This window comes from Lygodium microphyllum, chromosome 22, assembly GCF_053477565.2.
Source record: "Lygodium microphyllum isolate KBCC chromosome 22, Lygodium_microphyllum_v1.1.10, whole genome shotgun sequence".
NCBI lineage: Eukaryota > Viridiplantae > Streptophyta > Polypodiopsida > Schizaeales > Lygodiaceae > Lygodium > Lygodium microphyllum.
Window position 1 is genome coordinate 49,195,882 of NC_141156.1, and position 72,089 is coordinate 49,267,970.

The window sequence follows — 72,089 nt, forward strand, 5'->3', positions numbered from 1 at the left end:
TCAGAAAGGCAAACAACATGGACACTTTGCTACGTCTAGTCAGGCAGATGATACTTCAGGAGATAGATTGTTTGCCATGCAGTATGTAAAAGACAGAGCTGCTGAAAATCCATTGATGATGCAGTTTGGTATATTGATTCAGGGGTATCAAACCACATGACCCTCATGGTGATTGGTTCACTAATATGGTGGCTGAAAAACATGGCTATGTCTATACAGGTGATGACACGCAGCATAGCATTGAACATAAAGGCAAAGTGCCTCTTGTGGTTCATGATGGCAGAAAGAAAAATTTGCATGATGTACTGCATGTTTCATCAATTAAGAAGAACTTACTGTCTGTTGGGTGGTCAAATGACGGAGCAGAACTTGCAGGTTAGATTCAATAAGCATGGCTGCTTTATTGAAAAGCTCGTGGTCACAGGAATGGCAGAATGTTTACTCTTGATGCTACTTTGCCAGAGCTGAATTCAGCTATGTTTGCCCATGGTTCTGGCACTATCAGATATTTGGAAATTTGGCACAAGAGAGTGGGGCATGTAAATTTGCAAAGGTTGCAAATTATGCAGAAAAAACAGCTCGTTACAGGTCTACCCAAGTTCCAATACTTAGATATTGGTCATGTATGCGATGCTTGCCAGTTTGGTAAGCAATCCAGGTTGCCATTTGTCAGGCATGTAAGGCAGAGTACATGTCCATTGCAGTTGGTGCACTCTGATATTTGGGGACTAGCCCATAATGCATCTATGGGAGGCTTGAAGTATTATGTGACATTCATTGATGATTACAGTCGCTATACTTGGGTGTATATCCTGAAAACAAAGGATGAGGTGTTTGCTGTTTTTCAGCAGTTTAAAAAGCAGGTTGAAAAGAAATTTGACTACTATATCTCTTGCTTGAGATCAGATAGCGGTGGGGAGTATGTGTCAAATGAGTTTGACAATTTTCTAGCTGAAAATGGCATACGCAGGCAACTTACCTGCAGCTACACTCCTCAGCAGAATGGGGTAGCTGAAAGAAAGAACAGGGTCTTGATGGAAGTTGCTCGTGCCATGATGAATGAGAAGAAGTTGCCGCTCTATTATTGGGCTAAGGCTGTTATGACAGCCATGTAATCAGACTCCCACTGCAAGTATTCATGAGATGACACCGTTTGAGAAGTTGTATGGCTATAAGCCAGATATAACTCACATGAAAGTCTTTGGTTATCCTGCCTATATGGACATTCTATATGAGAAAAGGAAGAAGCTGGATCCAAAAGTGCATAAATGTGTTTTCATTGGATATTCGCAGGAGAAGAAGGCATACAAATGCTATGATTCCTCTACCAGGGAGCCTTTGGTGAGCATGGATGTTATCTTTGATGAGATGGGCTCTTGGTATGTATCACCGGCTGCAGTGCCATCGGATATGCCTTCTACTCATGTATCTACAGTTGATTCGTAGCAGAGCACTGCTATGACAGGTCCTAGTGGTCAGACAGTATCCCCATGGATAGGGAGATTGAGGAGCTCACCGTCCACTGACACCAGTATGTCAGTGAGGGGGAGATATGATGTCTTGGACAGCAAAGGAAAAGAGAAAGCTATTGAGGATGCATCTAGTATGATGACACTTGGTAGAATGACTTCTGGATATGAGTCTGCTGACACTTTAGACAGTGAACTTGGTATTCCGACTATCTATACGCCTGGCACAAGGCAGAGCAGGTACATTCTGCCTCATGAGAGAGGGGAATCGAGCAGTGCACCACAACCTAGACGCTCACAGAGGGTCAGATACCCTGTTGACAGGTTGACGTATAGTGGCTACTCTGCAAAGCATTATGCTTACATGACAAAAGTGATGGAGATCAAAGAACCAGGTACATATGCTGAAGCAGTGAAAGATGAGAACTGGTGTGCAGCTATGGATGAAGAAATGAATGCCTTGGCTGAAAATAATACATGGGATCTTGTGCCACTGCTTGAAGGGAAAAAGACCATCGGCTGCAAATGGGTCTACAAAATCAAATGCAAGTCGGATGGCAGTGTGGAAAGGTACAAAGCCAGGCTAGTTGCTAAGGGGTATGACCAACAATATGGACTTGATTATGAGGAAACATTCAGCCCTGTTGCCAAGATGGCAACCATATGCACTGTGATTGCTTTGGTTGTTGCTAAAGGCTGGAAATTGCAGCAGATGGACGTCAAGAATGCATTTCTTAATGGTGACTTAGTAGAGGATGTTTATATGGTTCAGCCTGAAGGGTATGTTCATCCTGATTTTCAGCATTATGTATGTAAGCTGAAAAAAGCATTGTATGGGCTGAAGCAAGCTCCAAGAGCCTGGCATGCAAGGATCAATAATTACTTATAGAGCTTGGGATTTGCTGTTGGTAGGGCTGATCACAGTTTGTTTACGAAAAAGATAGACAAAGGCTTGGTAGTGCTAGTTATCTATGTTGATGACCTGATAATCACAGGTGATGATGATTTGGGGATACAACATGTTGTGCAAATACTGAAATCTGAATTTGACATGAAAGATCTAGGTGAATTGAAGTACTTTTTGGGTATTGAGGTGATCAAGGCTGAAAATGGTTTATGGCTGATGTAGAAACATTATGCTATGGAAATGCTAAAGAAATATGGCATGGCTGATTGTAAACCATTGGATACACCTCTTGATCAGAATGTCAAGCTAGACATTAGCACTGGAGCTGAAGTTCAGGATGTGACTATGTACAGTCAGATGGTTGAAAGTCTGATCTACTTGATCATCACTAGGCCAGACTTGAGTTTTGTAGTTGGGCTCATAAGTCAGTTTATGCAGAAGCCCAGGAAGCCACATTTGGATGCTATTAGGCGGATTATGAGATATGTTAAGTCCACTGTAGATTATGGGCTATTCTATATGAGAGATAAGCCCTTGAAACTGGTTGGATACACAGATGCGGATTGGGCAGGATGCTCATATGATCGCAGATCTACGAGTGGTTATGCTTTTGGCTTTGGAAGTGGCATGATCAGCTGGAGTAGCAAGAAGCAACCAACGATTGCATTGTCTAGTACTGAGGCAGAGTACATGGGTGTTACATTGGCAGCATGCGAGATTTCATGGCTACTCAAGCTTATGGCTGATTTGGATATTCAGGTGGATGCTCCAGTGACCTTATTATGCGACAATCTCAGTAGTGTACTCCTGGCAACAAATCTAGTATATCATGCTAGAATGAAACACATAGAGGTACACTACCACTTCATCAGAGAGATGGTTCTTGCATGACAAGTTGATCTCATGCATGTAAATTCTGATGAGTAGGTTCCGGATATCTTTACCAAGTCCTTGGGTAAAGATAAGTTCAGTGTTTTTAGACAGCTGCTTGGTGTGCATATGCTGTCTTGAGCTTGAGGGGGAGTGTTAAGAATTCAAGCTCGATCTACTATCTTTGGTATGACCATACCCGACACTTAAGTTGTCCAGTTCTACCAGACTATGTGGACATTAAATAAGTCGGTGCTTAGGACTTAACTGTTTTGGTGTGAATGGTCCTTTGTGACCTTAGGTTGTACATTCACTAAGTAGTATGTGGAATAATAATGAAAGTGAGAGAGCACTCTGCTCTGACTGTTGCTTCTTCACTCTTGTCTATGTCTATGATTGTTAACAGTGTACAGGTGTGCAAATCACGGTGTGTGAAGTAAAGACAAGGCGACGTAGACACAAGAGCCTTTACCCCCAACAAGAGATTGTGAGAGCAAGAGGAAGGATAATTAGCTAGCTTCTTATATCTGTAAGGAAGTTCATCCATTGAAGTCTCTACAAAGTGAGAAAGGCAAGAGACATTGGAATTGTATCAAGAGGAATTTATTGTTATGAGGGTTGATACACCTTCAAGATTTTTGAGTATTGGAAAAAGGTATACCCACACATAAGATTGAGAACATGGAAGAGAGGGATAAGGAGAGTGTGGTGGAGTACTCCTTAAAGGAGGTTGAACTTAGTACTATGAAGGGTGATAATGAAAAAACTCCCCACAAGGGAGAGGCTATGCAAAGCTAGGAAGGTTTTCCCTTGTGTGCATTTGGGTGGAAAACATAAGGAGATTGTACAACATCTTTTCTAGGAATGCTAAGAGGTGAAGTTGTTATGGTCCTCTCTTTGGAAATGGATGGAGATGGCTACCTTATATAGCACAAGCATAGCCAAAACACTTCGAGGTCCCTAGATTTGTGACCTTAAATAGTTATACATTTAAAATTGGGCAAGAAAGATCATCCTTCTAGAGTGCATTTAAGGTATTAAAAAGAGATTTTTATGAGTACCCTAATCTAGCTATGCAATGTCCTCCATTACATGGGTAGTTGTAAAAATCTTCATATCAATATATTACCACATTATAAAAAGCAATGAGAATTTGCATTGTGTTTAGGTGGAGATCTCATGAATGTGTATATAAAATGTGCATTTGTGACCAACATCCATGAAAAATGTACGTATAATGTCAAATGAATTGCAACATTTTCAAACCAGCCTTTAAACATTCAAAGAGAAGGTTTCAAACCTTGGAGATTACCTTTTTTTTTTGTTGCAAACACTATACGATGTCATTAAAATTCAATATTGTAGAAGAATTTCCTTGGTTAATCATTTTACCTTTTGTTATGGTAGCAAGGGCCATGAAGATGGACTGAATAAGCAAAATTATTCTCGCCTCAAATAATGAAGACTAAGGTAGATTTTCTTTATTTAAAATTTTAATGTTGTTGAGCTAGAAGATGGACAAAAACAAAGTGAAAGGGAAGCGGAACCCAGGAGAAGAAGCTTGGCGGTGAGAGCTATGGCGGATGGAGAGCAAGAGCAAGAGAGAGAGTGAAACTCAAAGTGGGAACTCCAACAACCACAATGTGTGGCCGAGCCTTCCTTTATTTAAACTGTCACTAAAAGGATAAACAATAAGTGACTGTGACGGGTGCTTGCCACCTGCAGTGTGCAGTGGTGGGTACTGTCAGTGTAGTAATACACAGGCGGCTAGGCGGAGGTGCTTTTACCCCCAATAACCTCCCATTTAAAGGTGAATCTGCCCCAGTGAGAGAGAAAAAAGGAAAGACAGTACAACATGTACACATGTACAACAAGATGAGGAATAAGACGTAATCTCATCCAATGTCCATCAATCTCCTGAGGAAGGCAAAGTGCTCGGTAGTGAGGGTCTTCGTGAGCAAGTCTGTAGGATTCTGCTCAGTTAGAATCTTGACAAGGTCAACAGACTTGTCCTCAACAACCTCATGAATGAAGTGATACCTCACCTCAATATATTTCATCTTCAAATGGAAGTCCGGATTCTTGGCCAACTAAATGGCACTCATAGAATTTGAATGCAATGTAGGCATAGCATCTATCATACCAAGGTCTGCAATCCAATGGCCTAACCAGATAGCCTCCTTACAAGCCTCTGTGGTTGCAATATACTTGGCCTCTATAGTAGAAAGAGCCGTACACTTCTGCACCCTGAACATCCAAGAGATAGCCCCTCCAGCATAAGTGAACACATAGCAAGAAGTGGACTTTCTACTATCTGCATGTCTTGCATAATCAAAATTAGTGTACCCCACAACTCCTGTATCATGGCTGCCATAGCAAAGGCACATATCTGTTGTGCCCTTCAGGTACCTCACGATACCCTTCACGGCATCCCAATGTTTCTTGCCAGGTGTAGCCATATAACATGCCATAACGCCAACTGCAAAAGCTATATCTAGACGTGTGGCTATCATGGCATACATAGGACTGCCCACGGCTGATGCATATGGAATCTTGGCCATCTCGGCCCTCTGCTCATCTATCTACAGACAATCGGCTTGTGAAACCTTAACATGAGAAGGTAATGGACAACCAACAGGCTTAACATCCTGCATGCGAAAGTACTCAAGGACTTTATGAATGTACTCCCTCTGTGACAGATCTCATCATGCAAGTCCCCATGTAAAAAAGCCATCTTGACATCCATCTGGTACAAGTCCAGGTCAAGCTGTGCAACCAAGGCCAAGACTAAGCATAGGGTGGTCATCTTGACCACAAGAGAAAAAACTTCATCAAAGTCAACACCATGGTCCTGCTTAAAACCCTTAGCAACCAATCGAGCCTTGTATACCGGCTTGGGGTGTCCAGGGGTACTTTTCAGCTTGTACACCCACTTGCATGGCAAAGCCTTCTTACCCTTAGACAAGGAAACCAAATCCCAAGTCTGATTCTTATGCAATGAGTCAAGCTCAGACTGCATAACCCTCTCCCAAGAGTGAAATCACCCCTGTGCATAGCCTCATCATAAGTGAGAGGCTCTCTTGCATCTATAACCAGTACATAATCCATAGAGGGCGCAAAACAATCAGGAGGACATCTATCTCTAGTAGAACGCCTCAACCCACGCTCTGCTGCCTGACTGAGATTCTATCTAACATTAGCATGCCTAACATCTAGGCCATGAACTTCAGGTGATGCTGCACGCTGTCTAGCTAGTCGTGGAGCGGCGAGCTGAACGGGAGCAAGTGGCTCCTCTTGAAAGATAACTCTCCATACCTTAATCACTTTCTCAGGCTGCATATGCATTTTGTCCTCATGAAAGATGACATCATGGCTGTGGATCACTTTTTGCGCTTGCGAATCCCATAGATGGTAACCCATCTCTCCTGCATCTCCATAGCCAATGAAAATGCTTTGACACTTTTAGGATCCAGCTTATTGCGTTTGTCCTTGGGCACATGGCAGAATGCCTCACATCCAAAAACACGCAAATGATCATAAGAGGGGCTTGCCTGCCCATACCTCCTCTGCAACCTGAAAGTCAATGCCATTGCTAGGCTACTTGTTAATGAGATGCACTGCAGTAGTAACTGCCTCAGCCCAAAAGTGATGCGGTAAGCCAGCCTGGCTAAGCATGCTACGGACCCTTTCCTGAATGGTCCTATTTATGCGTTCAACCATACCATTCTGGGGAGGGGTGTAAGGGGCGGACAACTGATGCTTAATACCCTGCTCATCACAAAACTGCTCAAAAGCACATGATACATACTCACCCCCATTATCTGATCTTAGGCATTTTAGCCTTTTCCCAGACTGGTTCTTTGCCAATGCAAGCCAACACTGAAATGTGTCTAAGATATAGGATTTTCTCTTTATGGGATAAGCCCAAACCTTATGTGAGTAATCATCTATGAAAGTAAGAAAGTACTTTGCCCCACCGAGTGACTGACAGGGCATGGGCCCACTTACATCTGAGTGCACAAGAGCCAAGGGCTCACCCATGCGTTTCTTACCAGACTTTTTATGTGTATTTCTAGTCTGTCTGCCATACAAACAATGATCACAAGAATCAAAATACAAAGAGTCAAAAGGAGGAAGATATTGCAAAGCACATAGCATTTTCATTCCTTTAAGGGAATATGTCCCAAACGAGCATGCCAAAGGGATACATGGGGAATAGAACCCACAGACAAAACATGATCCAAGGTAGCTCCAGATACAAGTAAGGGATAGAGGCTGCCAGACTGGGCACCTCTTGCAAGCACAAGCTTGTCACGAGTAATCTTCCATGCAAAGTCTCCAAAAGACACAAAATACCCTACATCATCAAGTTGTCCAGCTGACATAAGACTACGAGTCAACACAGGTACATGGCGTACATAATGCAAAACAAAAGAACTGCCAGAAGGAAACTGCAACCTAACATCTCCAATGCCTACAATGTCAAGAGGCATGTCATCACCAAGACGCACAGAACCAGATATGGTACAATAGGTATGAAACCAATCTCTACAGGGTGTCATATGAAATGACGCCCCCGAATCCAAAAGCTAGCACTGCGCATACATAGAATGTATCTTAGAAGCCTATAAGGCATCGCATGAAGAAGCTGCAAGTATATAAGCTTCATCTGAATCAGTGACCTACATGGCATTAATTCTATCTTCACACTAGACTTTGCAGGTACAATACTATGCTCAGAAGACATTTCACGTACTTTCTCTTTTCCCTTTTCCTTGCGCTTATCATCACGCATCTTATGGCATCGCGGCCTAATATGTCTTGCTTTCCCACAATAATGACAGGTAAGATTAGACTCCCGTCCATGGGACTTACTGCAACCATATGACTTGGACTTTGACTTCTGAGCGTCCCTGCCCTTATGATCATTATCATGCCTGCCATGTCTGCCACCTCTAATGGTCAATGCATGTGAAGAGCGAGAAGCATCATTGTTTCTCCTGTTGATTTTCTTAGTCAATAAAGCACTCTCAACATCTTTGATTTTCAACCCATCAAGCTTGTTCATACATATGGTAGTACGGAATACATCCCATGATTAAGGCAAGGTGCCAAGTAGAAACAATGGGTGAAAGTTGTCTTTGAACTCAATACCCTGTGACAACAGACTCTTCATGATAGCATGAAACTAGCTGAAATGAGATGATAGGGAGGTCCCCTCCTTCATGAGAAGGTCCATTAACTACTTCAGCCAATACATGTGTGACGTATGACTCTGCTACGCATAGAGCTCCTGAATCTTCTCCCATAAATCCCATGCACTCTGATTCTCATCTTCAACAACATTATGATGGACCTCTTTTGAGAGTGATAAGATAATGGTAGACTTGCATAGCTCATCAACTTCCATCCAAACATCATCATCCATATCTTCAGGTTTAACACCCTTGAAACGCAAGGGTTTAATTAGCAATTTTTGCACAAAAACCTGCCATATTTGGGACTTTCAATATCCATAGTTTGGTACATCCAACTTGGCAATGTTAAAGAGAGATGTGTCTTTTAGATGACCAGCCATATTGTCCCAAATCAAAGCAAAAAAGCAAAATTGCAGGTTGTTGTAATTAGCAGAAAACGCATTAAAACCACAGCTAAAACTGGCTGAAAGAGTGGATATCACCAAGAGAAGCACCTGTCCACCAAATATGACCAAGATAACATCAAATAGTAAGCATTACCCTCATAGAAGTGCTCAAAATCTGCAGATTTCAGCTTATTGTAGTAAATGACAGCAGTATGTAAAACAGTCCCAAAGTGAAGCAATCATTGATACATATGTCACTACAACTGCCAGGTAGCAAGATGCATCCAATAGTGAGTGTCAAGGGGCAAGAAGGTACCAAGAATTGTCAAACCACTAACATGTCAGGCAAGAGACATATAGGTCTAGAAGTCATGCATGTAATGGGTCTCGGGGTAAGAGAAGAGACCAAGCACAAGCACAATTGATAGAGCAAGAAGCTCAATGGATAACCATCCAAGATGCATACAAAATTGACAAACCTGTGACAGAGATAGGTGCCTGCCCCAATAGGTGTCTCAAATTAGCCCACTACAGACTAACTGCAGACATAAAGCTCTCAAGAGAGCAAATGCATGTAACTGTCCCACAAGCTCAAGCTCAAGTGTAAATAAGATTCGGTGTACACCCGAATATACCAAGAGGCTCCCACTGGAAGTAAAGTGAGATGCAAAGAGAGCAAGCAACGCTCTAATACATCGAATGCATAGCATCAGACATGCCAAATCCCAGTAGGGTACATCCAGAGCATAAATCCCAAGCTATCTTAGACCCGTAAAGCATAAGCCTGAAAGCATTCAAAGAGCACGTAACTGACAACCAAATGTAATGTCCAATAGGTCCAAAATGCTCAAATACATCTCAAGACGAAGCTCCAAATAACTGTTAAGCATGGGCAAACCAAGTGGCATCCATATCTGACCAAAGCATAAATGCAAGAAGCCTAAATGTCAAGCAGTAACAATAGGCATAAACCGGTCTAAACCATGACAACTGAAGCCAAATGCTAGTGAATGATGACCAAGGCCGAGCCTAATCCAAGCTCAAAAGCATTTTGGAACCAAAAGGAAGCATTTGACAATCTCCAAATACATGAATATGATCATTCAAACCTCCAGTAAGCACCTCGTGTCCAAGAACCAATGCATACACCAAGTAAATGAGCTTTAGCCCACTGTATTACAACAGCATATTTACTGTTAAATGAAGCTCAAACAGTGCCCAAATCTGCTCCAAATCAGTCCCAAAGCATAGACATAGCATCCCATAACATCTAGGCATCACCGAGTATCAATAGGCATCAAACGGGCAATGCCAAGAAGCATCAAACAGTAAATGTCAAGTGCCACCATGTTTTGACAGTCTGGGGATTGTGTATACAGCAAGGGCTGAAGGGGGAAGCACTCGAATCGATCACCGGGAGCCAAGCACTAGTGCGGGGAGTCCAACAATGATCGGGAAGGTTGCCAAGAGTGCTAAGAAGCCAGAAAAGAGACGAGAAATGCCAGGAGCAGGTTAGCCCAACCCCTTAAAAATGCGTCGCATTTTGGACTGACAGTTCTTGGGGGCTGGGGGGTCTTCAATAGTACTTGGGAGCACTTGGCAATGTCAAGGGGGCTTCGATGCAACCCTAGAAGAGGCCAATGAGGGCCTAGAAGCTCAGGGAGGGGGTGAGAGATCAAAACGTACCTGCAAATGATGGTGCCATGGCTGCCATTGAAGCTCAGGTTGAAGCTCTTCAAATCCGAGCTGAAGAGAATGCCGGGCAAGCTCCAATGCCTTTGCTTTGATACCAGTTGAAAGGGAAGTGGAACCCAGGAGGAAGAAGCTTGGCGGTGAGAGCTATGGCGGATGGAGAGCAAGAGTAAGAGAGAGAGTGAAACTCAAAGTGGGAACTCCAACAACCATATTGTATGACCGGGCCTTCCTTTATTCAAACTATCACTAAAAAAATAAAGAATAAGTGACTGTGGACGGGTGCTCGTCACCTGCAGTAGTGTGCAGTGGCAGGTGTTGTCAGTGTAGTAATACACGAGTGGCTAGGTGGAAGCACCTTTACCCCCAACACAAAGTTCTCAGATACTAATTGCAAGATCCTATTCAAATTGCTCTCTTATTAGATGTTTGAACTACTAGAAAAGTGTTAATTTAGTGTTACCTTTCAAGGGGTAGCAACTCTATTGGCCCCCTACCCTACATAACAAACTTACACTGAATTGTGATCTACATCACTGAGGGGTCATTATCTAGTATGGATAATTGGGACATGTGTAGGTCAATTGACATGCGCAAGTTGCCACAACTACTATCGACTTGTATATGTCCTAGTAGTGCAGACTATAAGCTCGTAGAAAGGGGAACTTCATGTTGTGTAGAAAGCGCCTCTAGAAAATGGAGGTGCTTCATTTTAGTCCATCAACTATGGTGACATGGAGATTTGTAATTACTCTCTCATGATGTTTCTCTCTCCTCCCAAACATTGTTTGACTCACTAGCAATGGGATCCACTAGTTGCACAATAGTTGTGTGTGGCCTCAACTCTTTGCCATTCTGCTTGTTTTGTTGATGTGCATGTGTTGGAGCTCTTAGGCCCAGGACGTGTGCTTATCAATTGACTTGTGCAAGTAGTTGTGATAGCCTACAACATGCACGTGTTCTGGCAATGTCGACTTCAACCCTTCGAAAGGGGGAACTTGAGTGAGTCCACCAAGTAGCTCTAAAAATGGAGATACTTGGTTTTACTTGTTGACTTGCATATGCGGAAGTTTATTGGATGTCCGATTGTTTCTCTCTCCTCTACACAGCGCACTAGGCTCAAGGTCCATTGTGAATCGGACTTGCGTGTGGCCGCTGCTGATCCAAAGTTCTTTCATGCTATCAATGCAAGTCGTTAACTTGCGTGTGCCTCGGCTCTTAGATAACTCGTGACTTTTAAATTAATACTAATGATACTAACGCATGCACGAGAATTGAAGATATTAAAATAAACAAATACAGGAGAGGAAATATTAATAAACCGAGAAAAAAAAATGAGGCATTGCGCACTGCCATGGCGTGCAGCGTGGTGCTGGTAGAAGGGAGCCTGTCGCCATCGTCATCCTCATCCTGGGCTTCCCTCATGCTGGAGCACAGTCCTGCTTCCAAGGTCCCGAGCTTCTTCTCTACATGCCGGAGGGATTCCCAGTACAGCCCCGGCGGCCTCCTTGCTAGCACTACCAGCATCATCAAGAACAGCAGGTCCCCGGGCTTCCGCAGGTACGCCAAATTCGAGCGCTTCGAACAGGGCGAGCAGGAGGTGCAAGCGCAGGCAGACACGGTTCGCGCAGAAAGCAACGGGACTGCCTTCATCATCGAGGACGCCGTGCGCCCCGAGGAAAGGAGCGATGATGAGTATGCCTGAAACTCGTTTCTCTTTTCTCTCTGTATGTTTTTTCAAGATAAAGTGTGGCTCATTACATTACTAAGAAGAAACAATACAATGAAGTGTCGCTCATTCTCAGAAGACAACACAATCAAGTGCATTATATTACTCAGAAGCAACAATACAATGAAGTGTGGCTTATTATATTACTATTTTGTTTTTGCAAAATAAACTGTGGCTTATCATATTACTCAGATGAAACAATACAATGAAGGACCAGTGCTTAACCATCTTGCTGGCACTGAGTGCAAACCAACATGAAAGAATACAAGCCTCTCAGGGTGTTTCTTCTTCTTCTTTTTTTTGGGGGGGAGGGGCGGGCACTATGTGAAAGAAGCTAAGGTGGGAGCATATGATACCACTGCTGGTTATGACCCCGTAGTATGCAAAACAGGCTGTGGTAAACTCATGTACAAAAGAGCTGCTGGCGAAACTGTTGTCAATCTTGAGAGTCCTCTACGAGCTTCTCTTGATGGCCTTGGAGATATGGATGTCTGACACTCTATTCTATGCATTCTAGACTTTGGGAAAGAAGCCAAGGTTTTGGGGGGGGGGGGGGGGGGACGAATAACACCACTGCTGGTTATGAGCCAGTAGCATGTAAAATAGGCTGTGCTAACCTCAGATAGGAAGGAACAGCTGCTGAAGGTCTTGTCAATCCCGAGTGATCCCCTGGAGTTGCTTCCTATGCCCTTGAACAGAGGGATGTCTGAAAGTCTACTCTATGCACTCTAGGCTATACATCATAATTGTCTGAAATATGAGTCACGATAAGGCTGTGCTAACCCCAGATAGGAAGGAACAGCTGCTGAAGGTCTCGTCAATCCCGAGTGATATTTATCTTTATTTTGGTGAGGTATCAATCTCTTGTTACAGTTTTAGGAACACGAAGAATTGTGTAATTTTCAAGTTAGTATGATTAGTCGTTTCAAGTGAGTAATGGACAAACATTATATCACTTCAAGCTCATGCTGGACTGTATGTAAACTTTATACCATGCTCAATTGCATGTAAGATCTATATTATATTAGTATTCTGGGATTAGCCTAGTCACACAGCCCAGATTTTCAGGTGAGGGTTTTATCAGGCTAGCCATTTCATGGATATCCTGCTCTTGTGAGTGTCTAACTTTGACTCAGTGCACTGGCTAACACCACTGCTGGTTATGAGCCAGTAGCATGTAAAATAGGCTGTGCTAACCTCAGATAGGAAGGAACAGCTGCTGAAGGTCTTGTCAATCCCGAGTGATCCCCTGGAGTTGCTTCCTATGCCCTTGAACAGAGGGATGTCTGAAAGTCTACTCTATGCACTCTAGGCTATACATCATAATTGTCTGAAATATGAGTCACGATAAGGCTGTGCTAACCCCAGATAGGAAGGAACAGCTGCTGAAGGTCTCGTCAATCCCGAGTGATATTTATCTTTATTTTGGTGAGGTATCAATCTCTTGTTACAGTTTTAGGAACACGAAGAATTGTGTAATTTTCAAGTTAGTATGATTAGTCGTTTCAAGTGAGTAATGGACAAACATTATATCACTTCAAGCTCATGCTGGACTGTATGTAAACTTTATACCATGCTCAATTGCATGTAAGATCTATATTATATTAGTATTCTGGGATTAGCCTAGTCACACAGCCCAGATTTTCAGGTGAGGGTTTTATCAGGCTAGCCATTTCATGGATATCCTGCTCTTGTGAGTGTCTAACTTTGACTCAGTGCACTGGCTAACTCCTTGAATTTATCAGACAGCTTATTGGATTAGGAGGAACGAGTGTTAGTTCAGACAGGGGACTTTAATGCTGTAAGATTTCAAATATCAGTCTAGCCATTGGCTTGAACGTGAGGGATGATTTTACAATTAGCCAGCTTATGGAGATTCTTGTATCACAATCTCTTGTGTGCTGTTTTTGCTTGGGTATGGCCAAGTAAATGAATTTGTTAAAATTCTGAACACCAGTGTTCTGTTTGTGTAAATGCGTCTAGTCTTTTCTATGCTTGGGATACATTGGGGATATGATTAGAAAGGTTACAACGCCATGAATATTTTACTGTCACAATAAGACTCAAATCATGTACCGATATTTTGTTGGAATTATTTTATTGCACAACTTGGTGTACGTTACTGAAAGGTTCATGTAATTATTCAAGTGAACAGGATGCAGTCTTATTCAGGAACCTAGTTGCACATTTATATCTTAAGGAGACACTTGTTCATGCACTTGATATAGGTAACATGTCTAGAGGATGGGAATATTAACTGCAGGCTGAATGCAAGAGATGCCTTTGGGATTAGCCAACTTATGGAGATCCTCCTACTTGTGGTTCACAATGTCTCTGATATGCTGTTTCACTTGGTGTATGGCCAAATGAATGTAGTTGTCAACCTTCTGTTGTATACCGAGTGTTATATTTGTGTAGAGACCTTTAGTCTTTGGTACACTTGGGATACACTAGGAATATGACTATCAAGGTTCTGTCATCATGAGTGCTTTACCACTACAACTATCCATGACTATGACTCAAAACCAGGTACTGGTATCTTGTTGGAATATTTTATTGTACACCTTGGTGCATGTGACATTAATGTGACATTAAATGTGACATTAAGGTAAATCAAGGGAAACATGCACGAGGATGACCGTCCGGGGTCTTGGGCGCCCGAATGGGGTTTAGGGGAGCCTAGAACCAAAGAGAGTCTAAGAATAGTAGGACTCACCAAGGTTTGACGGCTGGCAATTGGATCACGATGGGTTTGGCCAGCAATAAACTAGGCAAGGTTGGGAGGTGAAAGGATCTCTCGTGCTCATTCATCCCGATTGCTTTTCCTCTGGCTTTTATGGTTTTCTTCAGAGCTTTGTGTCATTGGTATCAGAGCCGACGGGTCTCGTTTTGTGGATCTGTGAAGTAGTTCGTTTACGGCGCCTGGTAACATGTTCGACGGGTCTCGTGAAGCAGGTCGTTTACGGCGCCTGGTGACACGTCATATAAATTTGACGTGACGTTTAATTTCACCACGTCACTTATTATTTGGCGGGGGAGCTGTCTTCTATATCGAACGCCGTAGTCTGAATCGCGCCGAATTTTGGCTCGAGCCCGTCTTAAAGCGCATCAACGGACCTCATGCCTTGTTCCCCTTTCCGCAGGCTGGCCCTCCAGTTGCGTGAAACTGACGCTATTTTCTGGTCCCTTCGAGTGCATGCTATCTTTGTCTGTCTGGAATTTCTCTCGCCAGCGCCGACTGCACTTGCATAACAAGTACAAGCTGAGCAGAGAACAAGTTCAGGAAAGGTGCATTGATGGCCTGCGTGATCATTAAGAAGGGGGCTGAATACTAGTCGTTTCTGCAAAGAAGCTCCATTTCCTGCGTGACCGGCTTTGTTCGGAAGATAAAATTTGTTCCTTACTCTTCGGGTTTATTTACAAACCAGCAACAGTTGTCTGCCATTAAAACCAGGGAAGTACTTTATTTTGTATGCAAATTTCTTATCTTTGCTTTCCAATTCCAGTGTATTAATGGCAGAAAAAGGGAAAGAGAGAGTAATGGAAGGTTCTAGTTTTGGGGACCACCCTATGGTAGATCTCCATGAACCAGAGATGCAAGAAGAACAGTGGGAAGAATTTTTTGCTACACGAGAACAATTTGATGATCTTACTGCTCGTGTACAGACTCAAGGGGTTCAAATGGAATTTTTAACTCAAACACTCAACTGAAATAAAATCTCAATTAACTTTATTGTTAGAAAGAGATAAAAATAAGATAGAAACTTTGGATGTCCCATCTTCATCGAAAGATGATTTAGATGTGACTATGCAAGATCCTAAGGAACCCCACCACAAGTTGAGGGATAATCCAGTTCTTAAGGATATGAAATCCCCTCAGTTTCACGGGGAGTAAAAAGATAGAAATAAAGATAGAATCTTTAATTTCCTCCAAAAATGGGAAGATTTACATAAACTTAAAAATACTCCACCACATCTCCAAGCACTGGAGGCTAGTTTAACTTTGGGGCCCAAAGCATATAAATGGTGGCGAACTTTAAGGGAGGCAAATAAAATACCTGAAACTTGGGCTCAATTTGAATCCGTCTTTTTAAAAGAATTCCTTCCTGAAAATGAAATGGAAAGAAATTGGGAAGATTGGGATTATGTCAGGCAAAAGGGAAGACCCCTGCTGACATATCTGGAGGAATATCGTGAGATAATCCTCAAATTGGAAGGAATAGATGAATTTCAAAAAACAAGAGGATTCATTAGGAGACTAGATAAAGCATGTAAAAAGGAAGTAAAAAGGAGTTCACCTAAGACGCTGGAAGAGGCAATTAAATTTGCATTAATTAATGAAGATAGTATGCGTCTAGGTACACTCACTAGTCTCACTGATACGGAGGCCAAGTCTAAGGAATTGGAAACCTCAAAATGCCATTTTTAAAGGGTAAAAAACAACCTTTTGAAAAGAAACAATATGTGAGGCCAAAGTTAAGTCCTGATGACTTTGATAAGGCTAAAAAAGAAAAGTTGTGTTTCAATTGCCTATCCCCTAACCATGCTGCTTGGAATTGCCCTCAAAAGAAAAAGGGGGAAGACAAAGGAAAGGATAAGGACAAGGGCAAGGGAAAAGAAAAACAAATCCATGTAGTGTAGACCTTAGAATTAAAGGGGCATGAAAGGTAAAAATCTTTAGAGGTCTTGCACATGGATGTACAACACAAGTGTTGTATGTCAACTTCTATGTGGCAGCCTACTTTTGGGCCACATGATTTAGTTAGAGTACATGGATTGATAGCTGGAAAGAGAGTTAGAGTTATGATTGATGACTCTGCTACACATAATTTTATTAACTATGCACTTGTCAAAAAATTGAAACTTCCCCAACAAAAGAGTGGGCATCAATATGTTGTTCGTATGATGCAAGGCCAAGACAATAAAATATGGGATACAATGGTATCCAATTTGGAAATTGAGATTCAAGGATATAAAGATAAACTTGATTTCCAAATTATGATCATGGAAAGAGCTGATATTGCTCTAGGGAGGGAGTGGCTATGGGGATTGGAACCATCCTTAAAACGTAGTTACCATCATAATACACTGGAATTTGAAAGGGATGGTAAGACTTTTGTCATTCAAGGTGAACATGAAGTATCTGATAATCCTTTGCTGTGTTGTGCTGAAGTTCAGAAGCTGACAAAGAAGGAAGTTTGTGAGGTATATATGTTATGGTTTCTTCATGTACAGAATACTTTCACTTTTTGTAATATAAAGCAACAATTTTATTATGTTTATGAGTTGAATATAAATAATAAATTAAGTAGTTTGTTAGTTGATTTTAAAGATGTGTTTCCTTCTGATTTACCAAGTGGTCTTCCACCAGATAGGGGTGATATAAATCACCCAATTGACACAAATAAGGATACACACCCTATTTCTAAACCACCGTATAGGTTAAGTGAAACACAGCATCAAGAAGTTGAAAGACAAATTAAGGATTACCTTGATAAAGGGTTTATACAACCCAGTAATTCACCTTGGGCTTCACCAATTTTATTAGTAAAGAAAAAAGATGGTTCTATGCGACTTTGTGTTGACTATAGAGCACTTAATGAAATAACGGTGAAGAATAAATTTCCTATGCCCAGAATGGAAGATCTTTTTAATAAATTACAAGGGGCAAAATTCTTCACAAAGATAGATTTAAGATCAGGCTATCACCAAGTAAGAATTAAGGCACAAGATGTTTCCAAGACAGCATTTCGTACTATATACGGGCATTATGATTTTTTGGTGATGCCTTTTGGCCTCACTAATGCACCAGCTACCTTTATGAAACTGATGAATAATGTGTTACGGCCCTATCTAGGACAGTTTGTAGTAGTCTTCTTGGATGATATCTTGATCTTTAGTAAATCAAAAGAAGAACATTTGGAACACTTACAATTAGTATTCCAACTGTTAAGAACACATTCCCTTTATGCGAAGAAAACTAAATGTGAATTCTTTGCACAAGAGGTCAAATATTTGGGGCATATTATCTTGAAAGAGGGAATCAACATGGATCCAGAAAAAGTAAGGGCAATTATTGAATGGCCATCTCCAAGGAACCTGTAAGAGCTGCAGATCTTCCTAGGTTTATCTGGATTTTATCGTAGATTCATTCGAGATTATGCCAAAATAGCTGTTCCAATGACAGACCAACTTAAAGGGAAAGGAAAGAGTTTTAATTGGGGAACACACCAAAATGAAAGTTTTCTAAAACTTAAGGTAGCTATTGCTACAGCTCCAGTATTATTAATAGTGGATCCCAATAAACCATTTGTGGTTGAAGCTGATGCCAGTGATAAGGCGATAGGCGCGGTCTTATTACAAGAAGGTCGACCAGTTGCTTTTGAAAGCAAGAAATTAGACCGTGCAAAACAGAATTATTCTCTTTATGAAAGGGAGCTGTATGCAATAGTATATGCAATGAAGAAATGGAGGCACTATCTGTACGGTGTCAAACTTTTGATTTTATCGGATCATGAAAGCATTAAGTGGCTTAATGATCAACCGGATTTACACAGGCGTAAAGCCAGATGGGCCGAACTCCTCCAAGAGTTCGACTATGAGATAAGATATAGAAAAGGAAAGTATAATATAGTAGCTGATGCACTTAGCAGAATGCCCATCATTAATGAATTGAGTTTTACTCAGTTCACTTCCAACTTGCTTGAATCTTTACAAGGGAAATGCCAGGTTGATCCGGCATATTCCAACACATGGGAAGCAATAAAAAATGGGGATCCAAATCAAAGTGCTTCTATTGAGGAAGGAATATCTGAGGATATTCAACAAGGAAATGGAGCATTAGGGGTTGCTCAAACCGGATTCAAGTGGAAGAATTTTACAATTGATAATGGTTATTTACTCTACAAGGGTAGGGTATGTGTTCCGAAAGATACAGAAATAAGGCGCCAGATACTCTTTGAGTGTCATGATACTCCTAGCGTGGGACATCCAGGAGTTAATAAGACTTATAGTCTTATTAAAAGACAGTTCTATTGGCCTGGAATGAATAAGGACGTCCTTGACTATGTGGTCAAATGTAATAAATGCCAGGTTAATAAAGCTGAAAGATTGAGAATGGGAGGACTTCTCCATCCACTAGAGATTCCTTCGGGAAAATGGGAGAGTATCTCCATGGACTTTATTGTTGCTTTACCCAGAACACAGAGGGGGCACGACTCTGTGTGGGTGATTGTGGATAGGTTAACCAAAATGGCTAGGTTCATTCCAACTTCAATTGATGTTAAAACACCAGAATTGGCTAGATTGTTCGTAGAGAACATATACCGATTGTATGGCCTTCCGGCAAATATAGTTTCTGATCGGGATAGAAAATTTGATAGCCAATTTTGGCGTGCGGTATTTAGGAAATTGGATACTAAACTTAGCATGAGTACGGTGGATCACCCGCAAACAAATGGGCAAACTGAAAGGGTTAACCAAATCCTTGAAGATATGCTTAGGGCATATGTAAGTAAAAGGCAAACTAATTGGGAAGAGTATCTACCGATAGCAGAGTTTGCATATAATAGTGCCAAGCACTTTTCCACTGGATATAGTCCATTTATGTTAATGTATGGGTTTCGGCCCAGAGCTCCTTTTGCAGTAGGACTGCATAAGGAAAAGGTTCAGGCAGCTAAAGATTTTTTGGAAGATATGAATAGTATGTTAAAATTTGCTCAAGAAAATATTAAAAAGGCTCAAAATCGAGCTAGAGCATATGCAGATTCTCACCGAAGAGACATCTCCTTTGAAGAAGGAGAATTAGTCTATCTTAAGGTGCCTGAACAAACTAAAACTATGAAAAAGGGACAATGTCCAAAGCTTTCACCGAGGTATTGTGGTCCTTTCATAATACTTAAAAAGGTGGGAGAATTGGCTTATAAGCTCCAACTACCTGTTGGTAGTAAAATATATCCAGTTTTTCAAGTATGTAAATTAAGGAAGAAGCTGGGTGATTTGGATAATCTAATCTTAAATGATGACATTGAGGAGCTATTTAATGACCAATCTAATCCACATGAACCAGAAAGAATATTAAATGTTCGTAATAGACGAACAAGGAATACTATTTATCAAGAATGTTTGGTTAAGTGGAAAGATTGTTCACAAGAAAGCTCAACATGGGAGCGAGTAAGTACTTTAAAGAAAAGGTTTCCCAATTTATAGTTAGACCTTCCAAGTATCGTTTTCGAGGACAAAACCGATTCTTAAGGGGAAGGAAATGTGACATTAAATGTGACATTAAGGTAAATCAAGGGAAACATGCACGAGGATGACCGTCCGGGGACTTGGGCGCCCGAACGGGGTTTAGGGGAGCCTAAAACCAAAGAGAGTCCAAGAATAGTAGGACTCACCAAGGTTTGACGGCTGGCAATCGGATCACGATGGGTCTGGCCAGCAATAAACTAGGCAAGGCTGGGAGGTGAAAGGATCTCTCGTGCTCATTCATCCTGACTGCTTTTCCTCTGGCTTTTATGGTCTTCTTCAGAGCTTTGTGTCAGTTCATCTTTCTAAAAGGGTCATGTAGTCATTCAAGTAAATGGGGAGCTTAGGTACTATGGGATTTGTCCTAATTTAGGAAAGGAGTTGCAGATTTAGGTCTAAAGAAGACATGCTTTTTTGCACTTCGTGCGGTGTCTGGAAGATGGGAACATGACATTTTAGATTATCTGGTCTTATATTACTTGTCTTTTAGCGCTACTGGTCTCTCTTTGACCACTTAAAGCTTTCTTTGGGTTTCTCATTGCATTTGTTGTGGCTGATGCCTAAACAAGTTTCAGAGTACGTCTTGTATTTTTGCTCTTATGCTTGGAAGCTCTAATCAATTCTGACTGCATGTATTTGTGCTGCAGTGTGCTGCCAAATGATCTAGAAGGTGCAATACTACATTCTAGCGAGTCCACAGCATATTACATCTCAGCAGGGGGAACAAGAGCTATTGTATGTTATGCATCTCTCTTCTTGTTTTGGACTTTGCACATTTGGTTGTCTGGTATCTAGCTGTTTACAGACTTGTTTGTGGAGGATTCTTTCAACTGATCTGAGAGAGAGAGAGAGAGAGAGAGAGAGAGAGAGAGAGAGAGATGGTGGCGGGAGAGCTGAGCTATGTGAACTTGCCTTCTAAATTATCACATTTTTCTGGCTCACCAAACAGCCCCAAAAAGGCTTTTTTGCTACAATACACAAGAGTTTTCTGGCTCCATTATGTTCTATAAAGATGGACTTGGTGTGCATAATACATTCATCCCTCATTCCACACTCTATGTCAGTATCATCATCATCTTCATCATCACTCTACCTCTCCTTGAGCCTTAGTTGCTGCCACCTTGTACTGCAGACCATGTCACCATCACCTGGAGGATCCAGCATTGCTGCCTGGCTGTTGCCCTTGCTGGCTGGGCTACTGCAAGCCTGCTGGTGTGTCTTCATTGCTGCCCCCCTGGCCTTGGAGGCCTTATTTTTTATAGTCCACCTGCTGTTATCAGCTTCCTGTCTAACACGTGGCCCTTTTCTAGCTGCACTTTCATCTCTTGGTGCTGCCATTGACTGCGGGACATTGCTCAATTAGCTGCTGTCCTGCATTTTCAGCATTCTGCTGCTCCAAACAGCAATTGACAGCATCCTTCACTTGTAGAGACTATTGCTAGGTCATAGTTGCCAGGAGTTTCATGAACAGGAGGTATGAAAGGGGTTTCAAAGGTTTCATACGAGTTTCTTAAAACGTAAGAAACTGACTTCATTCGAGATGAAAATTATTGAAATTCAATTTGCATATAGATATACTTCATTTCCCATGGGCCATATCAAAACACATATTGAGCATGATTTAGCATTGTATAGAGAATCTAAGTGAACAATCAATAGACCAACAATTTACATACATGATACACGTATTCCATAATTCATTGCCTAGATTTCATGAATATAAAAGAACAATAATACCATGGCTTAAAAATTGCTCAAATATGCAACCTAAAATCATTCAAAGGAGCAATAACAATTAGTGTTTATATATGACATTAAATCAAATCCATGGACCATGTGACATGTCACATGAATCAAGAAAGTTGCTACTAATGTGTTCAAACTTCAAATCCATGTCTCTGTAGGTCATCATTAATAGGCAAAAAAGTATGATTTGATTCAATGTGCAAAATTGGGCTGATTGTAATCTTCAAGGACAAAGTTTCAATTCAGCTGTTTCCTACATTTCAAAGACGCTTGGATGTTTCTAATGTTTCCTACTTGTAGGAAACATGTTTTTTGGCAACTATGTGCTAGGTGGTACATTGCTGCATTTGGTCATTCTAGCCTTAGAGAGTGCTATGAAGATATGCTAGGGTTTGCATTGAGAAAACACAGAATGTAAGAACACAACTAAGACACAATAACCTAGACAAACATGCAAAACACAAAATGCAATCAATTTTAGCCCTAGTTATAGAGACACTTATTCCAGTATCAAGTGGCAGTCTTGGGCATCAGTTTTGAGTTAGCTTAGAAGCATTTATGGCCTACTTACTGCCAGATTGCCTAGTTCGGCATCTCGCCCTATTTTTTGGGCAGGTTGGCGAGCTTAGCTGTCTTTCCCCATTTATTGTTGCCTCCATTTCAGTTTGTTTCATCACTAGATCATCAATGCCTCCATTCTCCTCATTTCAACCTGCCTTTTTAGTTGTCCTTTGCCATATTTCAGTGCTTCAGCATTCTTTCTTTGTTTGGAGTAGATTTGTTTCTTCTTTCTCTATGATCTTTCCGTCTCTTTTTTCCCTTTTGTCTCTATGCTTGTAATCATCTTTTGTTTTGCACTCTCACAAGGGAATGAACTAAACAACTAACTCTATGTATAGAGGATTTTGGTGTATTTGTCCTATTGTAAAAAATAAAGCTATTTATTTTTGGTAATTCAGCATCAAATGCTTTTTGGGGCTGTCTTAAGAACTAGTTTGCAAATAATGCATTATAATCAAGTATTAGTGCAAACCTTGATATTAGTGAATCAACCATGCCAGCTGAGATGGAGGGTGGACGATAGTAGAAGGGGGGTTCAAAACAGGTTGCTTGGTTGCAAGTGGTCTGTATGCAATAGATTAGGGAAAACATTGCAATAGACAGGCTTTGCGTCTCACAATTTGACAATGATACCATGTGAGAGTGCACAACACACTAGGAGAGAGGAGAAATAATAGAGCTAAAATGTGAAAGAATAGAAGGAATATTGATTTGGAGACAACAATACAAGGCTACATACAATGAGCCCCTGCTTGTTGTGCAGGTGCATCGGTGAAGGTGCTGGACTGATGGCAAAAGATCCAAGTGAGGAAGATGAGAGAATGATGATGGCTGGAATAATGATGATGGAATGAATGTGGGATGCATGTAGAAGGCAACCATGAATAGAAGATGACTAAGGAAACAAACTGACCTCAAGATGATGATGTTCGACTAGCTGATCTGGCTGTCCAGAGGCTGGAATCAAGGTGCTTCAATCGCCATGTCATAAGGTACAAATGTGTCAGATAAGTGTGGAGCTATGGAAGCAAAGAGATTGTGCTAATGGGTTTTCCATAAACACAATGAATTGAAAAGAACATCAAGAACACAAAAGCAAATAGACTTGGGAATTGAAATCTATATACCAAGGCCTAAGAGTAATACAATGGTACCTACTTAAGATAGCCAATAGAGTGCTACAGTCTCCACGTCTCCAACAAAAAGCAGGTGTGCTGATGGATGAGTGTTGGATGGATGAATGACAATTGAGGAGGAATTGCGTATAAATAGGCATAATTAAATATAACAATTATGACAAGTTGGCCAACATTTAATGTGGGCCAAAAATACCAGTCAGCCACATTTAATGCGCTAGACTAAAAAATGAATGCACTCTGACTAGGGGTTTCGGCACCAAGGATAAGCATTTTGGCACCTAGGATATGTACTCTACTAACACACTCTCAGATCATGGGTGATTAGTATTATAAAATATACAATGATTAAGGACTCATCACAGTACATATAATCATTCTAATTTTCACCTAATGTGCGTGAGATGATGAAGATTGACATGAGAAGAAATGATTGACTAAGACAGTGAAGACCTCCCAAAGTCCTTGTCGGAGGCTCAAAAGCAGGAGATCAACGTGGGAGAAGACAACGCACAACATGTCTGCTGGCATTTTCAGCTTCCAGCTTGACACATGGTAGTTATCTAGCTGCATTTTTATATCCTAGTGCTGCAATTGATTGTGGGATGTCCTTTGACCAGCTGTTGCCTGCATTTTCAGCATTCTGCTGCAGTCAACATCATCCTTCACTCCTAGAGACTTTTGTCAGGTGGTACACTGCTATGTTTGGTTATTCCAGCCACAAAGACTTCTGTGTTTCAACACATGCACTGCTGTCTGCAGCCGAATGTCAGTTTTCTACTCTTAACATTTGTAGTTTGCTACACTCTGCATAAGTCTGCTCCCATGAGAGTCATTGGTTCTTGGACATTTGTCCTGCTTGAGCACCCACATTTGTGCCTTCTTCATTCACTTCATTTCAGCATTCATTCATGAGATACAATTTCTCTTTTTGCATTCTGCATTCTTGTCTGGTGCATTGAGTTTTAATCATATTTCTACACACTTATGTTTTCTTTGCAAGCCCTAGTGTATCTTCATATGGGGAAGGGTGAGGGTGAGGGGGAGGTAGAGGGAGAGCAAGAGTGCAGGTGGGTGGGTGGAAGGAGAGGGGGAGGAGTGGGCGAGTGGGGGAGTGGGCAGGAGGGAGGGAGGCGTATTTTAATTTTCCAAGTTAAGACAGGTTGAGTTGCTGCTTCCAGAGTTGGAGAATCTAGATGATGATGGTGCACAACAAAGGTTGTGGGATCTTGCTAAGCTATATTTGGACACGTTACAAAAGGCATTGGAAGGTCAGGTAGGGTGGTCACTTTTGTTTTCCATGTATGATTGCAATCTCAATGTGTATGTGTATGCATGCATGTGCACTCACGTGGAGCACATGTAGTGTGTGCTGGGAATTTGTGGCGAGCTGCTTTGATGCTGGAGCTGCTATACTTTCTAGAAACTTACTTTTATGCCTGTCACGACTCACAATCATCTCTGCCATTCCTTGCTTTCAATCACTTTTGCTGTTCAATAAATTAATTTAATTGGTTCTTACAGAAAAAGAAAGAAATTTATGTAATCTGTGTTGGCCTTATAGTTCTTTCAGAAGAAGTTTTTTGTGTACTGCAAATAATTCAAAGAAGGGTTTTAGATTATTCATACTTGTATATTCATCTAGAGAAATGATTCGTTGCCTAAGAACAACTTAGTAAGTGGCCATTTGACGTTTGCAGCTTCTGTGCAGCAGCGCTTGAAGGCTATCTTTCCTGATGCTGGTGCTGCTGCTTTGTTGAAACACCTTTGGTCAGATGCCAGCTTCAGTTTTGGCAGGTATATTATTGTGAACGTGTACCTTTCTGATATTGTATGGGATTGTGTGGTAGTGTCGAAGTGACTTGGGTTGGTAGTTTTTTGTCAAATGCAGAACCTTTCTGATGTGTTTGAGTTGGGTTTTGGGCTTAAAATCTACACTTGTTAGCTTGATGTTTGGTAGACCTTTCAAGTCTCTGATTAATGATAACGTTGTTTCACCCCCTATACAGATGATGATGAGTTCACAATTACATTCCTTTGTTAGCTGTTCATATCTTGGGTTATATGGTTCTAAATATCATTTTGTATGAAATAATTCTTTTTGGCTAGGGATTTAGCCAGCTTATTGGACAGGTTTGGTGAGTTGAGACTAAAATAAATCTGATCTTGCAATGCAAAGGTTGTATGTTAGTTGTTCACTGATCCTTAAAATACTAGAGCCTGAATCATGTCTTGAAGGAGAGGTCACTTATTATAAGGCACAGTTTGTGTGAATAAGTTGCTGCTTCTTCTCTGCAGTTTAAATGACAGGAAACCTGTCAACAATAATGATGATGTTGTGGTGCTGGTTGTTCCTGACTATCAAATGTTAGGAGAAGTTCGCAGGATTGCTTCCATACTTGCACCAGACGATGGAAGCCTGGTAATCATTTCTTTTCCAAAAATGCCTATGAATAGCTTGCTTACCTGCTTTGAAAAGCTCAACTTATTGACCATGTTGCTTGACAACAGGAGAGACCTTTGATCATGTGGAATCCACGTCTTTTCAGTGGAGAGGTTGGGATTGGTCTAAATGTAAGACGTACTCGAGATAACTTTGTCAGGTAGAGACCTGTTTAAGCCTAGCAGGTGTGCTTGTATGAGTCTAAATTTAATGTAGTTGATTGCATGAGGAAAAAGCCTCTAGACTGTTTTTTTTGGTTAGCTATGTTTCACCAGTATTTGACATCACCTGTTTTCTCCAGCACATTCACAGTTGTTTACTCAATGAGGCCACTCCCGGAAGGTGCTATATTCAGGCGCTATCCTGGGTATGTCCCTTCTTAATGTAATGTAGGCTAAAGGAATTTGTGTGGTTCTAGTGGTTCTCATTGACTATTACTTGCATCCAAGCCAGTCTATGGCAGGTCTTTCTAGATGACAAAGACAGGCCAGGACGTTACAAACTTGCGAAAGAGCAGCCAAGCCGACCCAACCCAGATGACCTTGATGTGAGTGTCTTCAGTTAAAAGTGGGGTGCTTGGGTCTGGGTCGAGCATATTGGGTGCTGTTCCCAGAGGCTGGTCATGCAAAATATCTATGTATATTGGGGATTTCTTTAAGGTTGTCTGTAGCAAGGATGTTTCATATCCAAGCGTTTCATCCTTTCTCGTGTTTGACTGTGCAGCTGCTGCTTCTAGGTGGCACAGATGAAGAGGAGAATGAAGAGCCTTCACCATTCATCAAAGCAATGGCTGTGTTTGCATCTTTCAATCGTTTTATGCGTTCCCTTTCGAAATGAGTTGGAATGCGTCGTGTGGAGCATAGAAGTGCTCTGCCAAATATGTGAGGAATCCCTATGGTTACAGTTCCACTGTACATTTTTTTTGTTATTTCTACTTATAGCAACCATGCCACGTGGTAAGAAGTTGGAACCTGGCCCTCGCACACACACACACACACACACACACACACACAATATTGCTCTCTTTATCAGAACTTAATGACAAGAATCTAGCTTGATCAAGATAGAGAGGTCTAGGTTATAGGTTTTGAGAGGGCCCTACCATATAAGATAATGGTTTAATGTCTAGGGTTTAGGGTTGGAGAGCTCCATACGATAGAGAGGTTTAGGATTTAGGGTTTAAGAATCAAGCTTAATCACAAGAAATTTGGCTTGATCAAGATAGAGAGGCCCAAATGATAAATCTGTGGATTGTCTTGCATTGCATGATGTGTGATGCAGTGGGTAGTATAGATGTGGTTTCTTTCAATGTTTAACTAATGAGATTATTGTTAATGCACTTGGTTTTGGTTCTAGTTCGTTGTAGACCAAAGTAATGGGTGGTTATGGTCATCAAAGAGTTGGTTGTAGAGTTGTCTACGAAAATAGCAAGTCATCATTTGGTTTGTCAATTTTGGGTGTTCTTCATTGTCTTCCTGCGTGATGTTTTTCTGCTTGTTCATGCTCTCTGGGTCTTTTGAACTGAATGTTATACACAGCGCGTGCCTTTATTGTGTATGGTGATATGTAGTTCATTTTTGTGTTGAACAATCATTTTGCAAATTTATGTTGTATTTTGTCTTTGTCCATAATGAACTGTGTGTTGAGTTTGAGACTTCTTTTTGTATGTAAGAGTTCCATGTATTTATTTTTAATAATTGTTATTTTGTATTAAGTGCACAATGTGTATTAGGTGTTGTAGCATCTTAATTGTATATTGAATTTGAGATTTCTTTTGGTAGATGAGAGGTATGTGTATATACCTTCAATAATTATGATTTTATGTAAGTGCACAAGCTGCACTACATGTTAATGCATCTTGATAGGAAATGCTGTCTCAATTGATATTGTCTTGGCTAGTAGTATTGCAACTATGGGTTTTAGCTTGATTGATGGATTCAAGACCCTGGAACTCCAATGGTGTGAAAGTACTAGCACAAGAAATGAATTCTAATTGGTTCTTTTTTTTTTTGCCAAGATTTGAGATTTGGTGACTCATTTGACATTCATGTGAACACACTAGATTAGTATTGTAAGATTATAGACAACAATTGGATACTTGTGGCATCTTTGACTTTTCTATTGACACTATTTTTTCATGTAGCTTAGTGGGTAGTGTGAGAATGAACATTGGTGATTTGTTTGATATTCATAGGGTATCCTAGAGTAGCATTTGTTCATTGTGCAACAAAGGATCGATTGCTGGACAATATTTGCATCCTCTGTGTACTCAATTGAAAAATAGGAGGGGTGCATCTTCATAATTTGGCATTTGTCCAACTTCACAATGAACTACAATGTCAAACCCATGCTTGATTAATATAGTTTATAGAAGCATATTAGGATAAGTGTATATAATCAATGTTATATTACAACATGATAATGCCTTTGATATATTGCACCTAGTAGAAATGGGTGCATTAAATTTAAAGTAAGTCAAAATATATATTGTTTATCTCATTATATTTATAGGTCTTTTTGTGGGGGTTTGGTTCATTTGATCCCCATAAGCTCTTTTGATAAAAAGGCATTGTCTTTTTGATTCTTCAATTAACACATTATATGTTTTTGCTTAGATATAAGTGGAATAGGACAAGACAAGATTGTAGTGTATTTTATGTTAGATTAATTCACTTGCTATCATGTTTTGCAACTATGAGTTTTAGCTTGATGGATACAAGGTCCTCAAAACTCCAATGGTGTGAAATTATCATTGCAAGAAATGTCTTTCTAATTGGCTCTATCTTTTTCTTTGGAGATTAAAGATTTGGTGGCTCAATTGATATTCATGTGAACACACTAGAGTAGTATTGTTACATGATAGGCACAACAATTTGATACTTGTAGCATGTTTGACTTTTTTATTGATATTATTTTTTCATGTAGTTTAGTGGGTTGTGTGAGAATGAAGATTGGTGACTCTTTGGATATTCATAGAGTATCCTAGAGTAGCATTTGTTCATCTCGGAAAAAGGGATTGGGTGTTGTCCATTGTTTGCATCCAGCGTGTACTTAATCCTTGAATAGGAGGGGTGTCATCTTCATAATTTGCATTTGTTTAGCTTCACAATGAACTACAATGTTGAACTCCTGCCTCCTTAATAAAGTTTATTTATAGAAACATGTAAGTGTCTTATATTGTATAATCAATGTTATATTACATTAGGTTAATGCTTTTGATATATTGCACCTTGTAGAAATGAGTTGTCGTTTACGTAATTTAAATAAGTTAAAAAATATATTATTGATATATTGTTGAATTCATTATATTTATAGGGATTTTTTTGGGTTTGGTTCTTTTGACTTCCATATGCTCTTTGATGAAAAAGTAGTTATTTTGATTCTCCAATTGATGCATATCATATTGTTGCATAGATCTAAGTGGAAATGGATGACACAAGATTGAGGATATTTTATCTTGTAGATTAGGGCATTTGCTATCATGTTATGTATAGTTTCATTGTTATTTTGACTAGACTCAATTGTATCACAAGCTTTTTAGAATTCTTTCATTAATAAACTATTAGGGACACTTGTGAGAATCTCATTTAAAGCAATATTGGGAAGGAGTACTTGATGTTAAAGGTCTCTTGAAATTGCAACTAGATGCTTGCATTTTAAATGTGGCTATAACCTCCAATTGTTGACCCTCACCTTAGCCTTTGATATCATAAAAAGGTTTATGAAAAAAAAAAGAGCAATATTTGGGAGATTATAAATAATATTTATACTCGTCTTTTTTGTTTTCCTCCATTTAAGGATAGTGATAGCATTGACCATAGTTGTCGTTTTCTTTCCTTGTAGTGTATGGGAGTTTCCTTATATTTTTGTAACTTTGTCTCTATAATGTTTTATTCTCTTTTGTTTGCTTCATAAGTGATTTTGATGAAATATTCACTCCCTTGGGTTGAATTTCTTTGCGTGTAGTTTATTATCTTTTGTTTTGTCTTTGTACTATTATAATTTTTTTCCAAGCTTATGTATTTTATTTTCTTAGTCTTTGAAACATGTTTAAAGAATATTGGAATTGTAATAAAAATAATGTTTTATAACATTGATTGAGAATATTGATGCATGTATTATTGTTATTTAAATGTTTGTAATAACCTAATAGATCATGTTCACAATTAAAAATCCTACTTAGTAATGAAAAAATTGAATAGAAAGATAGGTTTGGTTTAGCAACAGTCATTTCAATAGAAGGGATCATTTATTGAAAACATAAATATCTTTCTTTTTCTCTAAATTGTATTGGAAATTTTTTGTTATATTTAGGACTTGCTTGCTATAAGGATTTCTTAATAATAGTATACTATTTATCCATGAATATGTAAATCTACTTTTGTCTCATGGTTGCTTATGTTTTTTAGTGGTGGTATTAGGAAATGTAAAAATTGAGAAAATGTTTTAGATCAAATTTTTAGATTTAAAAGTATGTGTAAAATTGAGCATTAAAAATGCTGAGATAAATATACAACACGGGTAGACAAATTTAGAGATAGAAAATACTATTTGAGAGAGAATGAAAAAAATAATTAGGGTCATAATAAGCCCATCCTATTGATATAGTACTTGGGGAAAGTAGTTGGGTATGTGGTTATATAATTGTCTCTAAAGGGTTTTAGGCATAATATGTGTGGAGCTTAGAGTGTAAATTGATTTGAAGGCATTTTAGTGTTAAAAAATATTAAAAATTAGTATCTCAACTTGTAATATAATGGGGTATCTTTAAAAAAAGATTAAAAAAACCATTTTTAAAACAAATGTAAATTTGACTTATTGATGTGGTCTTTGGAAAGAGTGGTAGATCTCATTTTGGAGGATGAAAAATGATAGTTATTGGGGTGAAAAGAAAGGAGATTCCCCTTTTCTTGGGTGGGGTCTATTCCATAAAGTAGGGGATGGAGAATAAAAAGACATGTTATGATAATTATGAAAGAGGAATGAATCCAAGTTGATGGTTTTGTAATAAAAAATTTACAAAGCCCTTTTTGAGTCTATTTTTTTCTTAATGCTTTGAAATTGATCAACTTGTGTAATAACAACAATTCTTCATGGGTGTGATTATAGAATATATTCGTACTATCTATGTTGTTTTGTCATATGATCATATGTAAATGTATATACTATAGGATTTTGACTTTGCATCAAGAGTAAGAGTATTTTAACCAATGAAGCATGTTTGAAGGTAACATGCTCCATTAAGTGGAAGTGAGAACTTCTATGTAAGTATTTGAAGAGAATAGATATGTATAATAACATTTGGTGAAGAGGCTAGGCAAGACACAAACTTAGAGTAACATACATACATACATGGACTCAATCAAAATCGAGAAGGATCAAATGATCAATGTTTTTGTTGAGTATGACAAGCCTTGCCAAGAGGATGCTAATATACTACTCTATGAGAGAGAATATTTAGACTCGAAGCTTGTCTTTGATTGTTGAACTTGGAATCTCTTTATGAACACAAGAATACAAGCATAAAAGCTTTGTGTAGGTTATATGGTTTTGAAATATTGGGTGGCCTTTAGTAACAAACAAAATTCATAATCTTGTTTATTTACTATAGATATTTTAAAGTTATATTTTTACAGCATCAAATGTTATGATATATGCTTATAATGAGAGAAATAAGGTCTTGCAAAAGTTGAATGTTGACTATTACATGATCCATGTATGTGCTAATGATTACTTCCATTTAAAAGTGAGTATATAGACTTGAATGCAACCCAAATGTGGGGCCAAGTAATATCAAAAGGATATGCAAGGTGATCCTTTTGATCAAAGTCCTTTGGTAGTTCTCATACCATAAGTTTGATATATCCAAAAACCTTGTGCTCCTTATGTCATGGCACTTAAAGAACTACTTCTTTGATGGTGTGCAAGGTTTCCATGTAGATTGCAAGTATATTGAGGACAAGTTGCTAGACTTTAGAAAAGACCCTAACATTTGAGGTTAAGCCTTGTAATGGATGATGTCAACCCTTTTTCTATTTATACAAGGTGAAAAACATGGATGTGTATCTCCAACCCTTAGTTAAAGAGCTTCAAGTATTGTGATCAAGTGCTTTAGTGATAGACTCAGTTGATGTGTTGAGAGGTAAATAAGTTTACAAATGCAATGAAATTTAATGTGGATTGTGCATGACCTTCATGGGCATGGAGAATGTTCCAATGCATAACATAACATTACATGTCTAGGAGAATAGTCTAGGAGCCTTTGGACTAATAGAGAAATACATGGAAGATTGATGTGATGACTTATATTGTTTTTGGTATTTGTATGATAATCCAAAAGAAGGTAGGGAGTTTGCATAAGTTAAAGAAAATGATAAATGATTTTTTTGTAGAGACAAGGTAAATAAAACATTTGGCTACATCACTCAACCATGAGAAGTGGATGACCTAGTAGGGTTGTTTTGTGAGGAGAACTTTAATAACAAGTACAAATTATTTATAGAAGGAAGTAGAGTTGGTTGGATGTATACCTTGGATGCTAGAATTCTTGCTACGAGTGCTGTTATGTATACCAAGGTAAAGGTGTAGTTGTAGACATTGAAATATGGCACAATGTATTGGGCATGCAAATGTACAAAGGTTGAAATTGATGTAGTCTAAAAGGGTTGGTTACGAGTTTACATGTGTTTAGAGTTGTCAAATTACATAAGATCTATGAAGCATGTCAGTTTGGGAGTTAGGCAAGACAGCCTTTTGTTGCATGATAGAGTTGTAAAGAGGAATATACTTGATGTGCCTTTTATTACAAATATACAAAGAAACATAGCTAGACAAACTTTCAAGATATCTTAAATGTAATGATCCATATGTAGCTACAGTGAGGTGGAGAGCTATTGCCCAACTTCATGTTACTTAGGAGCATACATGATGATGAATTGAGAAGAGTAAGAAAAGGGGGGTCAATGTATCTATCAATGAATATGAATTCTTTAGCAGCTGCACACAAAGATAAGTGAGCTTGAATGAGAAGTTTCGTTTTCTATCAAAGCATGTAGGCTCATATATCTCTGATTGTTGACAATTCTTATAGGTGGACACTTCGAAGCATATAGGGTTGTATGTCTATAGTTGCTAACAATTCTCACAAGTGATACTTCCAAGTAAAGTGTATAGATTGTGGGTGCTACGTAGCATATGATTATGGTGTCACGACAAGTTTTAACATGAGAGTCGATAAAGGGCAATGGATCCAAATATCATGGTCATAGAAATGGAGTACTTTGGAAAGATCCAAGGAATTAGGTGCCATAGGAAGCCAATGGAGGGGCCAAGGGCAACCAATCAAAGGGGTGCTTTGGGTTTGTGGAGGTTGCGAATACCAAGTTGTGAATTGATATTTATGACAGGTTTGTGATTTCCAAATGTTGTAAGCATGTACATTTGGTAGATTGGCATTTGGGGCCTAAAATCACGCAATTTGGGAATCTTGCCAACATAGGCTTTATTATGTTTGGGATATATTTCATTCCAAACCTTTGTATGTGTGAACTTTGTATCTCATACAAGTGGCTCCATGCTCCTATAGGGTATAAGAGAAGCATGACCTTATCAATGTTGCCAATGCATCTATTTGAATGGAGGATATTTGGATGACAACAAAGGAGTATGTCCTGAACTATGCTTACATGACATTGTTTTATTAACTAATATATTAGATTTAAGGTTTAGGATTAATAATTAATTAAATATTATGTAAGATTATAAATATGTCGCTTTGCTAATTGCATGCTAGGTGTAAATCTTATGTGACAATTCATGGCACAACCATTGTTTTAATCATCACACACACAAATGTTAACTTTGTTTTGTAATTGGCCCTACTATCATTGATGTTGAGACATACCCATATATTTGTGCATCCCCTTGTCCAGTAATGATAAGGGTGGAGTGGTGTATTATCTTTTATGGCCCATTCAAAATTGTGCATGAACTATCCTCTCTATTATTGGAGGTGTTGGAAGATGTCGACCAAGGAAAAATGTTAGATATTGATAAATAGGACACAAGCATTGCATGTGATATCATGATGGTTCATTTACATAGCAATCGTGTAGTATTTGGATTGGGTTGTGATATTCCCTTGTGGAATAGTTATATAAATGGAAACTCTTTTGGTGCAATGCAAGTGGCAGATCACTTGCTTAAGAATGATACGAAATTGTTTATCATTGCCATTGTGGCATATATGGTAAAACTCATTGATGAAGCTATGGAGGATGTATGTAGATACATCAATTAAGGATAGAAATGATGGTCTTTGTGCATGATACAAGTGGTGTATAGTGAGATAACAATATGTGTTCTCAAAGATAGAGAGGTAGTAGTAGATAGGCTCTTATAATTTGTAAGCTAATATTATACAATCCCAATTTACCATTTGTATGCTAATGTTTTACAAACTAGTATATACTATGCATATGCATGCCATGTATCTACTATTGTACATGCAAGCCTTTTGATGCAGGGATGGTTTGTAATGTAGGAAAAATTTAGCCTTAACCTTAGGAGAAATTTTCAATAAATTCTTAAGTCAAATAATGAGTATTGTTCGTGTCTTTTCAAAGTAAAATGTTATCATGTTTAGATTGAAATAACATGTGCACTACTTGATTTTTGGCCATGGTCTTCTTTCCTCAAGTCTCTCTTCATATGGAGGCTAAGGGTTAACCTCCACCATCTTAGGCATGTTTGAAGGTTGTACATAAAAAGATTCATAGAAAGGATTGCAACCATGGTAATCCTCTTCTTGTCTTGAGCTCACATGCACGCTCTCATACTGATCATACATCTTTGAATTGACTTGTGCTTTTTGTTTGTACTTTGCTTGAAAGTGGTCATTTTACTTATTTACTCTTGAAGGCTCTCCAACCTCAAAATTTGCATCATTTTGATGATTTTTAGTCCTAGGCATTAGATTTTTAGGTATAGGTGAGCTTTACAAGTTTGGAGTAGTTGTAGCTATTATTCTCTCACTAAACGAAGCTATGAGCTTGTCAAGTTTACTATCCAAACTCATACTTGGTCCATCCCTTCCTTCATGTCTTTGATATCATTGGACAATTGTTGACAATTGTTTGAGTTGTAAGATACATAGGACACATTAACCTCGTCAACTTGATTAGCATCTTGGGCATTATTATCATTAATTGCACTCATTTCCACTTCATCTTGTCCTTGATTTATAGCCTCTTGAGAGGGTTCTCACTCACTATGGTGGCAAGCTCTCAAGTCCTCTTGAATAGTGCCCATTATTGGAACCTTCTTTTTGGTCTTAATCAGAGGTGCATTGGTGTTGTTCTAGTGGCCATTACCATTTGTCAGTATTTTGCCAATAACTTTTGATTCATATACCCAAATGATGAGTTTTTTGGTTCAAAATGTGGGGTAGGATGTCCTCTATCATTCTACAGCATAAAATTCTATTAGAATGATTGCATCAAATTTTGGAAGCAATTTTCCAAACCTGTCCAAAATAGGACAGCCCCTTGTTTTAGCTAGGTTTTAGACCTGTAGCCACCTATAGCATGTAAATGACCAATAAAAACATTGTGGGACATATGGGGAGGGCTATAGGCACCTATGGGAAGAGGGTAATGACCTATAAGTACCAAAATATATGTGCAATGATCCTACAACACTTGTAGGTGACTCATAAATTGTAATACCTTGTGCTTTGGTCTTGTTTATGTTTGTAACTTTATGGATAATTGAATTCTTACTATAATGCTAAGTGTCTCAATCCTAAAATCACCCAAATAGTGAATCTCAAAGGTATCTTCACTTGTTATTAATTTTTCGGGCTCTAGGGGTGGACAAAGTACCTCTTGGGCCAGGATTATGCACCCCTTCAGGGTCATAAACAACAAGGCAAGGTCACCTCTCTTTGTCTTGTTGTCTCACTTGGCATTTGCTTTTTCTTGTGGGTATTGACTATGGCAATTCAAATATGAGGCTAAGAAAACATGGATGAAGTGTATATCATAGAGGAATCTTTGAGATTTTCAATGCTATACAAGGAATTGAATGATACAAGGGTTGAATAATAGGGGATGGGATAAGGCTTACCAATCAATAGTGATTTACCAATAAAAAATGAAGCACTACTTTTACAACATTTTCTTATCCTCTTTGATAGATTTTTCAATCAAGATTATCAAGAATGACACACTCAAACAAGTCAATGTTAGGGTTAGGCACTTATCTGATGAGAATGGACTGTTTAATGCTCGAAAAGAGGGCAGAAATCAATGGAATCAAGTAGGATAGGAATTCATGACACGATTCAATCCTAGGGAGTCCATTATATGAAATTCAATGTGGGATTTGATGAATTCTTGATCAACTAATCTCTCTTTAATAGCAATAGAATAAGCCCATCAATTGGATTAAGAAAGACTAACAAAAAGAGTAGATATAGAAGTACCTCATTGAGTACAGAAATAGAGTATTGATGTAGAGATAATATGGTCAAAATCTCAAACAATTCTCCTCCAAGCAAGATCAATCTTGATGCCAAATGCTTTGATCTTGCTTTAATGGAAATCCCAAATTCTTTTCCCCAATTTGATGACTCTTGGTATTCAAGCTTGCGTAAAGAATTGTAGAGCTTAAAATCTTGACCAAATTCGATGTTGTAGTCTTCTCTTGCCAAGATTAAATGTTAATCTTGGTAAATTTGTAAGTCTTCAAGTGGCCTTGGATTAATTTTGCGATCCAATATGAATTAGAGAAGAGAAAGGCTTCAAATGGTGGAAGAATGGTTCAATGTTGGAGCAATGATTGATGCTTGGCCTTAAGATCACTCCAAGGAGCATAAAGAGGTAAAATCCCCTTCAAGATTTGAAGGCTTGCCTCTCAAAGATCTTGCTATCCCAAAGTATGTGTCTAGGGTTTGAAAGGAGGAGGGGAGATGGATGAAATAGCTCAAATAGTGTGTGTATGGCTTCAAAGCTTACAGGAGGAGATTTGATGATGTTTAGAGTCAATCAATAGCTAAAATCATAGATGAATCTAAATATGATTGTTATTGTCCTATTTAAATGGTTGAGAAAGAGAAGAAAAATGCTTAAGGAGTGAAGGATGGGCTTCAAAGCTTGCTAGGGAAGCCTATAATGATCATTAGCAAGGAATAGAAGCACTCCATAACTAAAATCATAGAGGAGATTAAGTTGTTTTGCTGGTAATCTACCTTGTAGGCCAATACATTTTGCAATGAATGCTCAACTCATCTCCACACTTGGGATAAGTCAAGCGAGATCAACAAGAATCAACCATGGAATCTTTAGGTGCGCTTGAGAAAGAAGAAGAAGCCCTCTTCTCCAAAAAGCAACAAGAGCTTTAGTTGTTTCCAACATTTGAAAGCTCCACTTTTGTTCACCAACCTTCAAAATAGCTCTAGATTTGATGATGATTGGCTAGAATGATGTAGCCCATGCCAATCTTGCTAAGAATTTCTTAAAATGGCTCCAGATGTATTCACAGTTAATTGTAAAAGCCAACCCCAACGAAGCTATTCACATTAAGCAAGATTTAAAACTCTAGTTACTTATCCTAACTATTGCCACCATATCTAAGCTTAAAAATTACTACTCAATTAGATCTAATCAAAGCTCTAATACCAATGTGAAAGATTTCTACTCTAGCTAAGAAATCTAATTAAGAAATAAGAAAATGAAAAAGAATTGCAAAAATATGGCCATGCACAAAAGATTCCTACTCTAGGTAAGAAATCTAGCTGAAGTACTCCTAATGAAATAAAAAAGTTCAAAAGAATTGCACAAATATAGCCATGCTATAGACCAATCTTCCATTTATCCGATGGCACAAGGTAGCCATGGCTGCAAACTAGGAAAGTATAGAAAATTGTTCTTTGTACACACCCCAACTTGGTGCTAGATCATGAATATCCAGTTTAGTAAAATGAACAAACGATAGCAAAGTGTTCCATGTCTCTCCTTGTATACATGCCCCTAATACTAGTGACTAAGACTAATTCTCCTAAGGTTAAGGCTAACTTTTTCCTACATTACAAATAGAGAGGATGTGGGGAAAAAAATCCTCTTGGGATGTCCATTCAAAGTACCAAGTAAAACAATTTTTATGGTGTCAACAACCACATACACTTGACATTTATGGTATCATTATATTTGCTTCAAGGGACCTCATGGAAAGGAAAGGAACATCATCCACTTTGCCACCCATAAATTAGAATAGTAAGGGGGTTGAGACTTGCTAAGGAAACTCCTTAATATGAAAGAAATGAAACTATAGCTAGAAAACGAATCCCAATGAGCTAAGAAAACCAAAAGGTCCACAAGTACTAGTAGCAACCCAAGACTAATTCAAATGTGAAAAACAAAACCAATCCCTAGTCTTCAAAGGGTGTGAGCTGTAAGTTCAAAATGCAAACCATGTGATAAAGGAACCATAGATAGTAGTATTCATTGCCTAGGTGAGTGCCCAAAGCCCTGATCAAGGCCCAAGGACCCTATGCACCTAGAACCAAACAACATCATAAGAAAAAAAGCTCAAACTTATTTAATATGAACAACTCCAAAAGTTGGAGAAAGTGCCGGCCCAAGGTAAAAAGGGTATTGTGGACTAATATTTTTACCCCCACTCGAGTAGCATATAGACATAAAAAAATGCATCAATATAACCCCATGAATCATCTACCCATACATTTCATGGCCATTATCCTTGCAAGGAATCTTGATTCACCACTAGAGCTATAACACCATCCTCTATTGAACAAGGTCCCACTATAAGAAATGCTATATATTGCAAGTCATTTTGGAATGCCCAATCGGCCTTCAAACAATGTCATTTACTTAAGTGCCTTAACATGTAGACCAAGCAAGTTAGGTACCTTAGTAGCTCTTTAACATAATCCCAATGTCTGTTATTGTGGATACCTAAGGCCTATCATTTTTATTTTCTACATATAAATAAACAACCCCATTCAATTGTTTTACAACTCAAAAAAAAAAAATCACACACACCATGATAAAATCTTTGACATCCATAATCACACCATACCCCTACAATGGTAGCAAGCATTGCACTTTGTTGAGTGGAAAGAATTGTACAAGATAATGTGGAAAGGATGTGAAATTATGGTCAATTTTTTTGAAGTTTTCTTAGAATTGTTTCAAAATTTTTGCTCTTGTATTAGAAAATGCATAAGGTTATGCATATTCTTTATATATATATATATAGGTCATGGGATCATGATACCCACTAGGGATGGAAAGGGCACCAAGACAAAATTGTCTTTACACAAGAGCAACATAGATAATTTAGGATGAAGTCTCAAATATTACGCTTCTAGGAGCTAAAATATAGACAGCTAAGGAAGGTCTTGGGAGGCCCAGTCAATCACGTACCCTATCACAAGTTCATTAACAAGCTATAGATCAAAGCAAGTTTGTATGGGTCTACATTGAGCAAGGAGTGGTTTGTTATTGCATCACCCTCACTCCTAATCTTGTTGTAGAGCCAAGACCCACATGATTGCTTTATTGTTCAAGCATTTCAAGCCGAGCACTAGTAGCTACCTCTTACATAGTCGATGTGCTATCTCTCTCTACTAGTGTAATGAGCTTACCTCCATGCTTGATTGAGTTGCCTCCTCTCTTGAGCACTTCGGTAGCTCCATGATCCGAGTGCAAGCTTTAAGCGGCTCGATCCTCAAGCTTCACTCTCCAAGCTCCATTGCCATAGGCAAGAGAAGAGAAGAGAAGAGAAGAGAAGATGGAGAGCTTCTCCACCATGGTCTCTCACCCTCACATACTCACACTCTCACATTCCCTCTCTCTAGCATAAGTTCAAGCAAGCAAGAAGAAGAAGAAGAAGAAGAAGAAGAAGAAGAGATACTTTTGGCCACACAAAAGAATGAGCTCCTCATTCACTTTTCAACTTTATATACAAAACCCTAAATCCCTTTTGGGTGCTCATCCCCTTTTTGGTCCGGGTGGCTTGGTCCATTCCTCCTTTCTCCTCCTCTTCCCTATTGGCATAGCCTCAACCCGTGTCTCTAACAATTTACAATTTGCATGAGTGAGAGCCGGGTGCTCTTTTACAAAATAAATTATGGTGCGCCTTTTGCACTCTTTTACAAAAACATTGACAGACTTTTTCTTGTGCACCTTGATTTAGGACTTTTTTGCACTTCTTATGTTTCCAGATTTTTCTTGGCATGCCTTCGTCTTTTGTTTCACTTTTGCCTTGGCCTTGTCTTTTGCTTTAGATTTTTCGGATTTTTCACCTTGTTTGTTTGAGGGTTAATATTATCCCCCCCCCCTCCTAGACGAGTGCCAGTCGCATGGCACTCTTCGTCATAGGTAGCATGCTTTGGCATGCACCGAAGATATGGGTGGAAGGGACTACTATGGTTTGCCTTGGAGGACTTTTAGTGGTGGTATGGGTGAAGGTAATTGGTGGCACGCTGTTGGCCTCATTGGTTGATAACAGGGTTGTTGTTGTTGGTGATAGGGATGCTCTTTGTTGGGAGTTGCACTCATCGTTGACACAGGTGTTGGTGTTTTGGGGATTCTGCATGTGACAATTCTTTAGTGGGCTTACATGATGATAAAGGACAAGAGTTCAGAGTTGAGTGTTGATGAAGAGCTTATGGTACTTTCATTGGAGTCTTCAATACTTGCAATTGAAAACCTCTCATATGGTCTCTCCCTAGGATTTAGTGCTAGTCTTCTTATTGTACACAATACGTAATTTGATTGGTTTGGGAGCCAGGTCGTGAACTCTAAGCAAGCTGAGAGTATTGTCCTACACTTGAGAACCCAAACCGTGTATAGATTGTGGTGCAAATATTATGTGAGTGCATGTGCATACTTATTACCTAGTTAGAAGACTGCTGGTCTGGTTTCTCGTATAGCAATGTGTGGATGAAGCGAGGGTCGATGGGGTGAAAAAATTTATCGATGGCAAGGAGAAGTACACTTGAAGGCTTCTTGAGACATCATCTGTGATTTTGACAACATGATGTAGCATAATTGAGCTCATTGATGCCTTATCGTTTGGTAGCGCCTTAGCTAGTGGCTACTTATAGTGTTTGAAGAGTACAATGTACTTTCCATGGTCTTTCGTGCCTTGCTTACCACCATTGATTGTGATGGTACTAAGATAGAGTGCGAAAAATAACTATGCAAATGGTTCAAGGGTGATAGGTCTAAGACAAGCCCTAGGTATGTCCTACCCTTGATGTGCTTTAAACAATTGCGGGGGATGTATAAAGAGCTAGGGGACTGGGGACAGAGCCAACCTAAGGTCAATGGATGTACCTAATTTGAGAACCCCCAAGTGCTGTGCTGTGATTGTGGGTGCTTTATTTATTTATTTTATTTTATTTTTATTTTCTTATTTTTTTGAATAAAATGAATACAACCAATGCAATATGTTGAGGCTATTGATCTTTCATTTGGATTGAGAAATGTCGAGATCCAAAGGTTGTGAAAAATGGATATTACAAAGATGATTGTGTTACTAGCCTCGATGCTAGAGGAACAATTATTGAGATGAAGAGATACACTTGAGATTTTGCAAACCTCTTTGTAACATGTGAGACATTAGAACAATTGAGGTAGCAATTGGAGTGAGTTTTGCATGTGAGCATCTGGTGAATTGAATCCTGGTTGATGAAGAAACATTCGTTATTGTTGGGAGCATGGCTCCTACTCGGATGTAGAGTTTGTTCTAGAAAGAGAGAGTAGCCAATGACCATGATTTGGGCCATGCTCAAATGCAATGTGTGCTTTTTGCAGGGGCGATTTTCTCTTCCAACGGGGCTTCCATCATGGCTCTTTGTTTTTTGGTGTTTCTGCCACTTTCTCCATAATTGTTCCTTGTGGGGTTGGTGGTCTTGTGGTGACTTGGACATTGAACACTTTCGTATAGAGACCTATGTAGTTCTGCAATCGCTTGGCAGCTCGTGAGAGTACATGCAAGTAATATGCTTCAACCATAATAAACATGTGCAGCTAAAAAAGACATCACTTATCTAAATCTTATAGTGTTGACTTCAATGCATATCACATGCGCTTGATTATCATTGCTTGTGTGTGTGTGTGTTGGCTTTGCTTCTTTTGATATTATTTATACACAGTCACAAAACACAGTGTTTATTTATGTACACGTTTATGAATCCATGTCACTTCATGATAATAAAAACCAATTGTAGAACTCAGGATTGTACTGGAGTGGGACATACATTTCCAGTAATTGTGGCAGCCTACTCAGTATAACAACATATATTTTGCAACATCGAGTAGCATGGTGCCTTGTCTGAGTCTACTAGCAACATGTAGCTTCTCCTCAATGAGAATTTTATCAATCAGAGAGTTCTCTTGGCTAGTTCCAGCTAAGTCCATATTCAGAATGGTAGTCAGTATAATCGAAAGGAAGTTGGTGCCACATAGGTTGGGTCCCTTTGATAGTCCTTCCTCTGAGACTATCATAATCTAGGCTTCAAGTTCGGCCATTGTAGGGCGGCTTTCAAAGAAATGCTTTTCAAATTGACTTCGACCCTCTTATTGTTGCTTTAGTTGCTTTATCTTTAAGAGATTTGGTTGGCAAAGCGCTTTGTTGAATGTCACAGTTAAGTGTAGTTCATCAGCTTTCTCGTTAGAGATGAGGTGTATGCATTCAAATAGGAGTTTGTCATAGTGCTCGTTAAGATATTCTCGCTCTTCTCAGGATAATAGCGGATATGACAAATATTCCTCAAGGTTTTCCCTAGGGAATGTGCCTATGTCGCAAGGATGTAGACACGTGCGAATAATTTGAGTTTAGCCTCCAACTTAGTCAAGCACTCTGTGACACTTCTATGTTCGATGAGGGCTTGCTCGGTTGCTATCCCATGCAAGGTTCTAGGAGTTTCCCTAGGCTTTAGCATAGCTGGGGCTTGGGCCTAGATGAGCAAGATTCGTCAATGCTAGGATTGCTTATGTCCTCGAGGATTTCATGTTTCTCTTGAGGCTTTGTTGCAATTGTACCATGGTTCTCCTCAGATGTGATTGGTATAGTTTCGTCAACTTGTTGTTGTGACACTGTTGTATCCACTCTTGATAGGCCAATGTAAGTTTTGTTGTCAGTGGATTGAGCATTGCAAGAAACCATTGATGGTAATGGTTGATTTGATTTATCAGAATACACAAATATGTCTGAGGTTTCACCATCGTTAGGAGAGATGGCAATGGGTTCATTGGTGGGTGGACTCAATGCTTTATCCCTTAGCTCTTCAGTACTCTTGGTCTCAATCTTCTTAGCATCCACACCCACTTGTAACTGCCATTGTTTTTGTTGTTTTCTTCTTTTTTTCTTAGGCAATCAAGGTGTATCCTTTAAAGACTTAGGACCCTAAACTAGGTTAGTCATTTGATGTGCTTGGTTGGGCCTCAACATTCTCTTTTTCTGGTGTATCCTCATGGGACATAGCCATTGCCTCTAAACATCCTCCCTAGGTTGTGAGGGTACAAATGCCTCTCTTTTTGGAGAGTCTAGCTCTTCAGTGAATTCCCCTTTGTTTAGGCCCTCATCTGATTGCATTGGTAGTTGCTCCTAGTCAGGTGTTTGTTTTAGACTCTTGTCCTTACCCATTGGAACATGCCTCCATTGCTTCTTATCAGAGTGGGTGTTGTGTTTAGAGCTATTTTTCTCTTGCTCAAGAGGTTCGGGTGACTCTAGTGTAGAACCAAGAGATGATTTAGGATTCTTGTCATGTAGGCTTGGACGAAACCAGCTGAAGAAGTCTAGGTTGTATTGATGGGAAGCATATAGATCTAAGATTACAGGGTCTTGAGTCAGGCAAAATATATGTGCGCTAAAATCAAGTACCATGGTCCTACTCCTAGCCTGCTAGCCATGCGTAGATCTTCTTCTAGAAGTAGTTTATCGTACAAGGAATGTTTTTGGATAGTGGTGGCAAAAAGTTGGACCTCATGGACCGTTGCCAACACTCTTAATGGGCTTGGGGCAATGCACATGGGATCATGTCTTGATGTCCAAAGGGCTTTCCTTTGCTTAGCGAGTGTCATTAGTCGGTGGCCAATTTTGGTTGTGCCAAACTTTAGTCGGAGTACCATTTTTGCACAAAGTTGCCTTGTCCTTTTCCTTTTTGTTTGAGTGTTGCAAGCTTTTCCTTGTTTATCTCACATTGAGCAGTATAGAGTGAGGATATCAAGCGCAATTCTCTAGTTGTGGCCTTTGGGATGTTCCTTATGACTTCTTTAGTGCGACAGCTACATAGCGAGAGCAAACATGTTATTACTCGTCGTCCCAAGTCAGGGATTCAACTATGAGCTTTGTGTGCTCTGGTGTTGGCCTTCTAATGTCCACATGGATGTACGCATGTGTAATGGCTGTCAACTTCTTGTGATCAAGCTTCATCATGCACTTCATCTCTAGTTCATTGGTCAGATGCACTATCTCTTTGGCCAATTCTTCAAGAGATTTCTCCTCAAGTCTAGGTTTTAGGTGCTTCGAAAGTGCTAGAGGTGTCAAGGATGTTGGTTGCGACGTCTCTTCCATAGGGGTATTACTAAGGATACATTCCACAAGGGGCATAATCACGACCAAAGGTTGTGACCACTGTGATTCGTGATTGGAAGTAGTAACAGCTAGTTTAGTGGACTAGCTATCGTTGGTAGACTGTGGTGTCAAGTCCTTAGGTAGATCAGACGTGGTCGTGTCTTTTGTTTCCCTTTGCGCATTCACTTGTGCAGATTGATCATCAATTGAGCTAGTCACAGTGGATTGCACATGCATATCCTTCGGTTGAGAATTAGGGGTGGTGTCATGTCCCGCGCCTTGGTCATTTGAAATCTCAAATGGAAATAGAGATTGGGATTGAGCTACACTTAACGACTGCTATTGTGCTTCCTATGTCTATTTAGGGAAAGAAGGTGTAGGAGATTTGGGACTCCTAGGTGGACTTGGCAATGGCGGGAAGATTTGCTCATGGCTATTAGACGATTCTGCCATTTGCTTTGTTGAGCAATCAACCTTATCATGAGAAACATTGCACTTGTGGTGCTCATTATCCTCTTGGGAAGTCAAAGGTTCCTTGGCCACTAGTGGTTTTTGTGCACGCTCAATGATTATATGTGATATCTGCTTGTCAAGTATGCTAGGCTGAGGAGGATCTACCTTTCAAATAGTCATGTTTGGTTTCTTGATTTCAATTGCGAGGGGTTCAGTCACTCTAATGTTGTTGACTCAAGACTTGAATTTTCATTTAGATTTCCTCCTACGCTTCTTTGCTTTTGATATGGTCTGGCCTTCAGCTAACAGAGGTGGTTTAATAGGGGCTTTGGTACCCAAATCCATCAGTTACGTACATAATACCCCTAATCATGTAGCAACACTTTGGGTATCCATCACGGCATTGTACTAGCTCTCCATCAATACCTTCGTCTATAAGGCTTGGGCTTCTTTTGTGATCTTCTATGATATTTGTAAGTCCAAAGCCTATCCTTGGCATTGTCTCCTAACCTTCTTATTTCAAGCATGGCCTTGCTTATTGGTTCTTTATGTTTAACATGCGCTTGTATCAACTCTTTCAACAAGTGCTTGCTCTGGTTATGGGGCTTGCCAGGTATGTCAGAATATTCCTTGTCTTTTCCTTGAGGTTTGATGAGGTTACCTTGCTAAAGATTGTGATTATCCTTACACCTAGTAGTGTTAGGTGTATCCTTTGTGCTACATAATCGGCCTCACACTTCATTATCCTTTTGAAGGGTCTTCCTAGGAGAGTTTCCTTTCCACAATTTGCACTACTTGGAGGAAGATGAAATAGGATAGACAAGCTTTCCGTTTCAATAGTTACAAGGATTCTGCACTTCCCTATAAGTGCTTGTGGATGTCTCTTGTAAGGATTAAGAGTTGCATTAGTTGGCGTGAGCTCTAGTTGGCCTAGTTGAGTCCATACTTCATAGGTCAAGATATTAAAATTTGCTCCTTCATCGATGAGAGCATCAACAATGTGCTCTCTTTTTACGTTGAGTTTGACCCTAAGATAAGCAGGTGGTACTATGTCTTCATCTTCTAGGTCTTTGCTTATAAGTTCAAGCCTTTTAATACATGCCTTTGAGTCCCAAACTGCACAACCAGATGTGGATTCCCTATTGATGTCTTGGGTCATCTGTGCAGTGTCATTTTTCAAGGTGTATCTATCGTCAAGACTGTCATCTCTAGTCATTCTCGCAGTTGTAGCTTGATATTGTTGCATTGCGCTTAGACTAGATGCAGTCCGAATGTAATATATACATGTTTTTGTGTTGAGGCCTTTTTGCCCTTGTTGACTAGATTGGCCCATTGAGGTTCCAGGGTCTCTGGTTTTCTTTGTTTGGGTATGGGCTTTTGGTTGCTATTTTGCAAGTGAGAATTTATGTTTGTACAGAGCCACTACTACAATAGGATCTAATTTGGAGGAACTGTCATCACGTCATGCATTTTCTCTCCAGCCTACTTGGGGGAGGTGTGGAGGGGTTTGTCCCACTGGCCCACATGGTTGTTATGCTAAATGAAGAACCGTTCGTAGCCAAGTTTTGAACTACTTGCTCTTGATTTCAGCCAAGTGATAAATCTATGATGTGCTTTCGTCTCTATATGATCTTTGGGTCGGTTACAAGGGTTAGATGCGTCAATTTTGTATTCTGTTCACCTGTCCAATTTTGAGAGTTTTCTGTTCGATTCTCAGAGGTCCAATTATCAGAATTGGGCGGTTCGACTCTGGGAGTCAGACGATCCGAGTCCGATTGGATATGTTTTATTAGATGGCAGTCCGATTGACCAAGGTGGTCTGATTGGGGGTTGTCCAATCGAACACAAGGTGGTCCAGTCCGATAGGATGGTTCAATCGGATGGCGGTTCGACTGACTGGACTTAGGCATGGTGGTGGGCTTGGTCCGACTGGTCTCAATTGAGGGTGGCTTGAGACTCAAGGAGTTGGATGGTCTGATTCTAGGTGGTCTGACTTTGGGAGTCGGACAACTCGATTCTGTTGGGTGCTTTGGCTATAGAAGTCGGCGCTCCGATTTTGGGTGGTTTGATTCTAGTAACAGTGTCCACTGAGTCCTACAGACGAGTTTCCAGGGATGACAAAAATTGACTCGATTCTAATGATTTGTGTTATGAGGGGTCACACAAACTTCCAAAATGTAAGAATAGACCCTAATGAAGGATTGAATATACCTAGAACAACAAATAAACTCCAAAATACAAATCAACAACAAATCAAACCCTCTTGCATCGGTATGACAACAGAAACCCCAATGCTTGTTTTCCTTTTTCTTTCTTTGTTTTTTCCTACCCTAATGCATCCAAATCACAAAGAAAACACCTACACTATTCCAACCTCCTTTTCCAAATCCAAAAAACCAAAAGCTTGCTAAGGAGATCAAATACCTCTTCAAACTCCCTCGCTTCCTACCTATCTATCTTAAGCACCGGTTCAAAAAAAACCCTACTTCAATGCTCAATTTGAAGCGGGCAAGCACTTAAGGTTTAAATCCGTTGTCACAGCAATGGAACCAAAACGTAGAGGCAAGCTCAACCGCCAAGACCCAGGGGACCACTTATTGTTCAAGCGTTTCAAGCCGAGCAGTAATGGCTACCTCTCACATAGCCGATGCACTATCTCTCTCTACTAGTGTAGTGAGCTTACCTCCGTGCCTAATTGAGTTTCCTTCTCTCCCGAGCACTTTGGTAGCTCCACGATCCAAGTGCAAGCTTCAAGTGAGGTTGATCCTCTCAACAAGCTCCACTCTCCAAGCTCCATTACTGCAAGCAAGAGAAGAGAAGAGAATATGGAAATATTCTCCACCATGGTCCCTCACCCTTACACACTCACTTCCTCTCTCTAGCACAAGCTTAAGCAAGCAATAAGAAGAAGAAGAGGAGAGCTACCTTTGGTCACACACAAGTATGAGCTCCTCATTCACATTTCAACTTTATATACAAAACCCTAAATCCCTTTTGGGCGATCATCCCCTTTTTGGTTTGGGTGGCTTAGCCCATTCCTCTAACCCTTCTCCTCCTCTTCCCTATATCATGGCCTCAACTCGTGCCTCTAACCATTTACAATTTGCACGAGTGAGAGCTTGGCGCTCTTTTACAAAATAAATTATGGTGCACCTTGCACTCTTTTACAAAAGTATTGACTTGAGCTTTCTCTTGTGCACCTCTCCTTGATTTAGGACTTTTTTGCACTTGGCGCGCCTTTGTCGTCCGTTTCACTCTTGCCTTGGCCTTGTCTTTTGCTTTAGATTTTTTGAATTTTCCACCTTGTTCCTTTGAGGGTTAACACTTGTGAAAGAAGCACTTGGTGTAAGGCAAGGTGACTCCATGTATAACAAAAGCTAGAAAATCCAAGACTATCCTTAATACATGGAAGAAGCCTAAGTTAACTTAGGATGGGTTGCTCTCAGTGCCATTTAAGACAAAGATTTGCATCTTAAGGTGTAAGTCTTTTGCACTACGTTCACAAGCATTTGGTCAAATCCTTATGAGATCAGATTTCCTAAAAGCTTTATAGAGAATTTAACAAAATTGTAACTCAAAAATTGGTGGATTGATATGGTCCATGTAAGTCAAACTAGCATGCATTGAAGTAAAAGGATCCATGATTAACCATGGTAGTGTCTTGACCAAGGTCATCCACATGGTCTTGGATAGACCAAACCCTCCTTTATCTATTAGGATAATCCAAAAGAACCTACTTGTCCACATGAGCCCCAAGAGACTATTAAGACACCCTAGCCCATTTGGAAAATTCATCAATAGAAAACTCTAACTCAAGCAAAAAAAGTCCCTATTATGTCTAGTGAGATGAAAAATAAGAAAGTTCCAAAAGCTGAGAGGATGAAGGATCCTTATCAAAAGAAGCAAACCAAAGAAAAAAACAAGTCGAAAAATAGGAAAATAGAAGAGAGATGAAGAGAAGTGATTGGCCAAGGAAAACAAAAGAAAAGGTGAAGAAGATAAGAAACTTGCAAAAGAAATGAAGAAAGAGAGTGTAAAAAAGAATAAGCAAGAAAAGAAGTCCAAAGAGTAGTAGAGCACCAAGAGTAATCCTTGGGAAGAAGTTGATATCGAGTTGCAATTGAGCAATCAAAGAAAGACTTCAAAGTAAGAGAAGCAACTTATGCCAAATAGCATGAAGACACCTTGGCAACCCAAAGGTTGTTGCAAGAGGATATGACAAAGCAAAGAGTTTTTGAAGCAACAAATTCAAAAGAGATTGTCCAAAGCACAAGAGACCAAACTTCATGTAGAGGCAAGGAGAAAAGTGGAAGACACTCAATTCCCCCATTGGATGCACAAATTGGTTTTATGCAACTTATTGCAATCATGTAGAAGTTGAAGGAGAGAATGGCCCAACTTAGGAGGAAGGTGGTGAATGGCACAACAATGAAATCTCTTGCCAAATTATGTGTTGTCAACCACTCTCAATGGACCACCCCTCTAAAGTCAATCCCACTCTCACAGAAGGGAAGGCACAATTAAAGCTCCAACTTCTATCATGTAAAGAAAGAACTCCCAATCAAGAGTATGTATAAGCTCCTACCCAACAAGTTTGACAGCCTATAATGAAATTGAAGCACTAAAAGGAATAATAGAAGAGATGAAAGAGCTAAAGGCTAAACATGAATAATGCAAGAACCAAGTGATGAAGCTCACCATCATCCCAAAGTGAGAAAGGGCCAAATCTAGCATGTTGAGAAAAGAATTAGAAGACATCTACAAATCCCGTGAACAACTAAAGGTGACCTTCACATAGCTACAATCTATGATTGGTAGCTCATTGGCTAAATCAATGAAGAATAATGAGAGCAAGCACCATATGCTCTCTATATACTTGGTGTCCTAAGTAAAGAAATACCAACCTAATCACCCAAACTCTTTGACCTATTGGAGTCTCCATCAAGAACTGAGTGACTAGCAAATGCATTATCACTATCTAACACTTCTTCTTTCCTTTTTCATTATTTGCAACTCTAGTAGATACACTTGAATATGTGGGACTGCTTCTTAGTCTCCCATACCAAGGGTTGACTGTAGATTTGCTACCAAATATCATTGGTCCACTAAGACTCTGTGATTTCTTGTTTTATGTCTACACATGACTATCATGATTATCAATGTCATTTAATGCATCTCCATTACATGCATAACAACTGGTCATCTCATTTAAAAAAACATCTTTACTTACTCTAAACTCACCACTAACAAGGTTGTAGCAATGATACCCTCTTTGTTCAATACAGTATCTAATGAAGATACATTTTTAATCCTAAATTGGGTCCGATTTCTTAACTCATCGAGCATATGCAATACATCCAAATACTTTCATGTGTGATAACTCAAGTTTCTTCCCTATAAAACATTCTTTGGTGTTCATACCATGAAGCGCAATTGTGTGAGTTCTATTCATAATATAGACAATAGTATGAACTTAGTATGAACAACCCCAAATTGAAACTATTTGGGCATATTCTTTTTAGCCATCAATTCTTATGCAACTTCTATAATCTATTTGTTTTTCCTTTTTGCAACTCCATTTTGTTGTGAGGTAAACCTATATGTAGACTATCGCTTTATCCCATAAGTCCCTCAAAAAATCACTAAACTCATTAGAGAGGTATTCTCGCCCTTGCATTTCACTTTATAAGCCCATTTGTAGCTAATGGATTTCTTCCCATAAGGTAGCTAAACTAAATCCCAAGTCTTATTTATCTCCAAAGCATCCATTTTTTGGTACATTAACATTCTTCAATCTTTACTCTCAAATCCTCATCAAAGCATGTAGGCTCTGAATGTTGTACTACATAAGAAACCATGTATGCATAATGTATTTTCATGTATCCAATTGTATATCAATCTATAAATTGAATGTCTTACTCTTTCTAATATTCTCAATTGATGTGCACTAGGCACTCTTACATGCAGTGGTACATACTTTCTTGCACTTCTTGTACTCAAAGTTTTAATATGAGGTATCCAAGCTTATCATCTAGTGACATCTTCTGAAATTTTACCAACTAGCCTTTTCCCTTTTGCAATTTCAACTATCTTTTGTGTGTTTCTCAATTTGCCACTTCATGGGCTAGCACTTCTAGTGCTTTTTGCATTATCTTGTGGCCCGAATACATCCTAAGAATGTTGATTTTCATGAGTGTTATTTGTTACTATTTTTTTCAATGTACAAATATCCTTATTATTTCTATCGTAAAGTTCCATGCCAATTATAGTTGTAGGTTTGTACCAAGTTTGTACCATGGCTCATACTCACTAAATCTCACATCCTCATTTTCATAAACCTCTCTGATAACATGTCATTGCACTTATATCTCTTATTTTCATTAGGATAGCCAATAAAGATGCATTTGACTACCTTTGCTTCCATCTTCCTTCTCAAATCATCGAGTACATGCAATAACATACACAACCAAACACTTGAAGTAAGAAATTCTAGGTTTCCTCCCATACATCTTTTCACACGGTGACATATGATGCACAATTACTATAGGTATCCTATTTATGATATGAATTGAAATATGTACTGCTTCCGCCCAATATGATAATGGCATAGATATTTGATTCATCACGGCTCTAGCAACTTCTACGATAATCCAATTCTTCCTTTCTATTACACAATTTTGATGTGGGTATATCGACATGTGACTTGCCTTGTGATCCCATGATCTTTGATTAGAGGCTTAATTGACCTATCCTATCTGTGAGCACATGCTCAACTAGCCTTTCTTATTTCTAAAAATAAGTGAGGGTGCACACACAATCCTATTTAATAGCGATTTTGTTCTCTTACCAACCCTTTAATTGACTATGTAGTCCTTTACTTGAGTCCTAGTTTTGCACTCTAGTCATTGTCTTTAAGTGCACTTGAGTGTATCTCACTTGAGTGCTTGAGTTTAATTGGGTTGAGTCAAGTACTAGCTTGGAAGTCAACTCGAGGGATGTTTTAATAGTTGATTGGTGCTTAGGCATATAGAGTTATTGTGTAGAAGGTTCACTTGAGGGTCTAACATCAAGGCTAGCTTGGGGCTTGCTCAATGCACAATGCTAGCTCTCTCAAGTCCGAGTCTATTTGAGTGGGATCGAGCTTAAAGCTTGAAAGGCACTTGAGTCTCCTCTCGATTGCTTGGTGTCAAGGGTCTTAAAGGGATTGAGTCATCTAGACTCGAGGGGAAACTTATTGTCTAGTTGAGGGGGAGAGGCTGAATCAATCGATCTAGCGTTACAAGAACATGTCTCTCAAGAGGATCCTAGTCAAATGGAATCTAGTTCTTCTCGAGCCGTTGAGTGCTCGATGGATTTATGATCCAATGGGAGGGTACTCAACTCAACTCGATGGATTTATGATCTAATGGGAGGGTCAAGTCCTTCCTCGAGCGGTTCTTATGAATGGTCCTAAGGCAGTCGATTCAATGCATTGAGGGTGATCGATCAAGCTAGAGGATTCGAGCACTTGACTAGTCAACGCTTGATGGTTGCCCTCGCAATCCTCATGACTACCACTCAACCACAAAAGACCAGGAGAGGATGTTGTTTAATGCCTGTCTAGCTTGTTGTTTAATGCCTGTCTAGCTCAAGCTGATGATGGCGGTGGTTGAGTTTGGCAGAGATAGTGGTGCCGCTCTTGTCGGTCGACTTCATCCCCTCCTCAAGCCCCTATGCGGCTATGGTGTCGATGGCAAGCAATCGACAACTTGCACAAGACTGTCGCACACACTGTCTCTTCGCTCATTTGAAACTTTGCTGAGTGTGATGACCTCTATTTTAGGTTCACCTCTTATGTCCGATGTGATCGAATGTTCCCGTGCTGCTATCATTTTCAGCAAGGTATATATTATGATTAAGATGAGCGTCGAAAGAGTTCTGCACATATCGGCCGGAGCTGGGTGCTACAGCAAGCAACGCACACTTGAAATCCTGCGAAGGACATGATATATGTCCGCAAGCACAGACGAGATAGGTGATAGCATGAGACGATTGCAAAGGAAGCCAAACCATCCATCATCATACCTTGCAGTTTGCTAAAGAACTGCTTGTATTAACGAGTGATTGATGGACTGATTCTTGCAACGATCAACGTACGCACGAGAATATTACCTATAGTCTTTATTTGCCACCAGGGTCAACATAAGGTGACAATCATGTTCTTTCCTTCATGCATATTTGATCAGTCCATAGTGCTGTAAGAATATCTATGTCCCATGTTTGTGGATGTACATCAGTCATTATGGTCAACATTCTTATAAGTTGTCAATTAAATCTTTCATTTAGTCCATTAAATTTAGGGTAATAGGGTAAGGGAAATGCAACACCTCAACTGCTTGGGCAATGAGATCTAGGTATCAATTTACTTTTGATGACGAGCCAATGGAATCTTTCAAATAGTATGTAAACTTAGGAGTCACTTATGAAAGGCCATAATTTTCCCTAAAGAGAGATGTTGTAGGCTTGACTAGCACAAGCATATGCAATGTTGGGTACATTCTCGAGACAATGTGCACACACATAATTCCATGAACCACACACTAAATTGTGGTTCCTTGATATGTTGTTTATTCCCACATTCTTTTATGGAGCAACTAATGGGGCCCAAGCCTCTATCATATGAGGAGACAATTGCTAACAAATTATAATGGACTAGAGAGGAAGTTTCATGATGAATGGAAGCATATGGACCAACCATTAGTCATGATGATATATGAGTAACAAGTGCAACCCTATACAAGATCATCGAAGCAAAGAGGGGTGCAGCACCTATGGTGGTCGAGGCCCTACTCCAAGCAATGGCTTTTTTTAAATAGATTATGGGAGTTGCCTATAGATAGATAACCATGCTAGCATTAGTTCCATCTAGACAGTTTTTAGTAGCAAAGGATGATAGACATTATTGGTATGCTTTGATGGTACATGGATGAGTTTTTGCACGGTCTGTAGGTTGACACATTACTTTTGTATGATTACAACCTAGATTGCCCTACACTCTACCTGACACTCAAGCTTAGCTGATTAAAGCTATAACATATTATCAAAGTAGACATACTGAGACTAGATTTAAAAAAAAGCATGGATTAGATCAAAGGTGTTTGGGCTTTTTCCTTTTGTAGCTTTAGAGGTGCAGAGCTGCTATTCTTCAAAATAAGAGTCCCCTGCAACAAGGTCCACCTAGACAAAGGATTGTTATTGACTTTTTCACTACCATACAATCAAGCATTATTGGCCACCACTCTTGGTAGATTGCCAACAAGGCTATACTATAAAGGAGCTTCATTTTTTGAGGGTTCTCTCTTTGGAGATTTTGTTGATACTAAATCCAACTATCATAGACAAATGAGAGTTATCATTGAGCACCACAAGATACGGATACAAAGACAGCTACCCACACAACTACATTTCCATTCGAGGGAGATCTCGTAAGCAATTGAGTTGTTGTAAGGCTATATATGATTACCAAGCTCCCTCTCCCGCTATTTTTCTAAATCTTCAAATGAAGTGAAAGAAAGTGTGCCCTATAAGAGAAGGATGAAAAGGGTCCAAAAAGCCACTCTATCATACAAGCTGAATGTGATATGATGGTGGCTTATCACGAAGAAGCTAGCCCTTCATGCCAACCCAGCTAAAAGAATCTTGATTTTCCCTCTATGCCCCTTATATGGAAGGACTGAAGAAACAAACACCTGTCTCGAGATTGCCTGCATTGTAACCCCAATCTAGTGAAGGCTTAAGAGATGGCTCAAAGATGTAAATTTGAATTATACTTTTGGCATGGCTAGTGTTCTTTTTGCTAATCAAGCTAGCTTGAATGACAATAGCTAGAGGTTAATCAATCTAGTTGCAATAGTAATCATCAAGTTTATTTGGTTTATAAGAAACAAACTTGTATTTGGCTCTTACTGAAATAAGAAACCAAAGAATTGCATACGTCAATTAAGACAAGACTTTTGTCAATCCTTGGTGTCCTCAAGTTCAAACATTGGGTGTACAAGCTCTTCTTTAAGAAGTTAAGCAACATGACCTAAGGTCATGCTACATCTACATGATGTTGTATCTACTTATCTTTTTAAATTAATTCACTATGCATTACAATTTGAGGGAGATACTTCATGGGGGGAAAGAGCATTTCTACCTTTTTCAAAATTTTAGTAGTCTCTTTTACATTTATACCACAAACACATTCTTACTTGAGAGTATTGCCTAACATCTAATCTCATAGGCATGTCTTTTACCTTTTTAAGATGAGAGAGACTTAATCTTAAGTATTAATGTGGACTCGTAGGCCACATTGGCTTTTTAAGACGCATTACTCCAATGTAGTGTGTTATCAACAACCACGTGATCGCATGGATGCATGAATTGAACTCCAGACGAGCTGTATTAATGTGGAGCTTTTTCCAACTAGATGATCGCGTGGATGCATGAATGTGACTCAAGACGTGTTGTTCACCGTACACCCATTCGCTCACTCCCGCGCCCATTCTCATCTTCGTCTACCAGAGCCCACCAGAAAAGTGAGGAACTAAGCACATATGGAAACACGAAAGCCCTCTGAGAACCTAGCGCTGAAACCCAACAGACAATCTTTGGAAATTAGAGAAGCAAGAATTCTTGCAAACATACGTCTGGGCATCCTAGTCCTACATAATAAGCCTCACCTTCTGTGCTTATGAATCAAAGCCTATGTTAGTAGCAAAAGAAAGAAAGCTGTTGTGGCCGGATGATGTTACTTTATAAAGGTAATGGTGGAGTAGATTGCACAGAAGCTGCCCCGCCATACGGGCTTACTTTAACCATGCCATTATCTTGCTAGATAATAAGATGCTGCAGCAACCTATCTGACATTTCAATAAAATGGTACAAATGTGTCCAAAGGAAACTGGTACAGCATTAAGAAATAAATAGTGAAACTGCTAATTCTCATCAGTAATAGTACTATATTATTGTAAAAACAAGAAAAAGCCCCATCACTCTGTTGGCAGTCTGCCTGTGGGGTTTGCTGCTAAACTTCCTTTAGCATTTCTTTAAAGTAATCATGGTAATACTGTAACAGAAGAAATCCGCAGAAAGGTCATCATGGGCAATGAGTGCCAGTGTGAGAAGTTTCTTCTAGCATTAGCAAGCAGTTTGGGATAACCTCTTGGAGCACAGAAACTTGGGATGAAAGCTTGACAGCTGGAACTGAAGTACCTTTGTACTGAAACAACAAGTAATGCTATGATTGCCAGTCGTGGTGAGACCATGGAACATCCAAGGTCCAAGGTCCGCTCCCAGCATGGAACCTTCTTGTTACTTTAAAGTCTACAGAAGCTTTGAGTGGCTAGATTTGCTCAGTCAGGTCTTCGCTTGATTCTGGTTCACCTGTCACCATGGTAGTGGCAACCTACAGGTGTCCATTCATTGAGAGGATCTCATAGGACCTGATTGGCTGGCCATTGTCATGGATGAGCTGCTGCCACTATTATTGACATGCAGCAGCTGCATTAATGATATCATTATGTCCACTCGGTGGACATCCTTGTTAGCCTGCATCACACAATTTAAATTGTGCTTAAAAATCTCAACGAAAGAGAAGACAACCTTAGACAACTAAACCCACGATCATCATGTTACCCAGCCTTACATGATGTACTATATTGTGCTTAAAACTTTAAAACACAAACACAATGCCAGACATAAAGAGAAAACAACCTAAGACAAACAACTAAACCCATACCTCAACCACAAACCGAGCCCATATCTTATCAGTCCGAGATTCCATGACACCTTTCAAAATGGTGAGTCCCAAATTTCGTATTCCATCTGCTATCTCTAGGAAGTGACCCCTCTCTTCACAAAACATCTGTTACGATAACTACCATATTAGAATCAAATGGGCATAACTAAGCTCCAAAAAAATCAACCCATGGTGAATGTAGCACCTCTACAAGTAATTGACGAGGTTGACTAAGATTCTTGACAAGTATAGGGCATCCCAATTCATCACCACCTACTTCTAGAGCCCAGCTGGCACCACTCTCAACATCATCCTGAAAACAAATACATAAAACTGTGTCAGAATGTAACTTTCCTTCAGGATTCCAGGCTATAATCAGATTCAGAGAGATGCACGACATATATAGTCTTTTGTACAGAAGCACAAACTTATAATGTTCTTATAATCAAATAATATAGAGTTCTAGCTAAAACAGACTCTGTCCAACACACACACACACCCCCCCCCCGCCCCCCCCGAATTTTTTTAAAAAACTGTCAAAAAGAGAAAACAAAGCTCGACTGAACATCATCGTGGTTGCTCATGAATGAGAAGAATAAACAAGCAATGCATAGCCATGAATCAGAAGAGCATCCCTATCACACCCTGTCATAGGGAGACAGATACCTACTTGGATACTGGTCCAAGAGCCAAGAAAGACTTTGTCGCTAGTCTTGCATACCATACCTTTTACTCATAAGAGGGAATAAAATTAAGCAACAGGATGGCTTGTATTCTTGTAAGCAGCAGTTTGGTTCAGAAAACATTGTCATTCTATTTCTGGTGTGCATTGTTACTAGTTCCCAATACCTAGAGTGTAAAAGAAAGGCATCACTCATTACAATTACAGTCACCACAACTACTGTGACAACCTAAACTAACATCTTCATAGAACCGGACCTTTCATCACTGAATACCCAACCTTGGCACAAAAAGAAACAAACACTAACTTTTAAACAAGTCCACATGAATGCTGTCCAGTGTTTACACACTGCACAGAACGTAATTAGTAAAAGATTGCCAAAAATATAGAATTTTGTGTACATGCTTAAACTGGAAGAAAAATGGTTTACCTTGAGCTCCCCACTTTTCCTCAACTTGTCAGCATGAAGAGTGACATTCTGCAAGAAGAGCATGTGCTTGATCGTTTTCTCCAAAAGAGCATCTATGCTACACTGCAACAAAAAACAAACTCTTTCTATCATTAGCACCACAAGATTGTGTATAAACTAACTATCCACACAAAAAAAATGTAACAATGATTCACCTTAGATCCGTTTGGAACAATCTCCCTCAATTCTCGTACTCGATCCTGGATTTGCTGCCTATCTTTGGGCCTTGGTCTGGTACTCTCCCCAGGCCTAGCCCTCTTTCTGCTTGTTTTAGTGGGCTCCTCAGGCTTTCTTGATTGTGAAGCATGTGTGCTATTGGATTTCATAGTTTGCATATCGTCTGAAAAAGCACTCAGGATAGTCCTGAATGATGAGTCAGTTGTGGACGCATGGAAGTTCAAGTGATCGCCAGCCCTATTTACATTCTGTATACCTACAGGAACTCCCTCCGGCACAGTTTGCCCACGGCAGTGAGCGAGAGAGTTGTGAGAAGTATAGCACCTAACATGCTCAGAGTCTGCTTCTTTTGGCGCATTTAAAACAGGAAATTCACTATCTAACAAAGAAAATGTCGTCTTGCTAGAATAACAATCATCGGTATTTGTTGTAATAGATTGGAAGCTACTAGAAGCATTGCCAACCACTGCATCTAACAAAGCTTCAGACTTTACATCTGCTAAGGGCACATTGTCCTTCAAAAAGTTAGAATCCCATTTTGAAGGCACATGCTCGGGAATGCCACATGTCCTTTCTGACACCTGATGGGAAGCTTGGTTCCCACCAGAATGTGGCAGCATCTCATCCCAGAGGTCCTTGTCCTGTCGCCCTCTGAAAGCAGGGCCCAATGCTTGAGACAGCTCATCTCCAATTGGAAAGCTACAATCCCACATCCCACTTTGCTCCCTTACAACAGAATCCAAATACTTGTCAAAACCCATGAGGCCTCTGGAAGCAGGGCTTTTGGTGCCAAATCTTCCAGAAGTAGCCTCCAGGTTGTTGCAGTCCAGTTTGACTTCTACTGGGGTACTTTGAGGCATGCAATTGGACACAGCAACATCCACATTCTGCCTATCCCAAACATTTAGCCCTGTTATAGAGCACAAGGAATCCTGACCTGTAGGGGTGCACTCACACAAATTTGAATGCAAATTACTGGTGCATATGCTTTCTGCAATACCTTCTTCCGTAGTATGACACTCAACCAGAGGCAAATTATAAATGTTATCTACACCGGCATCATGATGTGTCAGCCGGCTGCTAGTAAGGTCAGGAACTGCTGAAGATGTCTGATGCAGAAAAGGGATTGTTCCATTGACTTTAGCGTGTGCAAAAGATGTCAATGCACTTGGTGTTGCTTGCAGTTGATGATTGCTGTTAGTAGGTAGTCTGAAAAGACCTTCTTCATTTTTCAGGTCCAACACCTTGTTCAGAGAGGAGACTGTGTTCGAACCTGGGTCTTCTTGATTACAGATAACCTCTGATGGAATACCGCCATCCAGACCTGCCCATATGTTGCCAGTGAAACCGACTGAAGATGGCTGATTGTGGCCTTTCAAAGGCTGGTCATGACCTTTCAAAGGCTGATCCTGACCTTTCAAAGAATTGTTCTGAGTTTCAGTTTCAGTCTCATCAATATAGCTACTTGAATGATCTCCCCACAATGGGAATGACTCATTTGTAAGTGATGACATGCCTGAGAAAGACTCAGAAATGTAAGGTGCAGAAGGTAATGTTCCAGGCCTCCGCCCTCCTGCTTCAGTCATTCCTAGAACCTGCTGCAAGTCAGATGGCTTGGACATGCTTTTCAGAGTCTCACCAGTTGTTTCCACTGTCGGCAAGAATCCCGGAACACGTGATGGCCCTTTTACTGACCCCAACCTTGCTTCAGTCCCCATAATACCTGATTGCAATACTGGACCATGTGCATCACTATTGTTACTTGCAATAGCCTGCCTTGGTTGTCCACTAGTGCTTTTTCCTGCTATTGTTGATGAAATTCTTGATGTGTTTGTAGCACGTTTCACCCCGCCTTGCCCTTCAGACAATAGGTCAGATAGGAATGCTCCTGGCACACCTTGAAGGGCAGCAAAGGCAGACTTGACATGGTTGACCCATTCCATATCCTCCATAATCTGCATGAAACCAACAAATTAATCTACAACGACTCAGAAAAAGACACTGACAGTACTTATGCTTTCTAGCACAATGTCGTTACATCTATCACTAGTGAAGTAGTGTGCTGATCAAGATATGAAATTCAAGAAAATGAGGTTCTAGTCATTATTATGTTACACCCTGCACCTACAGAAAAGTGAAAATACATGTGTAAGTTCAAACCCATCCTGAATACACTCTATTGCTGACTTCCTGTTTACATTCATAATCCGGACAACCAGTAAGAAAAGTTACCATTTGAGTGGAACCAAGTTGCAGAACTCCTTGAGGAACGGCTATGACTGCAATGGTCTGTATTGACACATATACACCAAGAACAAGATTTAAAAACTGCATGTGTTTCCCATTTGGGTTTTTTGTTTTGTGCATGGGGGGTTTTTGTTTTGGGGTGCCAGGTGGGGGGCATAGATGCTTGCATCATGAAGAATCAATTAACGCATCACCTTGATTCCCGCATCAAACTGTGCTTGCCATCCAGCTGGATACTGTAACAGTGTAATGACAAAGGTTGCATTCAGACACATGCAAAGTTACTGTTCATAAAGATCTACAATGCAAATCTTGAGAATATCAACAAGAGTGTAAGTTCTTTATGCAGACAGGAAAAAAAGCCCTTTGTTATGTAAAAATTTGATTCAAATTTTGCACACCATATCTTGCAATGATTATGCAGACCAATCATTTAAAAGTGAAAATAAACAAGGATACATATACAAGCAAATGACACAATAACCACTTTGGAGATACAATGCTTGGGAAGGCAGTTTATGATCCATCATACACGTGACAGGGCTTCATCAGATCAATGCCTAATACCCACTGCTTGCATGCAGAAAATAACTTTTCAGAGAAGTAACTTACAACACCTCCTGGAGTAGCTCTTGTAATATTGTTCTCTCCATCACCAAATACCCACTGATGTTTGCCAGTGAATGCCACTCGACCAATTATACTGTGCCATGAGAAAAAAAGGCACAACTGTGAACACATAGAAACAAAGTACAGTATACTATGGTCAAGCTTCAGATCCTGAAACTGCATTCAACAGCCTTGCTTATCTCAAGGAAAATAAGAGTGTCCTTGGGAGATGAGTTCAGTAAAGGACAACCAATGACCTATAAAAGAATTCTGCAAAATACCATGAAAATGAATAGGAGACATGATCTTACCCTTCACCCATAAAGTAAACACAATACGACATTTTTGCCACGGCATGTTCGATTTGCCCTTCTGAACAGCCTGCTTCAAGCTGAGAACCCTGGTTGTTTCCAATGGTTCCCAAGAAATCATTGCCCCCTTGAACTCCAAAGTTCGTGGAGGGATGGTGTTCATAATGCCCATCCTCCCAAGTCAACACCCTACAAATTTAGAGCACAAAATAATCTTAGCAATGATTTTAAGCAGACACTGGACGTGCTATGCAACAAGTACTCTTTAACAATCTGAGAAGTAACGACCAAACTGAAAGCTTACATGCGACTCTGCCGCTTGAGCTTCCAGAAGACAGCATAACACCAGCCTGTCTTGGAGCAAAGCCTGCTTAAAATCTCCCTCAAAGCCATCGAACACAACTGGATGCCCGTGTGTAAGTGATTGTAAGTCTCCTTGGAGAACCCAGAGCTGCTCAACTAAAGCAAAGATACAGTGCAGTAGTTGCTTGTTTGCACAAGCCTTCTTTAACTCTAAACTAACTGGCACGACATGAACCCCGTCCTGCAAGCTTGCGACGCAGACCTGCCCGCCTTTTCCGTGGAGGTGCTGAGAGACTCAGAGGAAGGTTGCCCCCCATGCCTTGGGATAGGCTTTCTAAAATGTCACTATTGCTTGAAAGATGGTAAAAGGTCGCCTTACTCAAGTAATATAGCTGATTAAGCTCTACCTTCAGCACCATCTAGCATCAAAGCTCCAATTAGCTTGAACAGGTGCTCAAAATTTTCCATTGAATTCTTGTGAAAGGGATGAATAGACGATCTTGATAAACAGTGGGAAATCTGCCTTCTTCGAGGTTCTAGCTCAATATGCAGCTAAGATTTTCAAGTTCTCTGCTTAGAAATACCGCTCTGGTTATGAAACAACTAAGCGTTCAAGTCCTCCTTTGAAATACAGCCAAAGAACTAAATAGATGTGTGTGATGGGCAGACTAGCAAGGCTCTAAAGCAAAATGCATCTGTTTATGGTGAGCAAGAATAGCCAATTCAACAATAGACAATGTCAAGTCAGGGTTTCACAACTGCATACAAGATGGCTAGATGTGGATCTCAAACTCGGTTTCTCAAATTTCCTGCAAATAGACAGCACAGCCTCCACAAATGTCAAATACAGCTTAGCCCCTCACAAACTGAAAATGAGTTCCATTTAGCAAGAAAACAGCAAGCTCCGGAGAAACAAACCAAGTCATTACTAAATTTTCATATAGCCTTGAAACTTTACAAACGACAACAAGATTCACAAGGAAAGTATGCCATAGCTGACCTCTTCATAGATTCTGTCATAGCTAAATTCCTCATAGATGACATCACAGCTAAACTCTCCATGCAATAGCAACCCTAGTTTCAGCTCAAGAGAGAGCAACAACGGAAAGTAAACGCCTTCTTCCTCCTCTTCTTCTTCTTAAACTCCCGTAGCTTATGCTATAGCTAGATTTTTCATACGACAGCAACAGCTGAAGTAAACCTCCTTCTACTTCCTCTTCTTCCTAAATCACAACATCAATTTCCGAAAGTGAGCTAGTTTCAACTTAAAAGAAGAACACAGAAAAGCAAGCCTTCTTCCTCCTTCTCGCCTTCATAAATTCCCAACTAGACTAGGCCATAGTTAAATTCTTCATACGACAGCAAGCCTGGTTTCAGCTCAAGAGAAGAACTACAGGCGAAAGTTAACGAATTTTCTTCTTCGTCCTCAACTTCCTAAATTCTTCACGGATCACGCCAAGTTCCAGCTCAAAAGGCAGTAACAACGGGAGGTAAGACCGTGTGCTTCCTCCGGTTCTTCCTCTTTCTCTTTCTCCAGGTGTGTTGCTTATGCTTCTTCTCCCTCCTCTTTAGTAAATGTTCCTCTTCTTCTTCTTCTTCTTCTTCTTCTGTAATAGTTTCTCTTATTCTTTACCTTCTTCTTCTTCCTCTTCTTCTGTAAGGGTTCCTCTTATTCTTCTTCTTCTTCGTCTTCTTCTTCTTCTGTAATCGTTCATATAAATGACATCAAAGGAAAGGGGCAGAAAGGAGGAAGGGCTTACCTGCAAAAGGAGATGGCATTTTCTGTCACTGTTTGTTCTTGCTGTTGAAGAAGGCAAAAACAAAGGCAGCTGCACGGAAGTCTTCTTCCCTCTCCCTCTCTCTCTCTCTCTCTCTCCTTTTCCTCTTTTCTGGCAAAGAGACAGGAGGGGCAAGAACAACGAACACCTGACAGCAAGCCCTCAGACGCAAAGCACTTTTTTAATTCCCCCAAAAAATAATAATTAGGAGCATTTCCATAATTATATAATAATAACCCGTTACCTGTAGATTGAAACCTTATTATTTTAAACATCTAAAGAGCCGATTTAAAAAATAAAAAATGATAAAGCCGAAAGGGGACCAAAAAAAAAAATCAGCTGCAATTATCTCGTAAGCCGGTGACAATGAGTACACCAGCCAGGAGAGAGAATAAAATAGGCGGATTAAAAAACTATATATATATATAATATGTTTATTCTTGTATAATGTACCCCACACATATACAAGCACGTGTCTTTTTGTCCTGCCTTTTGTCCATTGTCAAAGTCCATGGCCTGGCTCCTACCTACCTAAACCCTGGCCCAGCTTTTCTTTTTGCTAATTTTAATGTGAGAATTATCCAAAAAAAACAACCTTGGACTTCTAAGTTCTAAGGATGAAACATTTAAGACTTTAGAAATTTGTAAAAGTCTACTTTACAATATTGAGAAAATATACATGCTCCATGTAGTTTGACTCAAATTTTCCTCTAAATTTAATTTAATAAAAATTATGTCTTCATCCTTTATGTGGAAAAGGATGATTTTGGAAAAATTAATCTTAAAAATAATGACTTCATCCTTGGATGTGGAAAAGGATGATTCGATAAAAATAAATGATCATAAAAGAATTAGCTAGTCCAATAATGTTTTTCATGGTCTCAACAAATCAAGATTTTGTTTTAAACCACACCTTTAAGGAAAATCCTCCAAAAAAATTTAGTGACTTTCTACACATGAAATATTAAATATTAGCAAATATTAATCAAATATCTATACTAATAATGTTTTTCAATGCACACCATACTATATTAAAAACAAATGTTTACAACACCTAATAATGGATCTTCCCTTATACCTATAATCGTTCAAAAGAAAAATCTAACAACATTAGCATTTTGTTGAAGCTCATCCTATCTTTTAAAAATTGGCTAAGAAGGATAAGATCTATAAGCGTATTTGAAGCTTATCTAGACCAATAATGTTTTTCATGGTCCCAATAAATCAAAATTGGGAAATATTTTGTTTTGAACCATAAATATAACATTCCATTAAGGCAATTTTTTCTAGAAAATTTTTAAACATTAAATGGCATTGTATTTCTAGAATATGTGAGGCTTACACCATGGACTTGTTATCAAAGGAGTACCCAATGCCCTTGAAAACTAACTCAACTATAGCATCATTCATTTTACATCGCTCAAGCAACATAAGTTCGTTTTATATCGCTCAAGCAACATAAGCCCTTTTACATGGTCATTTTTCCCTATAGGTACCTTACTCCTACCCAAGAGAATGGAACCTTGAGCTTAGGTCCATCACACTCTGTACATATTGAGCTAGGAGGTCCTTGGCGAAACACTATTTTCCTCGCACAACTTCCATATTCAAAGAGGCATTATACATCCATGATTTGCGAAGTGAACCAAAACCCATATTTTCTCCAACCCTGTTGCACTAATTGTTATGTACATAAAGTTGAGTCACACGCCATATACATGAAGAACTTTCCATTTGTGGTAAATTACACCTTCATGTGACCCCTAAGTTCATAAGGTGACACCATATATAACTAGAAAGACTTCTGTGCCAAAAAGTCTCAATCACTTCCTCAACTGCTTTTTTGCTTCGAAGTGAAGAAATGCAAGCACCATCCGTTATGATGGAAAGATAGTTTCTAATGAATGGAGTGGAGGCAACAACCCGAGATCTCCATGCCATTTTGGAATGCAAGGTATGTGTATATATATAAGACCTTGGAGTTATGAGAGAAATGCATAGGGGAATTGTTCTTTGAATTAGTTGGGTCTAAAGACCTCCTATTGTTTATAAGGAGAAAAAAATCCATTGTGAAGTTATTATGGCCTTCCTAGTGGATTCCAATTTGTTAGGGACTATGAGTTCCATTAAAAAGAATGCTCATGCCAAATTAAATGTGTTTGTAAGAAAGATGAAGGATTTTAGTATTTATTTAAGAAACCCTTCAAGAGAAACAAAAGTAGAAGTTTTTTTTTTTTAAAGTCTATGTTAGCATGGTTTTATATAATTGTTCAAGTGGCTATGTTTGTCTACCAAAGAGATCCATCATTACATTTTGTCACTCTAGATAGTATGTATACTTTGTTGCACTCACACATTACATAGTTTTTGCTTGTGGTAAGAGGTGAGTATTACTTGTCCATTATATGATTCTTATGGAGTTCTTGTGTGAGAATTTCATACCAATCCTAACATATTTCAGCTTATATAATTATGTGAACATATTCTTATCAGATGCTATTGAATTGGCATGGCCTTCTTCATTTTGTGACATATTTTACTTCTAGCCACTTGGAATAATCACATATTGCATTGAGTTGTAGCTTGATGGAGTTCCATAACGTGTAGATACTTGAGGACCAAAGCTCATTGACTTCTAATATATGCATTTCATACCCATGATGAGGTCCTAAATCTACAAAGACGCACAAGACATGGTTATGGTAAAGTCACCAATTAAAAAGCATGTACAAATCATGTGACTCTTTTTGGGAGCACTGCATTCCTTGTAGTATTTAGGAGCACTGCATTCCTTGTAATATTTGTGTTGTGGACCAATGGCGAAGGTGTAGTGGTACATTTCAGTTGTTGGTGTGGGCTTTACTTAGTCAAATAGATATAGGTTCAAACCTATCATTCTATTGGCATTGCATGAACTTTAATCTTCATGATAGTGTTGTTATCTATGCCCAAATTTTTTACAATCAAGTTTCAATTAGTTCTTGAACTACTAGCAAACACAATAGCAAGCACCCATGGCCTATTTTAGAATTTCACACAACAATAAGAATCAAGCAATCGCCCTATATTTGTTTTGTCTAGCATTACTGCAATTGCTAAGCATGACACTTCAAGTGTTATTCTATTGGCTTCTCTATCCTACTCGAGAGAAATGATAGAGAGATTGTATGTAACTATGATAATTCAAAAAGCTAGCAACATGCCAAGACTGTTCATGAAAGGATACAACCCTATATTTGAGGGTCCTTTAAGAATCCCTTTGCTAATGAGGCTTTAAAGGGTAGAATGATGTCATTGCTCATGCTTTGAAGGGAAAATGTCTTTTTATTCCCCATATTTGGGGTCTATTAGGAGTCCCCTTAATACTACAAGGCCTCTCAACCATTAATGGCATGACATGTAAAAGCAAAGTTTGCCCACACCATCTTAAAGATATATGTGTTGCTAATGGCTCCACTACCCATGAGAGAAATTCTAGAATGTCCAAGGGAAAAGCTGTCCCTATCCACCATATATCCTATTAGCAATGTTTAGGTTTGCTTGAATCCTTGCCACGATGCTTAAGTTCCTAGATCTAATAAAGCTATCACTACATGAGTTGGAGCTCTTGATTAGGGTGAACATTACAATGTGTGTGCAAAATGGTATATGATGCTTTTGAGCTAATTTATATAAATGTGTGCTTCTATTGCAGACCTTACTCATCATGACAATGTTTGTTCTATCTTGGTCTTGGAAATTTTATCGCATTTTGAAGGGGAAAAGGTGTCATTGTTTGCTACATTAGGATGTGGCAAATAAATAGTATCACTATAAAGATTATTTCCATCAAGCATGGATAACTTCTTTTCATAAAATCTTTATGGTTTAAGGAAAATGTCACAATGTAGAATGTATTTTTGTGAATGTCTTCAAAAAGAACATATCTTACAACTATGTTCAACCCTATATTTGAAACCCTTAGCATTACTTGAGCTAAAAGTTGCTTTTTGAAAACAACTTTTCAAACCTTCAACCTTGTTTTATAAATAAAAGAGATTAAATGCCTTAATGGAATAGAATGACACACATCTCTTTCTACTCAAGTAAGATCTCGTGTAAATCATATTGCACATTTCTTTACTCTTTTGGATGTTTTTTAGGTTTTCATGTTTCCATCTTTCTCAAAACAAACTTGCCAAGTAATACCTACAAAGTACCACAAAAAAAATCTAAGGTTGGGACAAATGTGATACCATCATTTTCTCTATTTCAAGATCTCAAAGAAAGTCATTATCCCAGCACTAGCATATGCATACTTGTTTATGATACAAAAAGGCATAAACAACACAAAGAATTATCAAGAAAACCCTATGTCAACAACCCTCTTTCAACAAGAAAGCACATCAAGGTTAAATAAGGTGAAAGGGCTTAAATGATTATGTTTTAAAGTCCTACCGTATAAGCCTTTGTGAATGTTTTCTTGAATATATTCCATGAAGTTTCAAACAATCGTTTCATGAATGCCTTTTGGTGAAGGATCAAACACAAGTTCTTGTCCTTTTTTAAGTAAGGTTGTACCTCGTGGAACTTAGTTGCATCCCAACTCACTCTCACAATGAGGAGGAGAATGCCATGGATTACTTGAAAAAGATTTCCATGATGCCCAACATTACTATTAGCACGTAATGCTTTTGGTTGTTGTCTTTGACCCACCTCTTGTCAATTATTGAGCCTCTAATCTAATATGAAAATTTGATGAGAATTGTTTTCCTTAAGAAATGATAATAATACCATGCTCTTTTATTTTTCTCAAAATTCAAAAAGATGGAATGGAAATATATGATTCTAAAGCTCGCAAGAAATACTTCATTGAGTAACTTGAAGTTTGAGTCTAATGCTAAATTTCTTCCATTTTGCAATGCAAAGTTTAGAGTTTTGTAAATAGTTAGTAAAATTTAGAATTTTGTAAATATTTTTCATTCTATCTCAATATCATTTTCATGAGGGATAAAATATCAACACCAAGTGTATTGTGTATTCTTCTTGGATGCAATATATTTTACTTTCAATTATATCAAGAGTAGTAGTGGATTTCCAAATAAGGTATAGTGATTATAGTTTCTACAAAGAAGTATAGAAATGCACATTTATGTAATGTACAACGATCATGGCCATCTCATGTAAGATGGCTAAACAATTATGCATGCCTTTATCGGGTCTTGCAATTAGTGGAAGCTTAAACAAGTCTAATGCATGGTTCATCAACAAAAAGAAGGCATAAAAAATGCACTGAGCAATTAATTCTGTAAAAGAGAGAGTTTTAGACTCAAATGATAAGACTTGAGTCTTCTGATGGCAGTTCTAAGATAGATGGAAGTTCTTTCTTGACTCAATAGGGTAGAGTTGAGTCTTCTATTTTAAGTGCTAAGAAAATAAAGGATATCCCAAATAAGATATGCTACTACTTAAGAGTCAATGATGAAAAGAGTGTGCATGTGCTTGTATGATTTTTTTTCATAACTCTTGTAAAGCTCCCCCTAGGAAATATTATAATATAGTTGGGAAATTGCTAGCATAGACAAGGTCACTATTAGGAAAGGTGTGCACACAATTCCAATCTCTATATTTTATGTTGAGGGTCCCTTTCATAGTAGAGTCCACTCGATTTCTTAACACGATGTTTTAACCTTTTTTGACATAGTGCGAAATTACTTGTTATTATTATATACAAGGGGTATATCAAAGCACACAATTCCAATCATAAATAAGTGTGTCTCACTCAAAAATTTTCTCCAAAAAATTTACATCCAGTAATCATAGTCATGTAGCTTAAGCAACAAATTTATCCAAAATGTACGATTCTCATCTTCCAAGTGTAATTGTCCAAGTGTTAGAGAAATGATAACAACATGTACAAGTTGTACAATAAAGTAAAAGTAAGTGTATAAGAAAGTGCGAAGAAGTAAGTGGATAAAGCCTCTTCTTGTTGTTGGTGTACTTAATATGTACAATGAACATCACCCCTAGTATACAATGGAGGAGCCAAACAACAACACATGCATAATTCACATTCACCAGCTTTGTCTAAGACCCCTGTAGGATAATGGCATGGATGTTTAATATCACAAAGTTTAACGCCTCAATTGTCATCATTTAAACATTCAATATTCTTAGACCTATACATAAGTAAGATCATATCTAATGTGGCTACACAAACAAGGGGATATGCATGCTTGTGTGCTTTGCATGCACATGCAATTTCCTTTTTTGGTAACCCATTTTTGATTTGTAACCAGTACATACAACACAACGCAGATTGTCAACATATTGGTTCACTTCCTTTAACCATGGTGGTATAAGCTTCACACATAATTTGTGTACTCAGAAAAGATCCTCAAGAAGGCCAACATCTCAACAAGTCAACTAACATGGCTTACTTTCTTGTGTTAGCACCCATATTCACAAAAAATTCAAAGGAAATGCAAAGTGAATCTTACTTGAAAAGAGCCTTATACACAAAATTGACTATGCAGGCATCCCGACACCATATGTAAGAATGCATAATCACGCACACAAATAGGTGCACATAGTGAACATGTGAGCATTCCCACAATGTTTGGAAGGATGTATAATCACACACACAAAATAGGCACACATACATTGATGGCCTATAGTATGTCATTGAAGATTATGCTTGTATAGGGAGATGCATATTGTGTGATGCATACATGTGAAGCAATGGACACACATAATATATATGCACAAAAGTCAGAACACAAATCATGAAGATTCCAACTCCTTCAGCTCTCATAACCACTTGATATGAAAGTCAAATTTTCACTAGAACATCAATTTGGTATGGCAGTCCAGTTTGAATAGAAGTTTCTCTGGATTAGCACACCTTACAAGTTCAAAAGAAATAGCAAAAGGGACAAAAGGGAAAACGAAATACGACTATAGTATATAACCCAAAAAGGGAAACAATTGAAATTAGCATTTAGAGGAATCTTCTAATAGTATTACTTCATGTTTGAAGGCTAAGAGAAGTAGTAGTTAGTACATAATATGGTTCTAATTGTTGAGCTCATCTCAACAACATCTTGTTAGTGCCATCTTTCCCATCTTGTTAGAAGTCCACAAGAAGCATTCTGACCAAATAGCTACACCAGAGCTTGTCAAAAACATAATCAGAAGGTGAGTAGAATTAATCAATACACTAGAAGGTCACTAGAATTAAGCATTCACCTTGGTTGAGCCAAGATGCACTTATCCTTGCCCATGAACTAAGTCTCCAAGTACACTGGGGCGGCTTATAGACAACAACACGTTAATATTTATAAAAAAAAGAGACAAAGAAATAAAAATTTTCTTTTTTCTTTCTTTGTGGTAGCTACCTTTTTAAAAACATGAAAAAGTTAAAAGAAGAGGAAACACTCAAAATAGTTTTTTCCTTGAAATTTTTCTTTGGTGGCTAAGTTCTAATTTCGACCCCCCCCTCCCCAAAAAAAAAGACATTAGAAAAAAAAGTCTCTATTTGTTTAAACTCTTAATATTTGAAATTTGGCCTCTTCAAGCAAGAAAAGAGGAGCAAAATGTGAAAATTATCCCCTTTTTTCCTTGCCTACAATTCAATCTTTGCTTAAAGACACTAGAAAACTAGAAAACTCACACTTGATTAGTTGGAATTATCCATTTGTTTTAATTGCTAATATTTATATTCTGGGCTCTTCAAAAAAAAAGTAAAAATGGACTTATATTTATATTTTGGGCTCTTCAAATTCATTTATTTTAAAAAAAAATGTATTCTTGTTTTTTGGAGGAAAATTTGTAGTGTTCTGTAAGGCAAAGACCAGTTCTGAGTTCTGGCAAGTGTGCCTCTCTCTCTCTCTCTCTCTCGCTCTCGCTCTCGCTCTCTCGCAGAGTCACAGGTTCTTGTCTATCCACAAACACGACACAAATAATGGCATCACAATCTCTCACTCTTTGTCTCTGTCTGTCTCGACTCTCTCTTCTGGTGTGTGTGTGTGTGTGCGTGTACAGTGTTTTGTGTCTCTGTGGCCCCACTCTCCCTCTCTCTCTCTCTCTCTGTGTCTCGACTCTCTCCTGTGTTGTGTGTGTGTGTGTCTGTGGCCCCACTGGCCAGTGCCCCTCCCGGAAGAGGAGAGCGACTACCGCCACGTGGCAGCTCCCCATTGGGAGATGGCATGGCTGTACCCCACACTGTCCCGAAAGGCCAAGCAGAGATCGATGCCACGTGGCAGCGCCCGATTGGGCCAGGGCTGATGACTGTGTGGGGCGCGCTGATTAAAGCTCTCGACAAGCATCGG

At 39.2% G+C, this 72,089-nt stretch overlaps 2 protein-coding genes across 6 annotated transcripts; one reads left to right on the forward strand and one right to left on the reverse strand.

Moving 5' to 3' along the window:
* The first annotated feature begins 11,846 nt into the window (after positions 1-11,846).
* LOC148017127 (DUF1995 domain protein, putative (DUF1995)) lies at positions 11,847-27,723 on the forward strand. Of its 3 annotated transcripts, none has more exons than XM_087662823.1 (9): positions 11,847-12,217; positions 21,146-21,233; positions 25,104-25,217; positions 25,653-25,738; positions 26,240-26,363; positions 26,453-26,544; positions 26,686-26,751; positions 26,838-26,931; positions 27,108-27,723. In XM_087662823.1, exons 1-9 carry the CDS (start codon positions 11,877-11,879, stop codon positions 27,219-27,221), a joined length of 1,119 nt encoding a protein of 372 aa, XP_087518949.1. In that variant the 5' UTR covers positions 11,847-11,876; the 3' UTR covers positions 27,222-27,723. The 3 variants fall into 3 exon arrangements, with proteins under 3 accessions (XP_087518949.1, XP_087518948.1, XP_087518950.1); XM_087662822.1 differs by having other exon boundaries at positions 25,104-25,212; positions 25,642-25,738; XM_087662824.1 differs by having other exon boundaries at positions 11,848-12,217; positions 25,656-25,738.
* Positions 27,724-56,298: 28,575 nt separating this feature from the next.
* On the reverse strand, positions 56,299-63,917 carry LOC148017128 (transcription factor bHLH155-like). Of its 3 annotated transcripts, XM_087662376.1 has the most exons (12): positions 63,763-63,897; positions 63,003-63,225; positions 62,004-62,811; positions 61,700-61,888; positions 61,392-61,482; positions 60,974-61,015; positions 60,765-60,821; positions 58,511-60,487; positions 58,317-58,418; positions 57,410-57,517; positions 57,205-57,330; positions 56,299-57,014 (listed from the first exon to the last, which is right to left on the reverse strand). In XM_087662376.1, the coding sequence occupies exons 3-12, from the start codon at positions 62,090-62,092 to the stop codon at positions 56,886-56,888; spliced, it is 2,910 nt and encodes a 969-aa protein (XP_087518502.1). In that variant the 5' UTR covers positions 62,093-62,811; positions 63,003-63,225; positions 63,763-63,897; the 3' UTR covers positions 56,299-56,885. The 3 variants fall into 3 exon arrangements, with proteins under 3 accessions (XP_087518502.1, XP_087518503.1, XP_087518501.1); XM_087662377.1 differs by lacking the exon at positions 63,003-63,225 and having other exon boundaries at positions 63,763-63,917; XM_087662375.1 differs by lacking the exon at positions 63,763-63,897 and having other exon boundaries at positions 63,003-63,738.
* Between the last annotated feature and the right edge of the window lie 8,172 nt (positions 63,918-72,089).

What these genes read in the sequence shown, in the direction of transcription:
- LOC148017128 (XM_087662377.1), bottom strand. Translation starts at nt 62,092, where the DNA reads ATGGCTTTGAGGGAGATTTTAAGCAGGCTTTGCTCCAAGACAGGCTGG. An exon ending in AACTTGGTTCCACTCAAATG is followed by an intron (nt 60,488 to 60,764) that starts GTAACTTTTCTT and finishes GGTTTCATGCAG; the next exon opens with ATTATGGAGGATATGGAATG. An exon ending in CTCGTCAATTACTTGTAGAG is followed by an intron (nt 57,331 to 57,409) that starts GTGCTACATTCA and finishes TTATCGTAACAG; the next exon opens with ATGTTTTGTGAAGAGAGGGG.
- LOC148017127 (XM_087662822.1), top strand. Translation starts at nt 11,877, where the DNA reads ATGGCGTGCAGCGTGGTGCTGGTAGAAGGGAGCCTGTCGCCATCGTCA. An exon ending in GTTACAAAAGGCATTGGAAG is followed by an intron (nt 25,213 to 25,641) that starts GTCAGGTAGGGT and finishes TGACGTTTGCAG; the next exon opens with CTTCTGTGCAGCAGCGCTTG. An exon ending in ACTCGAGATAACTTTGTCAG is followed by an intron (nt 26,545 to 26,685) that starts GTAGAGACCTGT and finishes TGTTTTCTCCAG; the next exon opens with CACATTCACAGTTGTTTACT.